Here is a 72,089-nt window from a genome sequence, read left to right on the forward strand (position 1 = left end):
ATTAGTTCATCTTATGTGCACGTGTAGCGCCGCCATGCTCGCATCAACCCGGAACAGCAGAGAGTCAATTGCATCATCAAACGGCACTGAGGGGACCAAAGCGGCACGCACGTGACACTCGAGCGACCATGGCCATATTGGAACAGGGCAGAAATGCCAAGAGTATCCTACTCATGAGCAGAAAATGTAAATGCCGTACTAGCTAAATCACGTACCTAAAAAATCCTATTAGTGCATCACATGTGCACGCGTAGCATCACCATGCTCACATCACCCCGGAACAGCAGAGAGGCAACTGCGTCATCAAACGGCGCCGGGGAGAGGGGACCGGAGCGACGCACCCGTGACACGAGCATACGTGGCCATTTTGAAAAAGGGCAAGATTGCCAGGAGTGCCGTACTCACAAACAGAGAGTGTAAGTATCACGCTATCTGATCTCGTCAGCTCAAAGCACTAGGGAGGCGGACATAAACAGGAGGTGAATGCCCGCATCACCATACTGCGATGGAAGGAGGAGACCAGGAAAGCATGTAAACAGTACAGGAGTATATAAGTGCATAAAATATATTGCACCCAAAATACATTTTATAAATCATCATATGAACATAATATCGGCCTTCAACAAGAATATCAATTACAGTGATAAATGCAAGCTTCATAGAATATATATATATATATATATATATATATATATATATATATATTTATTTTTTATTATTATTTTTTTATTTGTTTTCTACTTTCAATAGGAAGTGTTCTGTTTTCAGACGTTCTTTTTTCTGCAATGTGAGAAGTCTACACAAAAAGCGAGTGCCCTGACCTGTGTGGAGACTACAGCAGCTGCACTTTGTTAATAGTTTGTATGACTTTCATTTTTCCTTCCCTACAGGCTGTATGAAGTCGTATAAGTCACATTATATATATGTGTAGTATTTCCATCTGTGCCACAGAATATATTACCTGTGGTAAGCAGTGCACTCCATTTACAGAGCCTTTACAACCGAAAATTTTGTAAGCTCATAATGTAGAAAGACATTTCCTTAATATTTTATGTAGACTTACCTTTCGTGAATCTACAAGAATATATTAGGGGGGTTTCTTAAATAGAAATCAGCTAATATAATGTTATAATAATTATTCCCCTTAGCAGAGGGGCATACTAGGAATTCGGAATGAAATGGGGGTAATTCATGGTGATGTCATACACCCCTGACCATAGTTATTATATGGATGGCAGTGACCACATCTAATTCTTGTGCTCTTGAACTCTATGTTATTGATATGGAGGGAGGAGGTATGAGCCGCTGCCTGACACCTCTGTACACTTTAATGGATGTAGATGGCAATACAGGGGAATTAATTCTGCTAATTAGATTATATTCGAGCTGTCTGTTTATGAATATTATCTATTATGTGTACACTAAACATTATGTTCACATGGGTCAGTTTAGCTGCGGAAAACTCTCTCGCAAATCCGATCCAAATTCCATAGTGAATTACTCCTGAAAGTCTGCAAGACAGTCGGCTGCGCTACTGATTCCATCAAAACAACGGAGCCCTGTCACAACGGTGACAAACAGAAACCTTTAGCAACGTTTCTTTCACCATGGAGATCAATGTTACCTGACGGAAACTTTAGACGGAAGGGCAGCGGTGATGTGAACAGGCCCATACTAATGTTTCTTTCTTTGTGTTTGTGTTTTTTTTAAAGGTTCGGTCTATGGACTACGTTGGATTCCAGGACTACTTCGATGACGGCTTTTTTTATTATCAATAAAATGGTTAATGAGGGTTGTGTGGGGGAGTTTTTTATTTCAATAAACCTGTTTTTTCTGTCTTTGTATTTTTTTTAAACTTTATTACTACCGCCTTATTAATAGCTGCTCTCTGATTGACCGCGTCCATTACTAAGTCGAGGCTTAGTGTTAGCTGGTGCAGAGGCTAACACTAACCCCCATTATTACCCTAGTACCCACCACCACCAGGGGTGCCGGGAAGAGCCGGGTAAGATCCAGTACCGGATCGTCTGTAGTAATATTCGGGTACTGGGGCGGCCGCAGGCTGGTGTTATTAGGCTGGGAAAAGCTAAACACAGTGGCCCTTCCCACCCTGGTAATGCTGCCTGCTGCTGCTATGTTGTATCTGGCTGGTTATCAAAAATGGGGGGGGGGGGGGACCAACATCCAAACTTGTAGAAAAAAACACAAACACACATAAATAATTAGTAACATAAAAAAGCAAAACAATTATTCTTACCTTTCCTGCGTCCAGCACTGGAGCCGCGATATCAGCGAGCTGGGCTAATCCTATCCATAGCTATAGGGTCGTAGTTCTATAGATATGCTGTCGCCTATATACACATGTACATACACACTTTTTTTTGGGGGGGGGCATATGTATTGGGGCTACTTCCCCAGACATTTTAAGACCTTAGCGACGCACCTGGCTGCTAGTGCTGCATTGTTGGGTCACTTAGGAGACCCAGCGATGTAGCTGAATGCTGCGGGCCATCGGCCATTAGAAGTTAGGGGGGGGGGGGCCCCAAAGAAGAACCTATGCATCGGGGCCCATGAGCCTCTAGCTATGCCCCTGCCTTGCGGAATATATTAAGGGTGGTTGTTCCAGACAGGCTTTCTCATATTGTCAAACAATGCTTAAGATAGACCCTGCAGAGACAGACCCAATTGTGTACCCTCCGCTCCCAACCATGAAAGATTACCCAGAATTACCGGTGCCTCAAGAACGATCTACCATTGTCCCATTTCTGACACATCAATTGCCCTCTGAGTCGGCTGACATAAGAAGACCTTCTCCCATAACCGGGCTTGTAAATTATTTTTATTTCTTTCAGCAGGGACTATGCGGCCGATTAAAAATTGTGGTAAAGTTGCAGTCGCCATGCGCCTTTGAGGCCAGGGATACACTGTACGTATTTGTAGTGCTTATTGATTTTAACTATGGAGTGATAGGACAGCTGCAGCCCACGATTGATACAACTCAATGGATTCCTTTGGACTGCAGCTGTATCAGTTAGTTGCGCTACAAAAAGTCTCTGTGTAGCCCAGGCCTTATTCTTCCCTAAGGCCAGGATCACACACACGCAGTTTTTGGCTCAGTTCTTTGAGCCAAAGCCAGAAGTGAATCCAAATGGAAGGAAAGATATAAAGAAATGATACATCTCCTATCTTTTGTCTCCACTTCTTTGTTTGGCTCAAAAAAACGGAGCCAAAAACTGCATAAAAACGGCATCAAAATTTGGCTTTAGTTTAAATAATCACAAGTGACATTGCGACTATCACAAAGTTCTGACATAGCTCAAATTGTGATAGTTGCAAGTCTGATAGAAAGACAAAAATCTGTTCTGTAACCATCTCCACCGGGCCATATTACCTCATCACATGTTCACTTTAGGAACAATGAGTGGTTGTTTGCTGGAGTAAGTAAAAAGCAACAACATCACAGTCTGTGTGTGCGCAATATAATGAGCAAAAATAGCGTCGTGTGTCACCACAGAGCAGCAGCGCTCAGGCGACCGGTTCAGGGGCCGGAGGGGGCGGGGCACACGGGGAGGAGAGCGCTCGGCAGCTTCTCGGCTGCACTTAGTACATAGCTCAATCACTGCTCCGTCACAGCCCGGGAGAGGAGGCTCGTAACTCATTTCACTAGTACAAGAACCAAAGTGACGGACAGACTATCACAACTCCCATCATCCTGGAGGACTGGCTGGGGATGGAGCTGCTGCTGGCATAGTCCCTGGATGTTAACTTCTGCTGAGTGTGACAGAGAACTCCATCATGAGGTGTTTGGGGGTCATCCTGGTCTTTGTGAACGCGGGTAAATGTCTATTTTCTATGAACTATTTGTCACTAGGGACGGCGAGGTCCAACCTTATTCAGCTCCGGGGGCAGCGCTGTATTGTTCGGTGCTGTACAGGTGTTGTGTACTATGACAGCACAATGGGGCGACAATGAAGACTAGACTGTTATATAGGACTTTCATCTCTCTATAGACTTGTCAATTATCACCAGTATTCGTGTGATGGGCACATGCCTCCCTGCCAGTGTTGCCCAGTACTTGGGAACAGCTCCTTCCTCAGACCTTACAGTGTTTACTTCACCCATCTAGCACATACTGGTTGTACTGGGTATAAGTGACTGTCTCTTTATGTACTACTACCCATCATCAACATTGAGAGCAAGAGATGGAGTTTCATATAAAAGTAGGCTTTTACCGTAAAGAATCTCGCTCCAACCACTAAGTTACGGTCAGAGCAGCTGTTATCTTTACATCTGGGCTAGCTCTTGGAGTCGACATGCCTTGTCCCATACACTCAGTGGCTCTTTGTGGGTCTTATACTAAGGAAATAGGTGGATCTAGACCAGGTCTCTAATGTAATAGGGCATTTTATAGGGTTCACAGACGCCATTGGTTTCTTTGTTATCTCATCACATATGTTGCTTATCTTTCTTTTTTATTGTTATATTTTAGACTGTGTTTGAATAGACTATTTGTAGCATTTGTGGCTCCAGCTGTTGCGTGACTATAAGTCCTGTAATCCTTTAGCCGTAATCTACTGCCATGCTTGTTTAGTGAAAACTATAAACTGTCCATGTTGGAAACCGGCTCTTAGATGGTCGTCCATCAATACTTTTGTCCGATAGTATTACAAACATGCACAAAGATGTCAGATGGAAAAATGATAAACTGTGGGTACCGGCTGACTTCATGACTACGGCAAGCTTTAGGCTTGTCATACACATTAGACAAATGTTGACGGATCCTGCTGACTAGAGATGAACGAAATTCAGAAAATATGATTTTCAGGCGTTTTGCTGACATAAAAAAAATGTCCTTTTACATGTATGAAAGACAATGGAGACTAAAATGTGGACCCAACATTCAGTGTCCTTTGTCTTATCAGTGGCAAATACAGATGTAATAGGAAATTCACTCATTGCCGAAATGCAGGGGAAGTAAATTGACTGTCTACCAAATTGTGCCTTCGGGAGAAACAAGGAGCAGCTTCTTGTACTTGAACTTGTCTGAACCTTTGTTTTTGACTGATAAGCGGCGTCGAATCAGCTGCTTATCGCCCCTAAACGTGCATGATTGCTCTTTCTAAGCACGAATGTTTAGTCGGGGAAGATAGCATTTTGCCGACAGTTATCTTATGTGTATGGTCAGCTCATCATAGATCTATTGATAGTTAATGTCAATATAATAAAGACAATATAATAATCATTAACATCTTCAAGTAGGAATATATATATATATAAATAATACCAGTATGGTCTATTGATACATGTGTTTATTATTCTATAACATATTAAAATATAACATGTATTGGATATAACATGCCATTTTATTGTTTTCATTGACAATATACGTTAGAATGATCACAATTGTAAACTGTATTGTGCATGCAACGTATAAGGCAGCCCTCCCTCTGGTATGTATTTCCAGTATAATCTGAATTTATTTGCTCATGTTGGTGCCGTGACGGGAGTAGAGAGGGTGGTGCATTCACCAAACCCCAAGGGGTGCCCAGTTAAGTTACTGGCAGAGAAGTGAACCCATATGCAGTGTCAATCTGACTTTCTGTCTAGGAGCGTGTTTGGCTTTTTTTTCTGTCTCTTTAATAAAGAATATACACCACCACTTCTCTGCAGGGAGAGGGGTCTAGGCACCCTCATTCTTGGAATTGGTTGGGTCGCTGACATTTTCTTTAAAATCCTTTTAAAGAAATTTGCTGAAGGTGTTCAGATGCTTTGTAGTGTTCTGTATCCCTTGTAGACTTGTATCCCTTGTGAGGGTCTAAGCATTTCATTTAGGTAGAAAGAGGATCTGTCACTAGTTTAGAATTTCCCAATCTCCTAGCTAATCCAATAGGCGCTGTCACACTGATAATGCTAGTCAAAATTGTGTCCCAAAACCTTTATTATTTAAAAATGTATGAGCTTTTTTTTCTAAATATGCAAATGAGGCTATACTTGATAAATGGGCATCAACACCAGCGATTCTCCTGAGGTGGCGGCACCCCACAGCCTCTGACGCTGTCCTATCAGCATGAAGCTGCTTCACACAGTGTGAGAGACTGCGGCTGGAGGGAAGGGTGATCACTTCAAATAGCCATATCTCCGGCTGTGGATGACCTAGAACAGCGGTTCTGGTGACATATGATGAGCGTTTTACTTTTTTTTTTAAATCGCACTGTAGTTATCAGCAGCAAAGCGCCTATTACATTAGTTAGGAGATAGGGAATCAAAGGGTAACTAAACGTTTAACATCCTTCTGACATGTCATAGTGACATGTCAGAAGTTTTGATCGCTGGGGGCTTGAGCACTGAGACCCCCGCTAAAACGAAGCGGCAGAAGTGCTGGTGTGACCGCTGGGTCGCTTAATTTCTGTTTGGCTTTTCTACGTTTAGTTACCCTTTAATAAACTAGTGACAGATCCTCTTTAATGTACAATGTGCTATTGACCGTATTGTAGTTAGTTTGCATTACTTGTGTTGTGTAGGTTAGATTACATTTTTGGATTAGCTGTACAGTGAATGACATGAATGGTAAAGCAGTAGTGGAAAGATCAGTACTGCTTGGAAATACATGCCCCCCCCCCCCCCCGCTCCTTGACATTGTATTGCTACATTATGAAGGAAGAATTCATTTCACATAGTAAATGACATCACCAGCAATTAAATATGAAGGGCAAAGTGAATTCTACTTGGAAAAACCACTTTACTTGCTCATAATGCTGTATCATGTATTATTGATGGTTTTCTAGTGTATGAAGAAGCAGTGAACATACTAAGCAGGGGCAACATTCACGTGTACTCATAGCATGATATCAAGGGTGTAATACGGCTGTTATGAAATATAATTGCCTTTACCGGTTTTTAGGCCCCACTCCAATTTTACCTTGCTATTGTCCTTGTTATCGTATAGTTACTATATACTTTATTGGTATATACTTGTTATAGTAACACTACCCAGCTTACAGTATATATGCCCATTACTGAATAACTACTTTTAAGGCCTCGTTCACACCAGCTTTGGGTTCCGTTTGGGGTTTCCATTCATCCATTCCGTCAGAGGGACAGATGAACAGAAAACCAGACGGAAACCATAGCTTCTATTTGCATTACCATTGATTTCAATGGTAATGCTTCCGTTGCGAATGGTTTCCCTTTTTAGCCGTTCCATAAGGTTTAACGGAAAAAAAATAGCGTAGTCGACTTGATAAAATATAGGATCCCAGGCTTTTAGCTTCGTTGCTTCTATTGAAATTGGTGGGACTGAAATATTTAGAGTTGCATTTCTGAATTTGTCTTTCTTTAACATTTCTTTCCTTGGAAAGAGGGTGGCCACGTCTTGAATTGCCTGTGCCCTGGGTTGCCCAGAGCAGGTTACAACTCTGCACAAAGTCATTATGAAACTAGTTATAACATTAATATTTCACACATATCCTGGAATTTCTAGCCAATATATTACTAAGACATCCACTATAAAAAGGGAAGATAATTGAGGACTAGATTCCTCATAGCACGGGGTCATGTTGAACATGGCACTTGCAGAGATGGCTAATTAAAGAATACAGTAATATGACATATAGATGCCAGTTTTACATTTTACCCGCAGACACCCCTCCCCTTGTACTGGCGTAATAATAGACTGAATGATTATTCTTCCTTTATTTCTGAAATCAGCTGCTGTCTATGGGGGGACGACGACGACAAAATATAAATGCTTACAGTGCAGGTAAATTGACAGCAAACATTGAAATCAGTGGACCGTCATTGGGTTTAGTGGATTCCAGTCAGTACTAGCCTGCCGGTACCTGAAGACCCAGGCCCAGGATTTATTGGCGGACCCAGGCTCTAACACAATAATGGATCCCAAAGGTTTAGCAGAAAACCCCATTTGGAGCTGACCTTGTCGCCGAAAACTTGTCACCAGAGTCCATTCTTTATCAGTTGATTCACAAATAACCCGTATTACCTTATTGTTGCTATGCCTTTTGTATGCAATGATATCATCAAAGTTTGTGATGCAATTAACCCTTTAGTGACCAGCCTATTTTGAGCTTTAATGACCCAGCGATTTTTTTTTTCTCTTTCTTCTGTTTCTTTATCATCTTATTTTAAAAGCCATAACTTTTTTATTTTTTCGTAGACGTGTTAGGGCTTGTTTTTTTGGAGACCAGTTGTATATTTTTGATGGCACCATTTTGGGTGTACATATTATTCATTGATTTACTTTAAAACTTTTTTAAGGGGTTATGGAAAAAAAACCAGCAATTCCACCATTCTTTTTTGTGTCTCAAACCCTTCCCACTGCAGCCACTTTTGACCTTCCTGACAGAGCCTTATTTTTCATATCTGACATGTTTCACTTTATGTGGTAATAACTTTGGTATGCTTTTACCTATCCAAGCGATTCTGAGATTGTTTTCTCGTGACACCTTGGACTCTAAGTTAGTGGTGAAATTTGGTCGATACAGTCTAGTATTTAATTGTGAAAAACAGCAAAATGTAGCGAAAAATTGCAAAAATTAGAGTTTTTCTAAATTTAAATGTATCTGCTTGTAAGACAGATAGTTATACCACACAAAATAGTTGCTAAATAGTATTTCCCATATGTCTACTTTAGAGTGGCATCGTTTTTTTGAACATCCTTTTATTTTTTTAGGACGCTACAAGGCTTAGAACTTTAGCAGAAATTTCTCACATTTTCTAGAAATTTTCAAAAGGCTATTTTTACAGGGATCAGTTCAGTTGTGAAGTAGCTTTGAGGGGCATATACAATACAAACCCCCATAAGTTACCCCATTTTTAAAACTGCACCCCTCAAAGTATTGAAAACAACATTTAGAAAGTTTCCTAACCCTTTAGGCGTTTCGCAAGAATTAAGGCAAAGTGGAGGTGAAATTTACAAATTAATTTTTTTGTTGCAGAAATTCATATTTAATAATTTTTTTTCTGTAACACAGAAGGTTCCAGAGAAACACAACGCAATATTTATTGCCCAGATTCTGACGTTTTTAGAAATATCCCACATGTGTCCCTAGTGTTCTAATGGACTGAAGCAGCAGTCTCAGAAGCAAAGGAGCACTAGTGGAGGATTTTAGGGCCTTCTTTTTATTAGAATATATTTTAGGCACCATGTCAGGTTTGAAGAGGTCTTGTGGTGCCAAAACAAAGGAAACACCCCAAAAAAGACCACATTTGGAAACTACACCCACTAGGAATTCATCTAGGGGTGTAGTGAGCATTTTGACCTCACAGGTGCTTCATAGATTTTATTAGAATTTGTACGTGAAAATGAAAAATTTAATTTATTTCAATAAAATGTAGTTTTACCTAAAAAAAAATGTCCACAAGGAATAAAGAAGAAAAAGCCCTCTAACATTTGTAAAGCAACTTCCCTGGAGTATGTAAATACTCCATATATGGGCATAAACTGCTGTTTGGCGGGGCTCAGAAAAGAAGGATCACCATTTGGCTTTTGGAGTACAGATTTTGCTGGATTGGTTTCTTGGCACCATGTCGCTTTTGCAAAGCCCCTAAGGTACCAGTGGAGTGGAAACTGCTTAAAATTGACTCCATTTACGAAACTACACCCCTTTAGGAAATCATCTAGGGGTGCAGTAAGCATTTTGACCCCACAGGTGCTTTTATAGATTTTATTAGAATTAGGCAGTGAAAAAAAATTAAAAAAATTAAATCCTTTTTCTTTAATAAGACGTAGCTTTAGCTCAACATTTTTTCGTTTTCTCAACAAATAAAGGAAAAAAAGAACACTAACATTTGTAAAGCAACTTCTCTGGAGTAAGGAAATACCCCATATATGGTCATAAGCTGCTGTTTGGGCACACAGTAGGGCTCAGAAGGGAAGGAGCGCCATTTGGCTTTTGGAGTGCAGATTTTGCTGGATTGGTTTCTGGGCACCATGTCTCATTTGCAGAGCCCCTGGGACCAAAACAGTAGAAACCCCACAGAAGTGACAACATGTTGGAAAATACACCCCTCAAAGTATTCACCTAGGTGTGTTCTGCATGTTAATCCCGCAGGTGTTTTGCAGAAATTAGTGTGCACTCAATGTTACAGAGTGAAAATGGAAATTTTTCCATAGATATGCTAATATGTGGTGCCCAGCTTGTGCCACCATGACAAGCAGGCTCTCTAATTATTAAGCTGTGTTTTAGAAAACCCTACATGTGGCCCTAATCGTTTGCCTGGACATTCGACAGGGCTCAGGAGTGAAAGAGTACCATGCGAAATTGAGGCCTAATTTGTCGATTTACAAAGTAATAGTTCACAATTGCAGGGTTCTGATGTGAAATAATAAAAGAAACCCCTGAGAAGTGACCCCATTTTGGAAACTACACCCCTCAATGCATTTATTAAGAGGTGTACTGAGCTTTTTCACTCCACAAGTCTTTTCCATAAATGATTGCGCTCTGGATGATGCAAAGTTAAGATTTTTAATTTTCCCCTAGATATGCCATGTCATTGGCAAATATGCCGTGCTCAGCTTGTGCCACTGGAGACACACATCCCAAAAATTGTTAAAAGGGTTCTTCCGGATATGGCGATGCCATATATGTGTAAGAAAACAGCTGTTTGGGCACACTGTAGGGCTCAGAAGGGAGGGAGCACCATTTGGCTTTTGGAGCGTGGATTTTGCTTTGTAGTAGTTTTGTTTGGAATATTACTGATATTTCAGTTTATGATGCGGGGGTATATGTAAGCCGGGCAGAGTACATCAGGGGCATAGTCAGGGGGTATAATAATGGGGTAAGAAAAAAACAATAAAATAATCCATAGATGTGTGTTACGCTGTGAAGCAATGCTTTATGCAGAGGCCAGTGTAAAACTAATAAATGGTGTCCTTATCCTCCTTTTCGTCCACACTCTGCACCGTTGCAGTTTGTGGAATTTTGTTGGGAAGTGTTGTCCTGGTGTAGTACGGGCACCCTCGCTTCCATCAGATATGTTTGGGCTCTCCTGGTACCCTAATTTTAGGGCCTTGATAATTCGCCTCCTGAAACAGAAGAAATGTTCCCCTCGGGCCTGCACAACTGCATATTTTTTATTTCCTGACTTATTGGAGCCTTAACTACTTTATTTTTTCATAGACGTAGTGGTATGAGGGCTGTTTTTTTGCGGGATGAGCTGTAGTTATTATTGGTACCATTTTAGGGTACATGCGACTTTTTGATCACTTCTTATCCTATTTTTTGGGAGGCAAGTTGAACAAAGAACAGCAATTTTGGCATAGTTTTTTTATTTTTTTATATACAGCCTTTACTATGCGTTTTATAAATGACATGTTCAGTTTATTCTGCGGGTCAGTACGATTCAGACGATACCATATTTATAGCACTTTTTTAAGTTTTACAACTTTTTTCACAATAAAATTACTTTTGTAATTTTCGTGTTGTAAGAACCATAAAGTTTAATTTTTTTAGTCGACGGAGCTGTATTTGTTTTTTGTGAGACTAGTTATAGTTTTTATAGGTACCATTTTTGGATACATGCGACTTTTTGATCACTCTTTATTACAATTTTTGTAGGGAAAAGTGACCAAAAAACAGAAATTCTGGCATTGTTTTTTAAGTTTTTTTTTACGCCGTTCATCGCATGGAATAAATAAAATAATATTTTTATAGTTCAGGCTGTTACGGCGATACCAAATATGCATGGTTTATTTTTTCAATAATAAAGGACTTGATAAGGGAAAAAGGACGATTGTGGTTTTTTTTTATTACTGGAAACTTTTATTATATTTTTCCCAACTTTTTTTTTCACTTTTTTAGGTCCCTACTAGGGGACTTGAAGATCCAACTGTCAGATTTTTTTTTCTAATACATTGCACTACCTATATAGTGCATCGTATTAGATCTGTCAGTCATTCACTAACAGCATGCCGATTCGGCTTCCGTAATGGCAGAGCAGGAGGCCATTGTTAGGCCTCCTGTTGCCATAGCAGCAGTCGGCAGCTCTGTGATCGCATGGCAGGGCTGCCGATCTGCTGCCAGCCACTAAGATGCTTTCGATCGCTGCATCTAAGGGGTTAATGGCAGGAATCGGAGCTAGCTCCGGTTCCTGCCGTTACAGATGAATTTCAGCTGTAACATGCACTGACATCCACCGCTGAGGACGCCGGCTGAGCTCCTGAGCCGGCGCCATATTGCCGGCGGCTACGGAAGCCTTTCAGTCGACTGTCACCATTCCGTCAGGTTTCCGTGTTTTTGACGGAATCAATAGCGCAAACTGAAACCATTAGCAATGTTTCCGTCACCATTGATATCAATGAAGAAAAGAAACACAAAATAGGCAGCACATCCAGTAGTTGGTGTTCAGAAAAGAAAGAGCTTTATTAGCCCAAATGCAACTTTTCGGCTCAATATCCTAGAGCCTTTCTCAAGCTCTAGGATATTGAGCCAAAACGTTGCATTTGGGCTAATAAAGCTCATTCTTTTCTGAACACCAACTACTTGATGTGCTGCCTATTTTGTGTTGCTTCAAGAGTTTGGGGATGATAGTCAAATCCCTGGGATCTGGACCCAATTTCTGTGACCAGTGCTGCTAGAACCCTGGATTGTGTATTGATATCTATGGTGATGCAAATGGAAGCTAAGGTTTCCGTTGCCATTCCGTTGAGGGGTTCTCCCGACGGAAACCTCTGACAGAACCCCTCAATGGAAAGCCAACGCTGATGTGAACAGACCCTTACTGTGCAGTTTAAATAACAGAACAGTTTGGGTGGTTATGGACGTGGCAATAGCAATTATGTGTTAAATTTTTTTCATAATAAAGCATTTTGCAAGAGAAAAAAAAGTATATTTTTTTAATGTTTTTTTATCACAATATTTATTGATATATTTTTTTACTTTTTTTTTATTTTTTAGTCCCACTATGGGACTTCGCCGTTCAATGTTTGATTGTTTTTATAAACACTGCAATGCTTCTGTGTAAAACGGACAGGTAGGGCCTAATAGGCATACACTGGTGGCTGACCTAGGGCCCTCTGTTAGACCTCCTGCTGCCATGGAAACCATCGGCACCCCACAAACGCACCGCGGAGGTGCCGATGGGGTGACGGAGCCCTCTTTCTCTGAAACCACTTAGATGCCACAGTTGCTATTGACCACATATTATCGATCCCGGCCATTAGAGTAGGAGCCCGGCTGTTTTTAGACAGCTTGACACCCACTTTAACTACCACAAGACACTTGTGCTGGGCTTATGATGCAGCGCCACAAAAAGGCAGCACTGTGGCATAACTACCCTTAATGAATGCCCTAATAAGACATATGGTTGGTCATTAAGAGGTTAAAAGTGGATGTGCACATGTTGTGTATAGATGGAGGATGGCCTCTCAGAGTGATTTCCTCTGGTGGGCCCAGTCCAACACAAATTCCAATGGTCCTCAAGAGCCAAAAGCCAAGAGGGCTTTTTTCTCTAGCTGACGGGGAGATTCATATCCAGGAACCTCTCCTCTATTAGCTCAGCATAACTAAATAGGGCCTTTAAAAGGGAGTTGTGTAGTCAATATGAGCCAATTAATGTGATTTTAAATAAGAAATATCCCAAAGTTTGAAATATTGTAACAATTTTACTCCACACAGAAATCTGACATGTCATCCTAAGCCCTAAGCAGGTACAAATCGTTGATGAAAATGCAGCAGCTGCTGCTGCTTTAAGACACCCCAAAAACATAGCCACATGTCTGTCACTAGCATGAACGTTTATCCTATACAAACCGCAGTAAACTCAGTTTACAGGTTTAGTTAGGCTCATTGCACAGACAGTGAATGGTTTGTACAAGCTGTCAGCATGAATACACTCAACTCGTCTCGATCAAAAGATCTTAATAACATTTGAAAAATTGTTACCACTTAATTTAGGTATAAAAATGGTGTGGGCAGATTAAATTATCATAACTAAATCATAATTCCAGACATTTCAACAAAAAACTTTCAGGGTGTGTGTCTCAGGGTGAACAATAAAACTGCTGCATTTTTTTTGTTAAAAAATCTCCAAGTCTTACCTTTTTGTTTTCATGCAGGCTTACCTTGAGCTGACAGCTATATTCATTTGATTGAAACGCACTGATGTAACTATTGAATTACGCTTCTTAGCATTTGTTTTTATTTTTTTGGGATTGTAAAACCGACCCAAAACCATGTACATTTATAGTCAGCCAATTAGGGTAAAGGCACTGACACGTCTGACACATCCCCTATGGACAAATAAACATTGGTCGCAGATACTTGATCATGTTTCATGCTCTGTAGGGCTAGATTCAATTAAGTTTGTTTTGCACAGCAAGAGAGATAGAAGGGAGTCTCTTACTGTAAAGGTCCTATCACACTGGCCGATAATGGTCCGGTGCAGCGAGCGGCGATCAACGAGACACTGTCACACGGAGCTACAGATGGGGGCGAGTGGTCGGTACTCCGATCGCTCGTCCCCATACGTTATTATCGTGTCGGCAGCGCGTCTCCCTGTTTACACAGGGAGATGTGCTGCCGACAACGATAATATTTTACTTTTTAAAACTATACAACCAGCAGATGATCGAGCATTTGCTCGTTCTTCTGCTGATCGCTGCCCTGTTTACACAGGGCAATTGTCGGCTCGTCTGCCCGATAATCGCCCAGTGTAAAACCCCCTTTACTGACTGCCATGGAGATGTGAGAGTAGATGGGTGTCTCTATGTGACACAGAAATTAGTCATGTGAGAGCTAATACGGCTGACTGCGGTAGCTTTTAGACAGGTACATTTTAGAAAGTAAAGGCAAAAATGTCTAGAGCATTAATGGTTGAGCTTACAAGAAGAAGACCAAACACAATTTGCCTATAAGGCAACTAACTCTATTTTCCACACTACTAACAAAAGGTATTGAATTGTCCTATTCACACAACCTTTATTAAAGGCACGTAGCCTATATTCTAAAAACAGCCCCTGAGCCCAGAAATGTTATCACTCATATAGATGTAATGGTCTGTCTCTGCTATCAGCAGTACAATTAATATACTGTCTGTCTATACTAGAGGGAAGCGTCTGCAGACCGCTATCCCAGAATTGATTCTGAGCTGATGGTATGTTAAAAACATTCACCAAAGTCCCCCCAAGAAGAAGACTGCACAGTTATGTTGGCCATACACATGAGATAGCTATCGACTGACAGCTATTCCCCCTGAATCCACCATAAACATGCACCCTTGTTTATTCCAGTAAGGAGAGGGGAATAAGCCACTGCAGTCTTATCTTCTGTAGGAACAGAGGATCGGTCATGTTGAAATTCATATAATTCTTTCCCCCAGTATATGCTGTTGGGGAAAGAGTTGGGAGGCCCCTCATCCACACAAGATCATTGGCCGAAATATGTGTTTAGCCACCTTTACTTTACAATGGGGGCTCAATCATGCTTCCACATTTATTGTCCATGGGGTAGGACATTGAGAATTGCTGCATGGCATATATGGTGCTTATTCCAATTTAATTGAGAATTGTAATAAAGAAAATAGAATTTTTATGTTTGTTTATTATTTTTTCAATCTTCGTCTTTGTTGCTCTGCGTTATTTTTTTTATAAATATGCAAATCTTGCAGATGAAAGAGTATGCAGGGTGAAACGTCTCCATACAAAGGGAATGGTACTATTCAGAGTTCACAGTCTTCAGAGCACTCCCTAGTCTAGTTCTGAAACATCTATATCTAAGAATGTATTATTCTCACATAATGAACAGACTTCAGTCATCTTCAAAGAAGCTGAACTTGGGCAGCTGCCAGACCAACTGACATGGGCTATACACCAGTATCAATGCAAAATCAATCTAGGGGGAGGCAAACATTCTTACTTCATAAAAGAGTCTAGTCTTTTGTACTAGTTGTGAAACAATTATTTCCCAGTACTAAGTTTTTTGGGGTGAACAGTCACAGCAAAGATAATCTAATATGTTCATATTTTTAAGTAGTGATGCGGCAAAGAGCTCTTACACTACCACTTTAAAGGGGTATTCTCTGACATTTCTAGAAGTGAACGGGAGTTACAGAAACAGTATAGCACAGCGACCCTGGCTGTTCTTAGAAGTCTGGAGCTATGGAAACAACGTACCTCACTGTGCTACGCTGTTTACAGAGCTGCCATCCCCTTCTATAGGAGTTATGGAAACAGTGTAGCTTGGAAAGCTCGGCCAGCATCAGCGGGAGAAGGTAGGATAAGAGTCGGGGCCCTGTTTTAAAGATAGGTGCGTGTCCCAGATGTAGGATCCGCATCTATCAGACATTTATGGCATATCGTGTGGATATTACATAAATGTTGAGATGGGAATACCCTTTCAAGTCTGACAGGGAAACACTCCAAGTCATGGAACAGATTTGAGTGGTTTAGAAATCTGTTACCATAGCCATACATATTATAGATTAACACTTATATTGGCCAATATATCAGTGTGTTAGAAAAGTACACAAGGCTCTCGTAGAAGCCTAATGTTTATACGTAGGTAGACACTACTGTAGTCTGCTCATGTAATTGAGGTTTGGGGGGTGGCTCCCCTTAACATTGCATAGCTTGTTGTCACTTTATGTAGTGGACTCATCTCATGGACTAAATTATGGTACATTGCCAATTGTGTACGAAGAAAATAAAAAAAGACTTCTGTTTCGTCACATCAGGATAGTCTAATATTTTACTATGATCCTAAATGTCACGATCTATGGGTATAGGGACCCACTTGGCCGCACCGCCATAGCAGAGTAGCAGCTGGCCAAGCAACAGTGTACCAAGTCTATACAAAGTCCAAGCACGAGGGTATCCGCAATAGTCCAGACAGTAGCAGCGGCTTATGCACAGATGGTTCTTTGACGACAGGTGATGCAAAACGTGGCAGTAGGTACCAGGCGTGGCAGATGACACCAGACGTGGTATAAGACAGCAGGCGTAGGAGACGGCACAACACGACTCCAACACTAGAAAGGGCACATGAACAAATACAGCACGGTATACAGGTAGCAGGGTACGGGAACACTGGGAACAGGATACAACTAAGGGGCCATTTTCAAGACTAACATAGGAATACAAACAACGCTCAGGCAAGGAGTGAAAGGGCAGTACCCTTTTTATAGTCCAAGGTGATCTGTGGATAATTAGTTCATTTTTTACGTGTGCGCGTTCTGGCCCTTTAAGGCCGGGAACGAGCTCGCGCGCGCACCCTAGGGGTTACTGCAGGGCAGGATGGCAGCATGTGCTGGCGTCTCCGGGGAGGGAGACGTCTGCAGGATGAAAGTGGTCTGCGGTCGCGGCCATCAGCAGGTAAGGGGAGGCGGCGGTCCGCTAACGCGGCCGTTACACTAAACTATACAAGTAATGTTTGGACCCATCATGAAACTTGTAAACTTCCCAGTGAGTTAAAATTGGTGAAAGGGTTATAAAGCATGTGAGAACAAAGAGTACCCTTCTATACACCATTACATGCTATTACATTCAGACAAAACTCAACATTTTGCAATGAATAGTTCTTGGTTGTCTCAATAGTGTCCATTGGCCAAGAGTCAGTCATCAAGCTACTAACCTTGAAGCTCAGGAATCCAACATCCTCACAAATGGGGTTGGTGGGGGGGGGGGGTGGAGGAAACCGCAAGGACCAAAAACAACTACTAATCTGAGTCTAGATTAGGGTATGTGCACACGATAAGTGTATTTTACGTCTGAAAAGACAGACTGTTTTCAGGAGAAAACAGCTGCCTCGTTTCAGACGTAAAAGCTCCTCCTCGCATTATGCGAGGCGTCTGTGACGCTCATAAATCTTGAGCTGCTCTTCATTGACTTCAATGAAGAACGGCTCAAATTAAGTTGCAAAGAAGTGTCCTGCACTTCTTTGCCGAGGCAGTCATTTTACGCGTCGTTGTTTGACAGCTGTCAAACGACGACGCGTAAATGACAGGTCATCTGCACAGTACGTCGGCAAACGCATTCAAATGAATGGGCAGATGTTTGCCGATGTATTGTAGCCGTATTTTAAGACGTAAAACGAGGCATAATACGCCTCGTTTACGTCTGAAAATAGGTCGTGTGAACCCAGTCTTACTGTAAGAGAAGCAGTCTAAATTAACCATAGGCCCAACAATGCGTGGATGTGGATTTAGAGGTGGAGAGTCTCAGTCATAACTATATATCCAGATGAACATGTCTTGATCTAGGCCTCCTAGAAGAATGTCCTAATGGGAAGAATGGACGATCATAATTCAGCATGTTGTAAAGTGACCTGGGGTCTGAGATCAAACCTTGTGTCAGCATCTCTTCACCCTTCTATAAGTAAAACAATGAGAAACTGCAGCTCTTAAAAAAGTAATGCAATCTCAGAGAGAGTCCATAATATCTGATGTGTTTTGCACATAACAGATGGTGCTATGATTCTAGGGACTTATGGCTCCTTGGGACTAAACAGTGATCTTGTAGACCTTGTGATTCATATCTCCTGGTAACTGGGTTTTACCCATACAATTTTTATGAACAACTGTAGTCAAATATATGCAAACTGGAGAAATACTGTAGAATATCAAATGTGTTTAGCCATGTCAAGTACATAAAAAACCATTGTAAGTTAAACAATCTCTGCACCTTGCTGAAATAAAACTTTGACAACAGAAGTCATTTAGATCAGAAAGTACAGACTCACCTGGTGCTCAAATGTCATATCAGTAAAGGTCACTTTTCCCAGAGCGCAGGACAAATATGCACAACACACTGATCACAGGTTATAAATTAACCCTATTGTTTTCCTGATAAGAGGAGTTTAACCAATATATTCTAACATAACAGCTGATTCGTGGTTAAGTAAACAAAAGCGTTTCCATCTGGAGGGATGTGGTGAACGATCCTTCCATCTGGTCCAGTGTGCAAGAGGGGGGTGGGAGATGGAAAAAGTACAGTATAGATTACTGTAAAACAGAGGATAAGACAGGTGTAGTCATGAACCAATTATTAATTCTATCTCCATGGAAATAGATGTGTACGTGGAAGTAATAAGCATCCATATAGACACAAAGCATTTCAGTGGGTTGGAACTAGAATAAAATGTGACAAAATGCTGAGTTTAACCCCTTAATGACCAGCCTATTTTAGACCTTAATGACCAAGCCATTTTTTACGTTTTTCCATCATCTCATTCAAAGAGCTCTAACTTTTATATTTTTGCGTCGACATAGCTGTATAAGGTCTTGTTTTTTGCGGGACAAGTTGTAAATTTTAATAGCACCATTTTGGGTACATATAATTTATTAATTAACTTTTATTAACTTTTTTCGGGGGGAATAGAAAAAAAACTTCAATTTCGCCACCCTTTTTTGCGTCCTAAATTTATGCAGTTTACCGTGGGGTATAAATAACACAATAACTTTATTCAGCGGGTTGTTGCGATTGCAACGATACCAAATTTATATAGATTTTGTATGTTTAGCTACTTTTTTTTTCAATATTATTTGTTTTTATATTTATTGGTTTTCTATATTTGAAGAGCCATAACTTTTTTATTTTTTCGCCAATGCAGTTGTATGAGGGCTTTTTTTTTTGCGGAACAACTTTTTATCGGTACCATTTGGGATTAGATGCGACTTTTTGATCACTTTGTAGCAAATTTTTTTTAAGGCAGGATTCAAAGAAAACACCAATTTTTGCATTGTTTTTTATTTTATTTTTTACGATGTTCATCGTGCGGGTTAAATGATGTAATAACTTTATAGTTGGGGTCGTTACGGACGCGGCGATACCAAATATGTGTAACTTTTTATACTTTATTTTGTCTTTATTAATAAAGCAGTTTGTAAGGGGGAAAAGTGAGTTTTTCACTATTTTTTTTCCACTTTTTTTTCTCCACATTTTATGAAACTTTTTTACTGGTCCCACTAGGGGACTTCACTATGCGATTATCCGATCGCATTTATAATACACTGCAATACTTTTGTATTGCAGTGTATTATGCCTGTCCGTGTAAAACGGACAGGCATCTGCTAGGTCATACCAGAGGCATGACCTAGCAGGCATACACTACAGGCAGACCTTGGGCCTTTATTAGGCCACCCCTGGCTGCCATAGAAGACACCGACACTCGGCGATCTTATCGCCGGGTGCCGGTGGGATGGGAGGGAGCTCCCTCCCTCTCTCCAAAACCACTCCGATGCGGCGCTCACTAACGGGTTAAACATGACCTGGCTGAGGCAGTGTCTTCCACGTAGACTAGGAAAGCTTCATCCCCCTAACTTTTTGCATAGAGATTAGCGATCCTTCAAAAACCTTGCCTGCAAAAAAAGGGGCTAATCCAATCACCCCAACTTTTATTTCTCTTTGTTATCTAATAAAGTCATTGCTGATGGAAAATGTTTAAAATATATTATCATTTTACTCACAGTGATTTGGGATTTGGTCCTTCTAATACATTGCAGAAGAATAATATTTTTATTGTAAATCTCTTACAACAGAGAGGCATGAGTACATTATTGTAGTAGAACAGAAATGCAGCTCCTCTTTCTCCCCCTAGAGATTAATCTAAACAGAGAATGGGGGACATTTAGTATTTTAACAGGAAAGAATAACCTTTCCACTGGGCCCTGCTATGTACAGTAGCTCTTAGTGGGTTGCAACCATGCTACCCTATAATTCCCTGATTCGTAACCTTATTACCATGGGGGAATCCCTGAACAATTTTTCCACTATTGGAGAACCCCTACTCCACTCTCAAAAAGCTTGGGGTAGGGGCAGGTAAACGGCCGCGGTCGCGGACCCCCGCAGGAATAAAGGATCAGGCATGTAGAAATTCAACTTTTGCTGTTGGGGCTAGAGTCCCGTTTGGCCAACTTTCATCTAATGTGTATGGGCACCATTACTGGGCTTATAGCTCAGAGTGTGTGGTCACACAGCTAGCCTGGGGCTATCCCATTAAAGCTGAACAGATTTTTATCTGTTGTGTTTAAAGGTAGGGACAAGATGACTGGCACTGCCGTGTGACAGTTATTTTACATTAAACCTTATGTAGATCTGGCTTCTCTGCTTCTATGACCATCCTTCTACTTACATGTATCACACATTGGACAATGAGTGATGGGTTATATCGTATTCTTGTGCTACCCTAATTTACAAATAATTTACTATGGAGGATGACTGGAGAAAAATGTTATGGACTGACAAATCTAAATGTGAGGTGTTTGGATCATAAATGAAACATAATAGTCTTGCAGATAATTGAATAAAGTTGAGTTGCCAAATAGTCTGCTTGTAATTTACATATACCATTTTTATTTTTAATATTCAAGGCTTTTAAAAGATTTCAGGAAGTTCAAATAAATTTTAATAGAAGGGTAGGTCAAAGGTTTACTGGCACATCTATTCCTCTGTACAAATACCATGTCAGCAGTGATGTTCTTGTATATTGCTTCAGGGAGAAGAACACGGTGATGACATTAATCCAACACTGTACGTCAGAAAATAGTCCGTACACGTACCACTTTCCAACTTTTGGGTACACTGCAAGTATTTAAACATTATAATAATAAAATGTTGTATTTCTAAATAGAAGAGTAGGTGGTTTTTTTTTCAGAGATATGGCACTTCCATCATCAACACGTGTTTCCATTATTCATTTGCCTATATTAACTGGGTATACACTAGAATCTTGGCAGGTATTCAAAATGGTGGCATATAGCATATTTACAGTAGGCACTAAAAAGAATTCTGCATTAAGTAGGCCAATATCAGTAAGTTATTTAGATAAAAATGAAGGTTACTGTCATGTCCATGGCCGCGGGCTGTCAGGCTCACTCACCTCCTGACGGCCGCAGCCATGGGTCTGCGAGTGCTGGCCCCAGTCTCCTCCTCAGGAGACGCAAGCGCTCACTTCCGCTTACCTTGACCGGGTCCTGTAGGGTGCGCGTGCGCGCTCGTGCCCGCTCTTAAAGGGCCAGCGCACACACCTGAAGTTAATGTTAAAATTAGCCCGTGAGTACCCTGGACTATAAGAAGGGCTCAGCCCCTTCCTCCCTTGCCTGAGCGTTGTTGTCGTACCCTAAGTTTGTCTAGCAAATGGTCTCCTAGTGTTTTCCAGTTCCCAGTATTCCCCGTTCCTGTACCTGTATCCTGTATCCCGTGCTACCTGGTCAAGTGCCATGCTGAGCTGTAGTCGTGCTGTGTTGTATTCCACGCCTGTCCTGCTACACCACGCCTGACGTCTGCCTGCTGTCTAAGTCCCGGCCAAGCCTGTCATTGCTACTGTCCGAGCTGGCACAGGTACACTATATGAACTATAGACTGTGACCTGCGTCCTTTTGCCCAGCTGCCATACTGTCAAGTCGGTACGGCCCAGTGAGTCCACGTACCCAACGTGACAGTTACATATCAATAGCTATGTTCTCCATCTCCTCATAAAGGTCTTGGATCAGCTGTGCATGTTTCTCTCAATAGGAGAATGGAGATTGGTGGCTACCATACATCTTTGCTGCTGCTGTTCTTCACAGAGAAGAAAGAATGGGGTAGGTTTCCAGCCTGCCTGGTCCTTCTTTCCTCCCACAAGTGACATAGGCAGACATGGAAGATCCTGTTGAGCTTGGCAGGGTCCTTTGAGAAAAATCTAGTCTCAGCTTATAGAGAACAGAGAGGAGAAATAATTAAATTATGTTGATGTTATCTATGAAGTTCATCCAGTTAAACATTTCGTGACCTTCATTGCATTTCACTTCTCCACACTTCCCCCTCATAAACTAACTGACTACATTTGTCAGCTTCACTTCAAAAACTCCAGTGATACTCAATGAGTGAACACAGGTAGATTGTTGTATCTATAGCTGATGTGAGGGTGCAGATATAATGTGGAGTGAGTGGTTGGGAGTCACCATTAAGAGGTACCAGAGGTGTAACTTGTAGTCTGTAACAGCCCCCCCCCCCATCTACTATGTACCACTCAGAATACTGATGTATTTTTATGTTGTAGAGAGATATCAAGCACCTACAATAATTTTGAACTTAATACATCAGCCAAATGGTCTTTGGATGTACACTACCTGTGCTTGTAATGACGGGGTAGGGAGACAGACAGGTGAGCCCTAATCTACCCACCACTCAGTCCCTGCCTACTTGCAACGGCCCGTCCTAGGCAACGGCGTACAACTGGGCGACGGTCCCTACGGTCAATAAGTGCACGACAGACAAACAGACAAAGGTACACAGAAGCTAAGGGAAATGGGGCAGTTGCCCACGGCAACACAGTGAGCAACAAGAGTAGTGAACGAGCAGAGTCAAACCAGGAGTGCACGAGGTACAAATCGCAGAGCAGGAGCGTAGTCAGTAAAGCCAGGGTCAAAAATGAAGCAATAATCATAGCAGGAGCAACAGAGCCAGGAAACAGAAAAGAATCACAGGCAAAGGAGGAGCAGGAAATGCAGGTATAAATAGACAGAGGGCGGGAGCTAGCTCCGTCTGGCCAGGCTGTGATAGGCTCTCCCACTTCTCAGCCTCCCAGCCTGACTGGTAGAAGATCGTGTCACTCTCTCAGACTTAGGAGCAGGTGCAGACTGATTACCCACGGGCGTCGACACAGAAGCTGTGTCTGGCAGATCCTTTAGGCCCTGTTCACACAGAGTTTTTTGCAGGAGGAAAATTCCTCCTGTAAAAACTGACCCTGGAGGTTTTCATGTTTGATGTGGTTTTTGACGTGGTTTTTGAGGCGGTTTTCCAGGCGGTTTTTCAGGCTGTTTTTGCCGAGGTTTTCACACGCATGAGGCTGGGTTCACAAAACCATGTTACGTCCATAATGTACGGAACGTATTTCGGCCGGAAGACCCGGACCGAAGACAGTGCAGGGAGCCTGGCTCCTAGCATCATAGTGATGTACGACGCTAGGAGTCCCTGCCTCTGCGTGGAACTACTGTCCCGTACTGTAATCATGATTTCATTTTGACTTCAATGCTGATGGATCCGTTGCTAATGGGATTCCCTACACTGCGGTATTGGTTCCGTCGAAACGACAGAACCCTTTGCACAACGGGGACAAACAGAAACCATTAGCAACGGATCTGTCACCACTTCACACTTGCCTTTCCGTTGAGGGGTTCCCCTGACTGAAAGCACCGACGGAACCCCTCAGCGGAAAACACGCTGATGTGAACAGGCCCACATTAAAAAAAAAAAAGTATACTTACTTCTTGAATCAATTTCCCAACATCAATGTCCATTCGGTGGTACACCTCTGCTGTCGTCATTTCTGTTCCTGAAATGTTAAAAAAAAATAAAAAAGAGATGACATACATGAACAACTGCATAACAAAATTAAAAAATTAAAAATAAAAAATAAAAGTGAAAAAAAAAATTGAAAAAAAAAATTGAAAAAAAAATGTAAAAAAAAAAATATAAAAAAAAAAATGCACAGCTCCATACATGTATAGCATGTATGGAACATAGGAGCAATTGCACTTACTTGTATTCGATTTGGATGCAGGACTTCGGTTTTCTGTATCCCTGAGTTCTGTCCACGATGTTTTTCAGGCTCCACGAGCAGACAGGAAATGACAGCCCCTTGCTGGGCTGGACTAGCAGCAGGAGACGACTCCTGCAAGAAACTCCTCCAAAACACTCGGCAATATACTCGTCAGAAAACACCTCACTAGTTCAAGGTGTTTTTTGACGTGTCCCCATTGCTTTCAATGCAGTTTTGGACGCGGAAACCGCATCAAGAAGTGTCATGTCCCTTCTTTTTGCCGCGAGGCATTTTTTTTACTCGCGGTAAAAAAACTCCTCCGTCTCCCATTGAAATGAATGGGAGTCATTTTGGGTCGTTTTTGGCGCGTTTTCTGACGCGTTTTCCGCGTCAAAAAACGTGTCAAAAAACTCCGTGTGAACAGGGCCTTACAGTGCTGGTAATACATGAACACAATCCTCCCCTCTGCTTGTATGTTCTTGTACCACAGGTCTGGGAAGGCATATGATTTTGTTTTGTACTACTTTATTGCAGAGAATTCTTTAAATACATAAAGAACTTATGACTTTAACTAGAACTGGCGTATATTTAAGGACTATGTGCCAACAAACTTTTTTTTTTTTTTAATTGTTCCAATTCTTTTAGAGTGAAAAATGAGGCAACTTTGCAAGTAGTCTTAATTAAAAATGTCCAATTGTTTTGTGTCTACAGCTCCTGTATAGACCTATCTGTTACCATGGTAACACATTGCAAACAATCCATGTGTAGTCTGATCCTGCAATCATACTCCCTTCCATCTGTCCCCTACTTCTTACTAACATACTATAGGTCAGTTAATTAAAAATTAGGGGACAGATATAAGGCAATATGACTGCAGTATCAGACAACACAGGGTTTGTTTGTTGTCTGTTACCATAGAAACAGATAGGTCTGTTTAGAAGCTGTATGCAAACGACAAACTATAGGACATTTTTTATTAATAAATATTTTAACAATAAAAAAAAAGATTGCTTGCAAAGGTGTACACAGGGGGGGTTGAACTGATGTTGCGTTTTATCATTAATAGTTTGTTAGCACATCATATGTTTTTATATCTTTTTTTTTCTTCAGCTTTGAACTTGTCCATTAACTCCCTGGAGCCGACTGACTGCATATCGGCGGAGCTGCTGTGCAAGAATGATGCCATGTGCAATAACACTTACCTTGTGTTAAAGAACTGCTCTAGATCAGATGCAGTGTACCTTATAAATGCACCAGAATGTCAAGAGGCAGCTGAGCAAATTTCTCAGACTTCCATCATCCACTGCAAATGTCATCATCGTATGAAGAAGGAAGATCATTGTTTGAACATTTATTGGACTGTGCATCCTGTCTATACACTCGGTGAGCCCTTTACACAACTTTCCATCTCTTGAGAAAACATGAACTGGGAGAACAGTGTCCTTATTTTTGCTTCCATACTAGGAGCTTTCCACAAATTATATTGTGTATAATAACCAGTAAATCAATTCTAGAAGTGTAGGTATATAAAAAAGAGTTCCCACCGAAAAATATAAAGCAATACAGTTGCTTTATATTTTAAAACACAACTTTTACTAAATCAATTAATATACACTTAAAGGGTAAGTTCACACAGAGTTTTTCTACACGTTTTTTTGACACTGAAACCGCACAAAAAAACGGCCCAAAATGCCTCCCATTGATTTCAATGGGAGGCGGAGGCGTTTTTTTCTCGCGAGTGGAAAAACCGTCTTGCGGAAAAATGAAGCGACATGCCCTATCTTTGGCCGTTTACGTCTATGACCTCCCATTGACATCAATGGGAGGCAATAGAAAGCGTATTTTGAGGCGTTTTTTGTCCACGGCGCTCAATGGCCGCAGGCGAAATACGCAGCGAAAATCGGCATTCAGGCAGAGCAAAATCTGCCTCAAAATTATAAACGGAATTTCTGCGTGCAAAAAAACTCTGTGTGAACCCAGCCTAAAGGGCCAAAAAAGATACATACAAACATTTAGTATTTAGAATATTCTCCACTAGTACTTTTTTGACAATATCTGAAATGCTGTCACGTTTGCTGATTACCGATTCCGTCTGTCTGACATTCATATAGTTTGGGCAAAACAGCATATGCACACAAAGTTTGCCAGTGCTCTATAAAAAAAAAAGAATGCTTTTACCCAGTCAAATCACTACAGGGCTGTTTCGGTATTTGTGGATGATGAATCCATAAAAAAGATAGATCTAAAAACATGTGCAGGGACAGTTACTATCCCTAATGCTCCCTACTGTTGGAGTAGAGGTTCATAAAAATAAATAAACCGAGATCTGCCAGTGGGCAGCATATAGAAACATGCCATGTCGGGACGGTATGTTTACTTAGGGGCAGCAAAGGGCTCTCGTTAATTAGGGCAAGGTTCTGGTCGGGGCCACTCTCCATCTGGATTGTGGCTCCAAGGTTAGGCCATTAGGGAGGTCTAAAACAACACTAGGGTGTATTAGGGAAAGTAACCATCCCTGCACATGTTTTTTGGTGTACAGGAACAGCCCTGAAGCCATGTGACCGGGTAACACCGTTTTTCTTTCTATAGAGCACTGGTCTATAGTCCCACTCCACAAACTTTGTGTACATATTCTGTTTTGCCCAAACTTTATGCATATCAGACAGACCGCATCGGTAATCAGCAACTGTGACATTATTTCAGATATTGTCACAACAGTAGTATTGGAGAATTTTCTAAATACTGTGTTTGTATATATCCACACTTTTTTGCCGCTTTAAGTGTATAATAAATTATTTACTAAAAGTTATACTTTAATTGTCTCGCCCCTCAACTGTAAGGGTATGTTCACACGGCCTATTTACGGACGTAAATCGGGCGTTTTTGCCCCGAATTACGCCCGAAAATAGCGCCTCAATAGCGCTGACAAACATCTGCCCATTGAAAGCAATGGGCAGACGTTTGTCTGTTCACACGAGGCGTATATTTACGCGCCGCTGTCAAATGACGGCGCGTAACTAGACGCCCGCGTCAAAGAAGTGACCTGTCACTTCTTTGGCCGTAATTGGAGCCGCTATTCATTGACTCCAATGAATAGCAGCGCTAATTACGGCCGTAATTGACGCGGCGTTCAAGCGCCTGCACATGCCGGTACGGCTGAAATTACGGGGATGTTTTCAGGCTGAAACATCCCCGTAATTTCAGCCGTTACGGACCCCCGCCGTGTGAACATACCCTAAGGGGGGATTCACACGAGCGTGTATTCGGTCCGTGCGGGCCGCGTGGTTTTCACGCGGCACGCATGGACCAATACAAGTCTATGGGGCAGTACAGACAGTCCGTGCTTTTTGCGCAGCGTTTGTCTGCTGCGCAAAAAGCGCGACAGGTTCAATAACTCTGCGTATTTCGCGCATCACGCACCCATTGAAGTCAATGGGTGCGTGAAAATCACGCGCACCACACGGAAGCACTTCCGTGGGACGAGCGTGATTCGCGCAACAGCAGTGAAAAGGATGAATGAAAACAGAAAAGCACCACGTGCTTTTCTGTTTCCAAGCATCCAAACGGAGTGTCTTTGCGAGGAGCGAACCCCGACAACCGAGGCAAACTTCACCGGGTTCGGCCAAACTCGTTTTGGCCGAACCCGGCAAAAAAATTTCCGGTCCGCGACGTCGGGAGAGATTCACTGTGCATGGTGCTGAAAGAGTTAAACTGTTTCAGCACCATGGACAGTGACTTGCGATCCCAAAATACATGAACCTGTAAAAAAAACCGAAGTTCTAACTTACCGATTACTCCTGTCTCCTTCCTGCAGTCCGACCTCCCGGGATGACACTTCAGTTCAAGTGACAGCTCCAGCCAATCACAGGCCAAGCACAGGCTGCAGCCAATCACAGGCTGCAGCGGTCACTTGGACTGCCGCGTCATCCAGGGAGGTGGGGCCCGATGTCAAGAGAGGCGCGTCACCAAGGACGCGTCACCAAGGACGCGTCACCAAGGCAACGGCCGGGAAGTTCTCGGTAAGTAGGAACTTTATCTTTTTTTTTTACAGGTTTTTCGCTGTTGTGTTCGGCATTCACTGTCGAGGGTGCTGAAAGAGTTAGCTCTTTCAGCACCTTGGACAGTGACGGGCGTCGACAAGCCTCATCTCTATGATGCCGGCTGCGCGAAAATCACGCAGCCGCGCATCAGACACGCATGACACACGCAGCTGTCAAATGGTTTTTGCGCTCGCAAAACGCCGCGTTGTTTGCGCGCGCAAAAACGCAACGCTCGTGTGAATCTACCCTAATGCTGTATATAATAACCAGTAAAATAACTTCTGTCTGAAGAAATACATTTACTTCTATACTTGTAATGTTCTCCTATCATATATTGTCAGCAAATTATGTTACCTCAAGCAATATTGAAATTATTTGTTGCAACCGTTTTAAATCTGTAGAAACTCTTCAAGAAAAATATTTTTTGTTAAAACTGTCCCCCCCCCCCACAATAAAGTAATTAAAGGGTACACCTCTGCTGAGACCCCAAGCTATAATCTGTGGGAATTTGTCTGCAAGAATTGAATTGCCCTGCAGCACCACCACAGGGGAAATGAAGCATCACACCGTATCCATTAAAATCAGCGGGCTGTCCATGTGATGTGTGGATAAGAGAGAGATGCTGTTTGTAGCCACTTCCTAATTTGGCTAATAGGTGGAGGCCCTGAATTGCAGGATCCCCCTCTATTAACTCAGAATGCCCTGGTATTTGAAAATGGGGTTTCCAAACCAAAACATCCCTTTAAGTGCCACAGAGGCTGTTCATATATCCGAAGAAGTAAAACTCAGAAAGTTCAAACATGATATTTTCCATGTAGTAGGTCTCCCATGTCTGTAAATTATACTAGACTGTGATCCATGATCTAGAAGATTAGGCAGCAGCAAAAGTGTGAGCTGCGTTAGGAAAAGTACCTTGCATTCACCTCACTCACTTTTTAAAGCTCTCAAACTGCAGGTATCATGAACCACTGGTCAGTATTATTATTATGCAGGGTGATTTAGAGGGGTTCAATGGTGCACAGCTGCAATACCAGACAAAGCCCATGGATAGGAGTGGTGCTATTTCTGAGGGAAAAAAAACACACCTTTTTTTCTAATCTCATTCAACCCTTTTAGGCAGGTAATTCCGCAAGTAAAATCCGCACCTAATAGTGAATTTTTTGATGCATGATGTGCGTTTTTTAAAAGAATTTGTCAGATAGAGTTCGCAAGTGGAAACGCAAGATAAATTGACATGCTGGTCAATTTACGTGCAAAATCTGCAAGGTGTAGTTGAGATTTCTTTAGATCTCATTTACTTTGCTAGTACTGTATTACGCTGCGGATTTGCTACATGAAAACACGCCCGGCAAATCTGCACGTAATACGCATCGTGTGCATTTGGCCTTAAGGTTCCATTAAGCCATTTTTGAAGAACCAGACTGCAATTCCCACTATATCATTTTAATTTACAATTCATTGTTCTGTTTACTGTATACAGGTTACCTGGCTTCATATAATTCTCCATATGCAGATGAGTTAGAAACCAAAGAGGAAACAAAATACACGCACCTCTTCACTTTAGTTTCTGGTAACTATTTCTTGTGTTTTTCTTCATTTGCCTCTTTCTCTTACTATCTTTAAATATGAACATGCTAAATTATGCATCCAAATAAAAATGTTATGGTGCTCGTAGAGATTGTCTTTATTCCTTCCCAGGGCTGATCTGCATCCAGCAATGTATTTGTTTATACAGAATCTAGAAGCATGATACATCTTCACCATAAGAACGTTCAGTTTAGGTATATTAATATTGAATTATCGATATCGTTAGAATAAGCCGCAACTGCCTGATTGGTAAAGATTAATTCAAAAGTCTATTATCAAGCGTGCCGCACATACACAGGGACTCTTCTTCCTTTATCTCCCCCTGGCCTAATTATAGATTACAGGGTACACAGGACCCCCATTCTCATGATTGGTGGGTATTCCAGCACTTAGACATCGTTCTTACATTTATCTAGGAGACTAGGGCCAGTTCAACTGTGGGAAAGAGAGTTTTACACAACCAGTATATCAACCTTTTTATAGTTATTTACTTTAATGTACTACCTACCAGGAGTGTTGGTAGGCTCTGATTATACCTGCCAAGAGATCCGGGGTACGAGGCAAAAGGCATATTAATTTATCAATACATTTTAGCCATTATTTTTAACTTTGGTTTTTTACATTTTCTCATCAGTAATTCAAATCGGTCATAAACACAGACATAAAACTTTGACCATTAAAAATCCTATTAAACAAACAACCTCCAGAAGAACAAGCATATATTAACCTCATACCTGATAGCAGGTTGTAAAACCTGGATCTCCCTGTTTGAATTTCACAAATACATTGGATAACCAAATCCTGTTATTAGACTTTTACACATTTAATATAAGATATTTATCATGCACACTCAGTCCTGGACCTCATGAATTATCTGCATTCACTGATTGCTATTTATATACATATTGATAGATGGTTTTGACTAGTAACATCTGTATCCGTTACCATTACTTGACGATATGTTGTCCTTATCTTGGCTTTCACACATGGTACTATTCCACCAGGATCATTCATCCCTAACAACTTGGTCATTCTACTTATATTCCACATAGAGATTCCAATAAGGCAACCCCCTGTCCTATATGGGGGAAAATATGCATATGAATAAACTAACTATAAAAACCCCTGACCGGAGTAATAGTAACAGCCGTGTTTGACAATACAATATATAACCTATAAGAACTTTATTGTATATAAAAATCACAAATCTTTTAAAATTGCTTGATTAAAAAGGAAGCCGCAATGGGGAGCAAAGACGCCAAGTCAAATCAGGCAATAATACAGAATCCATAAAAGGGTGACACTATTACATAGTGTTACATAAATAGTTAAAAGCAGTACATTAAAATATAAATGTATATGTCCCTACCAAAATTTGCAAGCGCTGAGCAGAGTAAGTTAATGGCAGACACTAAGGAGTTAAATGCACAGGAATGGCAGTAAATAAAGTACATACATGCAAGTGCACCCAGCAACTAATGCTGAGCAGAGTAGGCAAGTGAGGCCTCGTTCACATCAGCATCGGGTTCTGTTCATGGGTTCCGTTAGACCATTCCGTCGCAGGAACCCATGAACGAAAAGACAACGGAAACCATTGTTTCCTTTTGCATTAGCATCATTAGTTTCAATGGTAATGCTTCCATTGCTAATGGTTTCCCTTTGTTTCCATTCTGTAAGGTTTCTGTTTTTTTTGCGGAAACAGTCAACTACGCTATTGATTCCGTCAAACTTTGGAACAGAAGCATTACCATTGAAATCAATGGTAATGCAAAAGGAAACTATGGTTTCCGTTGTCTTTTCGTTCATGGGTTCCTCCGACAGAAAGGTCTAATGGAACCCATGAACAGAACCTGATACTGATGTGAACGAGGCCTCACCGACGATAATCACAAATCATAGCATAACATACAGATGTAGCCAGATGTGTGACTTTTAACGCGTTAAATAAACAGTGACTAGATCCCTTATCTTGACTTTTTCAACGTCCCCATGGAATGTACTGATGCTGAAACCGGTGTCCACCCCGATGCATGTTTCGGCTTTTGAGCCTTCATCTGTGGGTGGTTATATTTATGTTATATTCCACATAGAAGATATTGCACGTTGGAATGAAGGTCACATGCAAACCATATGTCTGCATCACAACTCCCCAGCAGGACTTGAAGGACCCTGAAATAATACTCCATTTCTAATTCGCTGACACTAATCTTATTTACATGATGGTTTATAAGCACACTTTATCATTCCAATTATTGGTTTTATTTCAAAGTAACTTTGTGTAACCATTTCCATACATTATGCAGTATACCAGGATTTAATTTAAATGTTCCTGTATAAGGCATATCACAAGTTCTATTTATGTTACATTTAGTAGATTACAACCTATGTTAACAGCAGATTCTGATACAGTAATTCGCACCATCCAGAGTCATAACTTAAAGGGGTTTTCCCACAAAACACATGTATCCCCTACCCACAGGATAGGGGATACATATGTGTGATCGCTGGGGGTCTGACCACATGCCCAGCCAGCACTCCATTAATTTCTATGGGACTTCCAGGACCACTGTCTCCGGCAGCTCCATAGAAATAAATGGAGTGCTGCTCGAGCATGCGCACCAGCTCTCCATTCTGGAGCACTTTGGGGGACTTTCGGTCCTCCGTTTTCCTCATCACTGGGGGTCACAGCGGTCAGACCCCCAGCGATCAAACGTATCCCCTATTCTGTGTATAGGGGTTACATGTGTTTGTGGGAAAACCCCTTTAGAGCTCCTGGACTCTAATGCAAAATCCAAAGCAGGGCCCCCAACTACAATGTGTAATTTACAGGACTGGTCTTTTATAGGGCACAGTGCCCTATTGGGCCCCCTTAAGCTCCAGAGTCCAGGTGAGACAACAACTTCTGTACCCCCTATAGCTACGCTCCTGAGCCAATTCACAACAAGTCCCATGAGGTCCAGCAACAAATAACCCCATCTGAACCTTCCAATGGAGCAGATCACTTGCTCAGTTTTCGGGTTATTTTATTATACAATTCAAGTAAAGCTGATACAATGGGGTATGCCTAATGTAGGGCATGAGGGGCCGTGCATGACTAAAAGTACACTAAATAGAGAAGTTATACACCGCCCCTCGGGTCCTGCACTAGGCATAACACAGTTTATCAGTTTTACCCGGACTGTTTAACCGGATATGTAATAGTAATGATTAGCAGGAGTGTGGACCTTCACTTATTTCCTCTGGTGAGCTCAAGTTACCAGTCTGACAATGGTTATCTTTAGACTCAATGGTGCTTGACTGGCTGACAGCTCAGAGGTGAAAGACAGCCACTAATACATTTGATGATGTGTTACTCTAACAAAATGTCAGGTGTTCTGCTACTATAAAATGTAGTGGCTTCAAGTGAGGCCAGCATATTATGGGCACAAATCTTGTCGCTTGATGACCTGAACTAGCAGCACCATAGGGACCTACAATGTTACTAATATGGGTCATCAGACCCACGGCCAGATCAGTATTTGTGGTCGTAATACAGGCGCAGAAATGTACCTGCATTACGCTCATGTGAAACTGGTCTTACTGTAGTTTCTTGGCAAATGCTTTAGCGAAATGAGAATTATCATTAATATTGTGATTGATTCAGGAAAATTATCCCATTGCCATGTGGGGTCAGAAAGGAATATTTTCCCTTGTGAATAATTGGCAATAGTTGGATGGGTTTTGTTTTGGCTTTCTCTGGATGAAACAGCCAGGTCTAAGTAATGTTGAACTTGAACATTCACCTTCCACTACCAGTCCAATCTGAGTGACACATATGGCTGTTGACTGTCAAAAACAACTTAGGAGGAAAAAGCGTATAGTACCATTACCACTAGCCATTTTATTACTCAAATGTAGGTTTCGGTTATTAAGGAAACACAAACTCATACACGTGTGAATACATCTTATAAGATGATTATAAATTCTTCACCACTTCAGTATTCAATAGTGTGTACTGTATTACCCAACTGGTATTTAAGATGTTAGGAAATACAGCGCACCCGACACTGCTCTTTGAAACGCGTATACAGCTCCATGATATGCCACTTATGATAAATGTACTAAATGTGCCATATATATATATATATAAACTTTTGCAGACATTGGAGCAGCTGCCACTAGAAAACTGAGTCCAACTTTTCATTTTTCTACTGCATTTTAGACGCTAAAATAAATGACATGATTGGCTGCTAGGCGCAACTGCTCCATTTTTTTTTCTGTACAAATTTTTATACACAAAGCTGAAAATGTTTACTGCTAATGGTTTCTATTATTTTCCTGACTAATAAAGAATTGTTCTAACATTTCTTTTCAGAGTCTGATTTCTTCAGTGATGGATCTAACGCTTGTATAAATGAAGCTAATATTTGCAGTTCAAATGAAAAGTGTAGTCAATTGAAGAATGACTATGTCATGACCTGCAGTGTTTCAAAAGCTGAAAACTCCTGCGATCGGCGGAAGTGTCACAATCACCTCAGGAACTTTATTAAAAAAATCCCTTTGGAATTCACAAAGCGGCTCCTGTTTTGCCCATGCAATCACGATAGATATTGTGGAGAACGCCGACGCCAGAATATAGTGCCCAAGTGCTCTTTTGAGGAAAGGGACAAGAAAAACTGCCTGCAGCTATATGACTTCTGTATGAGTGACAACTTGTGCAAGTGAGTACTTTGGGAATACTTAAAGAGGCTCTGTCACCACATAATATGTAGCCTATATTGTACATAATGTGATCGGCGCTGTAATGTAGATTACAGCAGTGGTTTTTATTTAGAAAAACGATAATTTTTGACGGAGTTATGACCCATTTTAGCTGTATGCTAATGACTTTCTTAATGCCCAACTGGGCGTGTTTTACTTTTTGACATAGTGAACAACGCAGGGTCACTATGTGCAGAGTAAATTAATGGGGAGAAGTGTATGACGCTGATTGGTCACTGATTGGTCAGAGTCATACACTTCTCTCCACAATGCCCACTTGGTCTTAAGTAAAACACGCCCAGTCGGGTATTAAGAAACTCATTAGCATAAAGCTAAAATAGGTCATAACACCGTAAAAAATTATCGTTTTTCTAAATAAAAAAACACTGCTGTAATCTACATTACAGCGCCGATCACATTATGTACAAGATAGGGCACTTATAATGTGGTGACAGAGCCTCTTTAAAACCAGTGTGTCATTAAAGGTGACTCTCCAAGAATATCTAATATGAATAAAATAATAGCTCTACACAAGATTATGCTTTGTTAAAATCCAGTCCCTACCCTAATCTGTGGGACATTAGAGACTTATAGAAATCAGGACTGCCATCAGTAGTTTCTGGGCCCCACATTTTTTACTTTTGGTGGACACTTGGGGATTACATAATCCTTTTCACATTGTGGCCCATGGATCTGTGGCATCCATACCACCTATTTAGTGGGTCCCTGAAGAATGGTAAAACAGAATAATTGGGCTATTTTACATAACAAGGGTGCAGTCACATGTGGCGTATTTGCCTTGTATTTCCGCAGCATAAAGTGACGCTGCGTAAAACTTTACAATATAAGACTAAGGGAAAAAATATTTCGCAGCCCAAGAAATTGAGAAATCTGACTCAGTTGCAGAATATTTTTTCCATTGGACATTGTACAGTTTTCCACTGCATATTTTTACGCTGGAGAAATAAAAGGGAAATATGCCATGTGTGACTACCCTAATCATTTTGCAATATTACTAATATGGCTATTTTGCAGGTCCCATGGTATGACTACTAGATGGCAAGAAAGCTGACAGGCGAGGTTGGGTCCCGTTTTGCCTCATTTGTCTGGACCCCTAAAAGCAGTATCACCTATATTGTCCTGTGGGCTACCCTGACAAGGAGAGAAGTGGATATTAAAAGAGCTGTTCACATGGTGGCTCAAAAGTGTAGCATGTTTCACTATTTACACTGGTACACTCAAAATCGGGTGTAAGGAATACAGAAGAATAACATTTTATTGCATGTTGAATGCCTCTGCTCTGCAAAAAACATATATTTGCAAAGTTTTTATGTAAAATGTAGGGTCAAATCATATTGACAATTTGCCATGTTAAGATTGAAACTGTTAGGGCATGGCCCCATGTGGCGGAATTCTTCCACAACTGTCCGCATCAATGCCTCACAGAATCTGCGTTGCAGATTCTGTGGCGGATCTGCCCAAAATTGGCATTAAATTGATGCGGACTAGCCGCTTCGTATTGAGGTGAAGTATTTCCCTTCTCTCTATCAGTGCAGGATAGAGAGAAGGGACAGTACTTTCCCTAGTAAAAGTAAAAGAATTTCATACTTACCGGCCGTTGTCTTGGTGACGCGTCCCTCTTTCGCATCCAGCCCGACCTCCCTGGATGACGCGGCAGTCCATGTGACCGCTGCAGCCTGTGATTGGCTGCAGCCGTCACTTAGACTGAAACGTCATCCCGGGAGGCCGGACTGGAGGAAGAAGCAGGGAGTAAGTATGAACTTCTATTTTTTTTTACAGGTTGCTGTATATTGTGATCGGAAGGCACTGTCCAGGGTGCTGAAACAGTTACTGCCGATCGTTTAACTCTTTCAGCACCCTGGACAGTGACTATTTACTGACGTCGCCTAGCAACGCTCCCGTAATTACGGGTGCACACACATAGTCACCCGTAATTATGGGTGCACACACGTAGTCACCTGTAATTACGGGTGCACACACGTAGTCACCCGTAATTATGGGAGCCCCATTGACTTCCTCAGTCTGTCTGTAGACCTAGAAATACACATAGGTCCAGCCAGAATGAAGAAATGTCAAGTTAAAAAACCAATACGCTCCGCAGCACACATAACATCTACATTACATCTGCGGACTTCATTGCGGAACTTAGAATCTCCATTGAAGTCAATGGAGAAATTCCGCAATGAGTCCGCCACACCTCCGCAACAACCATTGTATGCTGCGAACACCAAATTCCGTACCGCAGCCTATGCTCCGCAGCGGAATTTTCTGCATCGTCTAAACGAACACTACTAAAAAGCAGTGGAAGGCAATGGAGAAACGGGTCCGCTGCGGATTAACGCTGCGGAGTGTCCGCAGCGGAATTCCAGAGCAATTCCGCTACGTGGGGCCTTGCCCTTAGGGCACAGATTTACTGCAAACACACGCCAAAATCTACAGCGGATCTGCTTCCAAATCTGCATCTGAAATATGCAGATTTTGTTGCAAATTTCCCACAGGTTTCAGACTATGCATTGCAAAGGCTGTTTCTCCGCAACAGATTGATCACTTCTTATACTGCAGATATTTATCGCTTCATGTCGATGGGGTTTTGGAAACGCCATCCACTTGAACTGTAAATTGCTGCGGATTTACGATGCGAATCTGCCACATCTGAATGTGCCCCTGGGGTGCAGTCAAACGCGGCAGATTTGTTTTCAGAAATTTCTGCAACTGAAAATCAGTACCATTCGTCTGCAGTAGGGGAATGGATTTCTGCAAAATCTGTTCAGGCCCCCTGCACACGATCGTGCCCGTAATTTACGGGCCATGCTCCCATATAAAGTATGACCGTAAAAAGCAAATAATAGGACATGTCCTATCTTTTGCGGAGCCTTTCTACGGCCCGGACACCTTACTGTAAATATACGGGAAGGTATTTGTGGGCAATAGAAATGAATGGGTCCGTAATTACTCTTTGACTTGACCTGTACCCTGTCCTAACACTTTCTCTTTTTATAGGTCACTATTTTTTTTCTACGTTCCCTCATGTTTTTGTATTGAATTTAGTAAACTTGTATTTAAAAAAATAAAATTGTTGCAGATATGAGCCAGAAATAAACTGACATAGCAACAGGGACAAGATGGAATCAGCTTTCACATAGGTTGCTACTATAATTTTATGTCTTTCAGATCTCGTCTTTTGGACTATCAGAAACAGTGCCACTTGCTTGAGAAAAACAAAGAAGGCTGTTCTCCGGAACAATATGATCTATGCATAAAGTCCTACATTAGGATGATTGGTGAGAACTAAATATAAGGACACTTATGAACCTCTATTCCCTATAAGCTGTGTGCCCTGGAAATAATAGCGTTGAAAATTCCAAACCTTGCAGACAGGTAATACTGGGTTCACAGTCAAGGTGATTTGAGTTTTTTGGTAGCTCTGCGCCATTTTGGAAACATTGCGTCAAAAAACGTAAATTTACCCCGACATGTGAACTGAGCCTACAGCTGCTTTTGGGCTCGTTAACTTTAGGATGTTGTTTTAACTCTTTCCTTTCCATATTGCACAGCTTAGAAGAAACACTGTTATGAACCTATTTTTTTTTCCCCGCTTATTACATTTTATGGCATATAAATTAGATGTGCTATAAAACTATGATTGTGGGACTCTGACCTCTGAGACCACCACCAGTCTTGAGAACAAGCAGGACCCGGATGAGAAAAGATGAGACATCATGTAGTTGAATATTGATATATTATAAACTAACATTGAGAGCAACACAAAAAAATGTCAGATGATCTTTAAGTGAGTTTACACAGCTGTAGATGCAGTTGTTTTCTTTGAATATTGTTCTAATACTATAGAGGGCCTATGAAGCAACTTCTTTTATTTTCTGATTACTCAATAGTAGTACGTCTGTCTAGTTAACTATATGAAATTCCTATACATAGTTTATTATTCTTTACACAGGTACTACAGTCACCCCAAACTTTATTAACAACTCAAGCATGGATACATCACTGTGGTGCACTTGTGAAGGTAGTGCCAACAAGCTGGAAGAGTGCAAAGCTTTCCTTGGGATGTTCACTTCCAACAGGTGTCTCCGTAAGTGTAAATCGCAATATTTACTTGCAAACACTGTCACTGCCTGCAATGCTGTTGTCTTATGACACCCCGCTCCTAACAAATTTATGTAAGATCATGACTTCTTTGCAGGTAAAGGTCCTTTTACACTGGCCAATTATAGGGCAAACGAGCATTCACAAAACGCTTGTTCCCGATCATTGCCCTGTGTAAACAGGGCAACGATCCACCGATGAATGAGCAAACGCTCGTTCATCGGCTGATTGTATCATTTATGCAGCAGAAAATATTATCGCTGTTGGCAGCGCATCTCCCTCGGTAAACAGGGAGACGTGCTGCCGACATGGTAGAAATGTATGGGGATAAGTGATCGTAGTAACGAGTACTCGTCCCCATAAATAGCTTCTTGTGAAAGGAACAAACGAGTGCCGATCAACGAGCTATCTCGTTCATCGGCGCTTGTTTATATGACTCACGTTGGGCTGTATAAGAGGACCCTAATTTTCCAGGCCTCAATGACATTGAGGGTTATAGCAAATCAAGAAAATGGTAATTTATTGGGAAAGGTTGAACCGGATGGACATATGTCTTTTTTCAACCTATGTAACTATGTAACACTGACTTGGGTCTTGTGTTAAAACGAATGTGTCATGAGAAAATTACCTATTGTTTAAATCAAGTTTTTATGTTAAACATATTTTTAAGCACTTTTGGTGATGCTTTATTTTTTAATTTTCAATGTCCACTATATATTTCGAAAATCATGACATTTTTCAGTTTTCACAATGGCCACTGAGCGTCACAATACTGACACTTCCTGTTCTGTAGAGATCACTTCTCAGCAGTCATCTCATTATTATCACAGACAGGATTACAGTGAAAGGATTGGGCGTGTTGACTTTGAACATGCCTATTTCTGTGTTCACCCTGGAGATAAGCGCTGCCATAGGTGTCTGGCAGCTGCTTATTCCCCCTTCTCCCTATGACAATAAACAAGCATGCTTGGACAATCCATTCAAATGTGCGTGTTTGTGGAGGGGAGAGCTATTTGGCCAACAGCTATTTTATGTGTATTGTCGGCTTTTATCTCATTAAACTACAGAAAACCCATGGGTGCACCGTGATAAGAAAAAAAACAGTAGCAGCATCTGATCAGATTAATCGCATTGATGCATCTGATCCGATTGATTGCATGGATCAATCTGATCGATACATTTAAAGGGTAATGAGTTACTACATAGAGACACATTTAAGACACTGAAAGTGATCAGTTTTATGATCATCCTGTAGAATGGATTGTGGCTGCCTCTTTTTGCTACAGGCCACACAGAAAGGAGTAGAGTACATATCAACATTAGTTTTAGTTTCATTACATTTACTAGTAAGCATGCTCTGTAGAGATTGGATACCTTTTAAAAACCATATCAATAATGACTTTTTTCTCTTCAGAGAAAGCAATTAGCCCAGAACTTAACCAGAGCATCCCAATTAATGTAGATGATGACCTGAGAAGTGCTACAGATGATAAAAGTGGTACAAATTTAGCCATCCTCCCTGAAAATAATCAGGTAAGGGGTTCTGTCTTTGTGCTTGAGGGCAGAGAGACACCATGATTGTGTATTTCCATGGCAATTCACTGATATTTTGACTTTTGTTAATCCCGTTCTGTCTGTTCATTTGGGAGATCGCAAACACAGAGATTGTAGTTGTGGGGGTGGAATGGCATGCTATCAAAATATAACATACCCATATGTGAATTAATCAAGTTACAAGTAGCAATTCATTTTTATTGACCAAAACAGATAATTGCCATTGACTTTCAGAAGCAGTACTCTCGGGTGAGAGGTGGGGATGAGGATGTTTTGAGCATGCATAGTTTTCACTTATAGCAGGTAGCATGAATTAATAACATGTTTGTGCTTCCCTCCAAGAAAATAAAGTCTTCTACTTCAACGTCAGGTGTTTCATCTCCATATTTCACACTACTAAGTCCAGCAGTGTTTATGTGCCTGTTAAATGTGGTGTCATTTATGTGACGGAAGACCAGGAAGGTCTACAAAGTAACACAACAGCACAATAATCATGGACATGCCTGGCCTAGGAAAAGAGCTGGTTTTTTTTCAATCTTGGATATAAAATCTGAAGATGATTCACAAGGCAATAAGACTAGGTGGTGTCAACTCCAGCCACAGCAAAGACTTATGGACAGATGTATGTAATGTACCTCGGGTGACATGTTGATGTTCATTGAAGCTGTAGATTTTGGAGAGTTGCTCCTCAGAGAGCATCTACAACCAAAGGTAACACAATTGTTTTACCAGATGCCAAGAAAGCAAACAGGACACAGTCATGTTGACCTATCATACAAGATTCATACTGTGTCCCTGCTAATGTGACTGCAAGCTGTGCTACTGACGATACCAATGTGTTTATATATATATATATATATATATATATATATATATATATATATATATATTTGTATATTATAAAAATAAAACAACTAAATTTGTTGGGCTATGCTTGTAGATTTTTCCTTAGCACCCAAAACAAGAAGTGCTTGAAGTTCTGCTGAGCTTTTCTTATAGATACAACTATATGAAGAAGGTAAGTTAATCTACATATAGAGATGATTCTCTGGTACAGGTCTGGAAGACTCCTTGGAGTGTCAGTTGAGCCATGTAATTGTATGGGAATCCTTTGAGCTAGTACACTTCCCTTTTGCATTGCTTCATATAAGTATGTACAGACTTATTAATGTATACACAACTGCTAACAGATGCAAAATTCAAGTATTGAAGGAGGAAACATTTGGCTGTTATTAAGTGTGAAAAGTAGAAACATGAAAACATGCTACATTCCATGAATTTGCAGATCTACCTTCAGTAGTTATTTGTGACATCTAGACAGATTAGTTCCACATAACAGCTCAAGGGTGTTGGCACATGACAGTTTTAGCCATATACTACTAGAAGTTCAGTTACACTGGCCCATTATTGTGATAATTCACTTGTTCCCAAGCGATTGAAACTGTAATTTGCCAGTGCAAATCTTGAGTAATTGTGCCACCTTAAAAATCATTGTAAACAGCGGCACAATCGGTAAATGTACATGCCACTCGTAGCAAACATTTGCAAAAGGCATTGCTACTCAGTGCACAGCTCTCATAAGAGCAATCTCTAGGCAACATTGTCGGCCCTTGCCCGGTGGGGAGGAGTTTCCTCCCTGCCGAATGCAAGGATTGTCCTGCTGGAAATGTTCATCAAACCCTCGGGTGCAACTTTTTGAATCACTGATCATTCGTAGTTGGTTTAAAAAGTCATTCAGAGTAAAGGGGCCTTAAAGGGGTTGTCTCATAAAAACAATCCCTGTCCATATGCCCCTCCATGAGCCAAAGCAGAAAGCCGCTTACAAAAGAGGCAGACCAGGGCCTGCTGTGCATTGCATGCACAGCCATTCATCTAAATGGTCACTATGTAATACTACATTTACCATGCAGAATATCCATCCAGACCGGGTTAATGAAGCTGGACCCATGTCAATCAGCTGATCCCCGGGCCGGCTTCTGTTTATAAAGGGTTTGTCTTCTCAGACATAAGCAGAATTTGGCACTTTAAATATACGTATGTCCCAATTTCTTATTACGGGATATCGATCGGGATTTATTAGGATCCTTTTTTTGATCAGAGATTATTTTGAACGAACATCACTTTGCATAAATACAGTCTTCAGGATCATAGTATGTAAAGGATTATTTCCTGCTTACAGCAAAACAACAAAATGTAATATTCACTTATACAGTAACATTTCATGGTTGTCCTTTACAGTTCATAACCTAGTTGATAATCAACATATATTAATACAAAACTGTAGGTTCTCGCATCATTATGCAATATGGTAATATCTGCTCTTCACTATCTGAAGTAAGCTGTACAATGACCTAATATATATGTAAATTATTATATATGTGTAAAATAAAAAAAATAGCAATTTAAATATCCTGCTGGAAAGTGTCTATTGTGCAATTTGTTTACAAAGGTAAGACCAATAAATCTGTATTTACTTTAAAGTTGTGTGTCAATGCACTTTTTCATGTTATCATTTTGTCTCAGTGTACGTTGCTTATAGAAGTCCTGAATTGCACCAAATTTTAGAGAGAAGATTTATGACATAAATTAAAGGAGTTGTATGACACTAGAAAAAAAAGTTCTTCATTTTTTCAAGAAACAGTGCCACTCACGCAGCTCAGACCATTTACTTGGCTACCCAGGGAATACTACATATGACGACAGACACTGCATACAATTTTCAGCACGGCCGACTTTTGATTTTTTACCATAGATTCAATTTGATATTATCTTAGGCCCCCTTCACATCACGTTATTGTACTACGTTTGATATATATAGTGGGTAAACTCCTGACGTATATGTTAAACGTAGGCTGTGATGTATGAACAGTGGTATCTGACACCATAGACTATTATGGTATCCATTAAACAGATACGTCATGAACTGGGGTCATGTGAGTTCAATACGTATCCTTTAAATGGATACCATTATAGCCTATGGGTGATAAATGACACTATTAGGCATCTATTTCATGTATCCGTGATGAAAAGCTATTAAAAAGCCCATGACTTATACATTAAACGTATGCCTGTGACGTATGCCATAGAATTTGATGTTAAAAAATTTATACTTTTTTACAGGATTTCGTTGTATCGAATAGCGTAGTCTATTCCATACATCAATAAAAGGTATGCTGACGTATACCAGCCTGTTGGAAGCTAAAAGGACAATCTTTTGGCCTCTGTTAGACTAATGAAGCCCTATGTACACGTTTACCATGTATGCTAGGAGCTTTTCCCATGTACACACTACACATAGGGAAAAAACGTGATGTGAAGGTGACCTTAGACTTGGGCGCCCCCCAGTTGTTAGGGAGGCAGTTTTGATAGGAGTAATCATATACTAATCTCTACTACTGCACAGGTCTTTCCCTGGCTGCAATAAAGTTTGACAACATAATTGTCTTGTGTTGTGATTATTTTATACGGGGTTCAGGAGACAAATTCAATTTAGCAATATTTGTAGTTTTGGCATGGACTTGTACCACTGGTAAAACCCAGGCATCACCATGCTCTTAATGGTGATGCCCTAGCAGAGAAAGCTTAAGAAGCCTTGTCCAGGGGCACTTAGATTATGACTGGAATAATAGGAAATCATAATATATCAGAGTGCATGTTATTTATGAGTGGAGCAATCTGTGCAAATCAACATTCATAACAATATGAATTATAATTTATCAAGAGCCAAGGTGCCTTTTCATTTATGTGCTATGTGAATAATGAAACCTAGAAATAGAACAGTAGATTTAATGAATATATTTCCGTGCAGCGTCAGTCCCTTATATGCGACGCAGCACTCAACGTCCTCATATATACTGTACAATACTCGTTCAAAAGTTTTGTGCAGTTGTGGAAAAATGCTGCAAAGTAAGAATGCTTTCAAGTATAGAATTGTTAATAGTTATTTTTTTTTAACAATGAGCAAAATAATTGTGAATGTTTAGAAGAGAAATCTAAATCAAATCAATATTTGGTGTGACCACCCTTTGCTTTCAAACAGCATTAATTCTTCTAGGTACACTTGCGTATAGTCATGGATTTTGTAGGATTATAGTCAGATGCATGATTAACCATTTATACCAAACAGGTGATAATGAACATCATTTTTATATTTTGGTTGAAACAGTCAGTAACTGTAATAGAAACAGCTGTCTAAGAGGCTTAAAACTGGGTGAGGAACAGCCAAACGCTGCTACAAAGTTAAAGTTGTGGAAGACAGTTTCATGTCATAGGTCCGCCATAGCAAGATTGAGCACGTTAACAAGACACAAGGTAGTTATACTAAATCAGCAAGGTCTTTCCCAGGCAAAAATTTAAAATCAAACTGGCGTTTCAAGATGTGCTGTTCAAGCTCTTTTGAAGAAGCACAATGAAACGGGCAACGTTGAGAAACATAGAAGCAGTGGTTGGCCAAGGAAACTTAGTGCAGCAGATCAAAGACACGTCATGCTTACATCCCTTCAAAATTGGAAGATGTCCAGAAGTGCCATCAGCTCAGAACTGGCAAACACCAGTGGGACCCAGGTACAACCATCTACTGTTCGGGGAAGTCTGACCAGAAGTGGTCTTCACTGAAGAATTGCAGCCAAAAAGCCATACCTTTATACCTTTGCCGTGGAAACAAGGCCAAGCGACTCAACTATGCACGAAAATATAGGAACTGGGGTGCAGAAAAATGGCTGCAGGTGCTCTGGAGTGATGAGTCAAAATTTTAAATATATGGCTGTAACAGAAGGCAGTAGAGCGGCTGGAGAGCGGTACAATAATGAGTGTCTGCAGGCAACAGTGAAGCATGGTGGAGGTTCCATGCAAATTTTGGGATGTATTTCAGCAAATGGAGTTAATAGATTAATGGTGTCCTCAGTGCTCAGAAGTACAGGCAGATACTTCTCCAACATGCAATACAATCAGGGAGTCGTCTGGCTCCAAATTTAATCTGCAGCAGGACAACGACCCCAAACATACAGTCAATGTCATTAAGAACTATCTTCAGCGTAAAGAAGAACAAGGAGCCATGGAAGTGATGATATGGCCCCCACAGAGCCCTGATCTCAACATCATCAAGTCTGTTTGGGATTACATGAAGTGACAGAAGGATTTGAGGAGGCCTACATCCACAGAAGATCTGTGGTTAGTTCTCCGGAACAACCTCCCTGCCGAGTTTCTTCAAAAACTGTGTGCAAGTGTCACACCAAATATTGATTTCATTTACATTTATCTTCTGTTCATTCAGTTTGCATTTTGTTGATTGAGAAAAAAAACTATTAACACTTCTATTTTTGAAAGCATTCTTCCTTTGCAGCATTGTTCTACAACTGCCTAAAACTTTTGCCTGGTACTGTATAATATATTTTTATTGTTTGATGGGGAAAGGGAGGGGTAGTCTGATTGGGGGGGGGGGGCAAGGTATGGAGCCTTTCCTCTACCCTGCTATGCCTCACAGAGGGAAATCTACGCCAACTAGAAGGTGGTGTAGATTTCTGTTATAATTTAAGACGGTTTTCTGGTGTAAATCATAATAAATTTGTTGGGCTGTGGGGGGCCCCGTCCCTTTTGTTAAGCCACAACTTTTTTTTTACAAAAGTGGTGAGGGCGGTGTAAAATGCCCAACATTCGCAATTTTCAAAACAAATGACAACTTTTGAGCCTTTCGCCACTTTCCTACACCAGAAGACTAGCGTAGAAAAGTTGATAAATTCTCCCCAATTTGTCTAAGTTTGTGACTGTTTTTGACCATTGACTTCAAAGGCATGCACAATCCTGCCCAATGTTAGGTTATGTCTTGATGAAGCAGATTTTTTCCTCCTCAAATTTCACCACAAATCTGCAGCGAATTCACAGCGAAATCGATAAAGTGCATAACACTGATTTTCTGAACGTTTTTTGTCCCGCAAAGGCTCAGCTTATCTTCCTGTATCATATGCTGCTCTGAGATATGGCAGCATAAATCACTTGACAGGTTCCATTTAAGGCTCATTTACACAAGCAGATATTCGTATTAGTGATTGGCAATATGATTTCTATATGCGACCAACAGAGATTACAGACAAGCATATGAATACATAGGTCTTTTATAACACTCTTTCCCAACCCCCAGGTCTTTTGTATCTATGCGGGCTCCATTTTGTCTACTCAGTTTGTGTTCTTTGTTCGAGACACAATATGCTTAAAATTGTGGATATGAGTGTCATCTTTCTCGAATCTTCAGTCAAAAATAGCAATTCCTTAAAGGGTAACTAAATGTTCAAAAAACTTCTGACATGTCATAGTGACATGTCATAAGTTTTGATCGGTGGGGGTCCGAGCACTGAGTTCAACAAACTGAACAGAAGCGTGTGAGCGCTGAGCCACTTAGTTTATGTTCGGCTTTTCTCGGAAAGCCAATGTAGCGGTGTACAGACTCAATAGAAAGTCTATGGGCCCGTACACTGCTGCATCGGCTTTCCGAAAAAAAGCCGAACAGAAACGAAGCGGCTCACGAGCTTTCCTGCTGCTTTGTTTTAACGATTGGTGGGGTTCTCAGTGCTCAGATCAAAACTTCTGACATGTCACTATGACATATCAGAAGTTTGTTGAACGTTTAGTTACCCTTTAATCACTTGCTCACTCAACTGCCTACTTGCCATGCTCAAACAGTTAAAAAGAAATTGCAGAACATCTGGTACACATACAGTATATCTGGGGACATGCACTTCCACAATGTCATTAAGTTCAATGATTATTTTATTGTATGCATAAATGATTATTCACACAATCATCAAGCGTTTTATTTCTAGTCGTTCAGGGGATTCACCTATCTACCTTAAGCGATTATCGTGCTCACTCGCTCGTTTGGGTCTGATTAATTATAAATGTGTCTTTACTCCGTGATATCAGTCATTACATGCTGAACTAAGATCAATGGAATTCTTATAAAATTGGGTGTGTATAAGATAGTAACATTTGAATGTACCCCCCAGTGGAGTCAGGAACTGATGTGAGTGAGTACAATTTGTGTACAGAGCTGTGGAATATATTACATTGCAGGAGAATAGATGGATTTAAGCATTTTTTCAACCTTACGTATTATTTGACTATTTTAGTGCTATATAAGATAATAAGAAATAATAAAATCAATAATAGAATCAAAAGAAATTCATTATTTTGGGTTTAAAAATGATGGTGGCAAATGTTGGGAAATTACCACCTGTTCCTCAGTAGTTGAAAATGGAAAATGAAGATTTTATTTATAAAGGTTAGGAGGATTGTCACTTTTCACCCGTGATGTGTGGAGCAGACATGAACCACTGTCAGTGGGCACAGTATCCTCAATAGTTGAACACTATCTGCAGAGAATGTATAGCTAGTTGGAAAGACTGACTGCAGATGGGTTCCAGCTGGTCTTGTGGTTGAGGCAGGCAAATCACTGCTGGGAAAGTTGAGGAGTTACAATTGAGCAGGCTTTGCAAAGTTGTGTTTTGTTGACAATGAATTTAGAAATAAGTTTATAGTTATTTTTAATGCTGTTTTTATTTGAATGCTAGGCTAATAGTTACAGAAAACAAAATTGCATGAGTTAAATATATAAATATATACTCACAGGTCGGAGTCACTGGTTAGGTGCCACTAACACAAAGTCAAAACACCTCCAAAATATATGTATAACGTAGCTAAACTCCAATACGTCATAGGCAATAACTTGAGGACAGGGAGTCACAACGCCACAGAAAATGAAAATCAATACAAAATTGTATTGGGTACACAATATTAAATAACACAATTAAAACATGATGCAAGGATCTAAAAATACCATACGTTGGCCATACAGAACAGTTATATCACAGGTATATAATATAGAGCACACCAAAGAGCATGTGTACATTCTAGAATTGGTAAATAGCAAGTAATGCTTCATCCAAAAAGCGTCATACATATAGCATCGAAAAAGTACAATGCATGTGAAGATTGTAATGAGGCACGGAAAAGAGCCTAGTGACAGCAGTAAGAATTATGAAAGAGACGCTAAGAGGAAGCAGCATCTAAACAGAGAAATGTTTTACCATGATAGAAGTAAGTAAAGGAGACATCTCCTGGCATGTACTAAGGTGTTCGGTCGAACGAGATCTGCCTATCCATTGCAGATATCGTAATGAAACACGGGCTTACCCATGGAGGTAGGAAAGGATCAAAGGGCCCACGAAATGTAGCCTGGTATGGTTGCGCAGATACATAGGCAGATCTCGTTCGACCGAACACCTTAGTACATGCCAGGAGATGTCTCCTTTACTTACTTCTATTCATGGTAATACATTTCTCTGTTTAGATGCTGCTTCCTCTTAGCGTCTCTTTCATAATTCTTACTGCTGTCACTAGGCTCTTTTCCGTGCCTCATTACAATCTTCACATGCATTGTACTTTTTCGATGCTATATGTATGACGCTTTTTGGATGAAGCATTACTTGCTATTTACCAATTCTAGAATGTACACATGCTCTTTGGTGTGCTCTATATTATATACCTGTGATATAACTGTTCTGTATGGCCCACCTATGGTATTTTTAGATCCTTGCATCATGTTTTAATTGTGTTATTTAATATTGTGTACCCAATCAAATTTTGTATTGATTTTCATTTTCTGTGGCGTTGTGACTCCGTGTCCTCAAGTTATTGCCTATGAGTTAAATATAGATGACGCATGGGTCTAATGTATTTTCTTTTAAATTCTAAGTGCAGTTGCACACGAGGGAGTGCCACTTGGGCCGTTTTTCATGGCATCCGAGTGGCACGCGATAGTTTTCACAGACCCATTCACTTTAGCGGTGTCATGATCTAGGGGTATGTGGACCCACTCGGCAGCTATGCCGTAGCTGAGAGGCAGGTGACCAACTCACAGTCTATGCAAAAGTCTATGGAAGGAGTGTAGCACAAGGGTACCTGGGATAGTCCAGATAGCGGCAAGGGCTCTGGCACTGATGGGGCTAGATGTTGCGGGTTGCGCCAGATGTGGCGGATGGTATCCAAGAGGGCAGCTGACACTAGAAGTGGTGTATTCCAGCAGGCGAGGCAAGGCACGACTCAGACACTAAACAGGCTTGGGAACAAGCACAGCACGGGATACAGATCAGAGGCAGGGCACGGGAACACTGGGAGCAGGAAAACACTAAGGGAGCATTTGCAATACAAACATGGAAAACTACAACAACGCTCAGGCAGGGAGTGGAAGGGCGGAGCCCTTCTTATAGTCCAGGATAAACAGGGGTTAATTAGGGAACTTTAACATGTGCGTGTGCTGGCTCCTTAAGGCTGGTGCCGAGCCCGTGCGTGATCCTTAACATACAGAGCAGGGCCAGACAGCCGCGAGTGCTGGTGTCTCCTGGGAGGGAGACACTGGCGGGATGCCAACTGTCTGTGGTCGCGGCCATCGCAAGGTAAGGAACGGAGGCAATCCGCGACCGTGGCTGTGACAAGCGGGTGAATGGGGTTTGTGAAACTGACCCAATGCTCTGATCCGTGGAATGATAGCACATGTCCTATCTTTCTCTGGATTACTGATGGGACCCGGCCGGCACACACTGTTGTGTGCATGAGGCATAATGGACCTATTAAAACATTCATAAAGTGTTACTGGAGTAACTGGTGAAATGCAGTATCAATATAAGAAGAGCAATGGTCGGTAATGAATAATATGGAAAAAATATTTAATAAAGTTCATTATTTTCAATATCTCTGCCACTGAGAGGCAATGCAGAAATGAAGCTGTGATTTCAGTTTCAGGCTCATTCTTCCCATGTTGGATGCATTTTCCATTCTTGTGGTTTGTAGCTGTCTGAATTCCGGCAAGTTTCTTATTGGAATCACTTCTATTTGTCACTATTAGCTTTTTTTCCAGGAAATTATTTCTACGTTGCTTTCTCTTTGCTGGTGAAACACTGAGATCCAAACAGGGTGGTCTCCCCATCATTCCTTCCAATCATTGTCTCTTTAATGTGACCCCACTTCCTTCACTCCTCACAGCTGGTCCCCATACATTATCTTACACTAGGAGGAGGGGAAGCTCGAATAGTTAAGTGCATTAATCAGACTAACAGCTCAGAGCTAATTCCCTTTGTAATGTACTCCTATATTCCCGGTAAACAACTGCTTGCTTTCCCCTCACATGGATCCAAGCCAAAAGCTGTCCATTAGTGATGCAGAGATAAGGCTCTTAGAGAAATTGTGTCCTTTGGAAGATTTTAATGTCATTAAAGAGTGCGCTAAATAATGAGAGGATGAGAGCTCCTTTTAAATTAATGACATATTTGATAATTAAAGGATAAAAGACAAGAATGGACAATTGTATTTAGAAGATTGTGCCTCTGCCAGCTACTTCACAATCAGTTTACTTCACGTTCTTCTGTTCCCTTTGGTAAATATAGAACAATGAATCTTACCATCCCCTATGATCATAGTAATTGTATATATTTTGTATTTCAGCTGGTAGTGTCTAGAAAAAGAAGGTGGCCTAGACTCTGAATACACAAGGGGCACTGGTTTACCGGGAGACGTGTGGTATGTAGTGGGGAACCTTTCCCCATGAACATGCTTTAGAATAGTCCTTTATTGTCAAGTATGAAAATAACAGACAAAACTGCAGTTATCCTATTGAAAAGTGTAAAACATTGGGATATGCACATAAAAGAACTTATACATACTATCACATATACACATTTAAAAGACACACTACAGTTGGATAAAAACTTTCTTTAAACCTACATGTATGTGCCCTAATTATACAATATCTCCGGCCGATGGTAACAATTCTGTTCGCTCTAGCTACACACCTATTATCAAAAAAACCTAACAACTTACGAATGTCACAGCCAATTATAGATCCGACAGTTTTTGCCCCTTTTACACAAAAAAACGCTGTTTCCAGAAACTAACAGCAATCCTTGGATTTACCACCAGCCCAGTATGTCACGGAAGTTTGTAACCTACGTGTCGCGTCATCCTTGTTCGGCGCCATCACTGCATCAAGTGCTTCAGCCCCAACATCAAATAATCTGCTCTAATGGGAATTGGAGAATTATGACGGCATCCTTTTTATTCCAGACTTCATGGACACTGGAAAAGAGTCCACTATTTGTACTGACTGTGGATGGAGTTATTTATATGAATAATGAGTAAAACAGCAATTCATTTTTTATCTTAACTCACATATTGGACCTGAGAGAATGAAAAATATGTGTGCTCTCACCCTAGAGCTTTCCATATCTCCCATTGATTTCAGTGACTGTGCAGCATAGAGGCCCTATGGCTATAGAGACATATACGAATTACTTTGCCAATTTTGTCAAATTGCTCACATTTTTCTGAATGTAACTTCCTGTAAAAAAGCACTTCAACATTGTAATGAAAACTGGTACAAAAATAGGTGTTTTTTTTTAATTTTTTGTAACCCACAGCTATCATAAATATATTTAAAGGGTATGTCCACCTTTCCAATGCATTTTTTGATGGCCAAAAGTATTGGGACACCTACACATTACACCTACAGGAGATTTTATGACATCCCATTCTAAATCCATAGGCATTAATATGGAGTTAGTTTCCCCATGCAGATAAAACTGCTTCCACTCTTCCTGGAAGGCTTTCTACAAAATGTTGGAGCAAATCTGTGGGAATTTTTGTCCATTCATCCAGAAGAGCATTTGTGAGGTCAGGCACTGATGTTGGACAAGAGGGCTCATGTTCTTCATTTTAATTCATCCCAAAGATGTCCGATGGGGTTGAGGTTAGTCAGGGGCATAACTAGGAAAGACTGGGCCCCATAGCAAACTTTTGGCTGGCCCCCTCCCCTAGGTGCCACACACAGCCCCCCCCCTTGTAGATAGTGCCCCCCTGTAGATTGTGCCATACAGCCCCCCTGTAAATTGTGCCATACAGGCCCCCTGTAGCGAGTGCTATACAGCATCTCATGTAGACAGTGCTATACAGACCCCCTATAGACAGTGTCACACCCCACTTGTAGATAGGGCCCTCCACCTGCCCCTTGTAGATATCGCCATATTGCCCTCCTGTAGATATCGCCATACAGCCCCCCCATAGATAGCGCCATACACCCCCTGTAGATAGTGCCATACAGCTCCCCCTGTAGATAGTACCATACAGCCCCCTGTAGATAGCATCATACAGCCCCCCTGTAGATATTGCCATACAGCCCCTCCTGTTGATAGCACCATATGGCCCCCTTGTAGATAACGCCATACGGCCCCCTTGTAGATAGTACCATATGGCACCCCCTATAAATAGCGCAATACAGCCCCCATCCTGTAGATAGTTCCATATAGTGACCCCCTATGTAGATAGCTCCATGTAGCGACCCCGCTCCTGTAGATAGCGCCATATAGCGACCCCCAAACTAATAAAACAAAAAAACGTCATACTCATCTAGGCCCCGTTCCGAACGAATGGAGCGAATAAATGCCGATGGGATCCTTTCATAGGATGGCGTGATACAGTGACGTCATCACGCCAGCCTGCGCAGGGATCCCTGCGCCTGATAGGCGGCAGGCCGAACGTGGTACCTCCCTGCTCTGCCATAGTGTTCAATAGTATCTGCGTCTTGAAGGACGCAGATACTATTACATTTGACATTACTATGGCTTCTACAGAGGTAGCGACGCCACAGGGCATGGGGGCCCCGTAGCAGCCGCCATGGCTGCTACAGTGGGTGTTAAGCCACTGAGGTCAGAGTTCCACGCGGCCGAAATACGTTCCGTCCTTTACGGATCGAATATGCTCGTGTGAATCCAGCCTTAAAACGACCCATTCTTTCACAAATGTTTGTAAGGCAGACTACATGTCTAGGTGCTTGATTTTTATACTCCTGTGGCAATGGGACTCAATGAAACAACTGAATTCAATGATTAAGAGGTGTGTCCCAATACTTTTGTCCATATAGTATGTGTGTCTTCATGATTACAGATTACAAACCCTTTATCTGTCCCCTAAGGGTATGTTCACACCCTTAACAAAAAACGTCTGAAAATGCGGAGCTGTTTTCAAGGGAAAACAGCCCCTGATTTTCAGAAGTTTTTTGAGCAACTTGCGTTTTTCACTGTGTTTTCGCTGCGTTTTTTACGGTCGTTTTTGGAGCTGTTTTCATTGGAATCTATGAGAAAACGGCTCCAAAAACGTCCCAAGAAGTGTCCTTAACTTCTTTTGACGAGGCTGTAATTTTACGCGCCGTCTTTTGACAGTGACGTGTAAAATGACAGGTCGTCGGCACAATACATTGTAAGACCCATTGAAAGTAATGGGCAGATGTTTGCCAACGTATTGGAGCCGTTTTTTCAGACGTAATTCGAGCCGTAAAACGCCTCCATTACGTCTGAAAATAGCTTGTGTGAACCCAGCCTAAGGGTATGTTCACACGGCAGCGTCCGTAACGGCTGAAATTACGGTGCTGTTTTCAGGAGAAAACAGCACCGGAATTTCAGCTGTAATGGCATGTTGAGACGCTATTTCGCTGCGTCCATTACGGACGTAAATGGAGCTGTTTTTCCATGGAGTCAATGGAAAACGGCTCCATTTACGTCTGAAGTAGTGACAGGCACTTCTTTTTTACGCCCCGCCTTTTGACAGAGGGGCGTAAAAAAAATGACCTTCTGCACAGCACATCGTAAGACCCATTCTAATGAATGGGCAGATGTTTGCCGACGCTTTGGAGCCGCTATTTCGGACGTAATTCGGGGCAAAAACGCACTAATTAAGTCCATAAATAGTGTGTGTGAACATACCCTAACGCTTACTAACACACAATGAATTTAGCAAAATGTAGGGGAAAAATGGGAGTATGACTGCAGAACCAGACTACCCAGGGTTTGTTTGTAGTCTGTAATCATGGAGATGCAAAAGTATGCATAGAAACTGTAGTCACAAAATAGTAGGAGATGTTTATCAAGTCAAAATGCAAGTTGCTTTATTATGTAATTTAGATGCAACACAGCAATGAACAAAGACAAATTATGGAAAGTTCCTGCATTATTGACCGTTTGTGCCAATTGTTAACTAAACAGAACATTTCTAAAAACGTTTGATTGTTTTCTGGTAGGATCTTTTATACGGCCCAAAAAATGGTCATTTGTCGACAGTACATCTCCTGTGCTGCCAACAAGATGCAAATGTATAGGGAAGAACGATTGTATTAACAATCTTTTGTTACCATACTCACGATCTTTGCTCCTTTTAAATGGATCAAATGCGCGTCGATCGTCATACTGTATTGCCGATCGGCGCATGTAAAAGGGCCTTTACTTAATAATTACTATAAAAAAGCGGATGATTGCACATTCCAGATGAGATTGGTTAAACCTATATGTATAAATATCATGTGAAGACATTTATTATTATTCCTTTGTTGCCTGTATCTTCCTTTGCTGCACACTGTTAACCCATTAGTGACCGCCCCATAGTGTTTTTACGGCGGCCACTAACGGGCTTTATTCCGATGCAGCGCCATAAAAAGTCTATTGTATCGGAATAAATAAACAGGGCAGGGAGCCGTTAAACCTCCCTGCTCTCAGCTACCGAAGGTAGCTGAGGGCTGGGGGCATCCCTGCTCAAACGAGTGAGATCGATATTCGTATCGATCTCACCCGTTTAACCCCTCAGATGCGGCGCTCAATAGCGAGCACCGCAACTGAGTTGTTTTGGAGAGAGGAAGGGAGCTCCCTCTCATCCCACTGACACCCGGCGATAAGATCGCTGAGTGTCTGTGTTTCCGATGGCAGCTGGGGGCACCCAGGTCTGTCTGTAGTGAATGCCTGCTAGGTCATCTCTGGCATGATCTAGCAGAAGCCTATCCATTTTACACGGACAGGCATAATACACTGCAATACAGAAGTATTGCAGTGTATTATAAATGTGATTGGATAATCGCATAGTGGGACTAGTAAAAGAAAGAGTTTAATAAAAAGTGAAAAAAGAAAAGTGAAAAAATTATGAAAAACCCACTTTTTCCCCTTACAAACTGCTTTATTATTAAAAAAACAAAATAAAGAAAAAGGTTACACATATTTGGTATCGCCGCATCCGTAACAACCCCAACTATAAAGTTATTACATCATTTAACCCACACGGTGAACGTCGTAAAAAATAAAATGAAAAAACCTGCAAAAATTGCTGTTTTCTTTGAATCCAGCCTTAAAAAAAAATTGATAAAAAGTGATCAAAAAGTCGCATCTACTTCAAAATGGTACCGATAAAAACTACATGTCGTCCCGCAAAAAAAAGCCCTCATACAACTGCATCGGCGAAAAAATAAAAATGTTATGACTCTTCAAATAAGGAGACGCAAAAACAAATAATTTTGAAAAAAAGTGTTTTCACTGTGTAAAAGTAGTAAAACATACAAAATGTATATAAATTTGGTATCGCTGCAATCGCAGCAACCCGCTGAATAAAGTTATTGTGTTATTTATACCACACGGTACACGGCGTAAATTTAGGACGCAAGAAAGTGTGGCAAAATTGCAGTTTTTTTTCTATTCCCCACCAGAAAAAAGTTAATAAAAGTTAATCAATAAATTCTATGTACCCCAAAATGGTGCTAATAAAAATTACAACTTGTCTCGCAAAAAAACAAGAACTTATACACCTATGTCGATGCAAAAATAGAAAAGTTATAGCTCTTTGAATCAGACGATGGAAAAACTTAAAAAATGGCTTGGTCATTAAGGTCTAAAATAGGCTGGTCACTAAGGGGTTAATACAAGTAGAATGAGAAGTGATGGAGATTTGCTTACCATCAAACATGCCTTCCCATAAATGACTTCAACACATTTAGCAACTGCATATTAGAAAACCACAACAGCCTTTTCAATCCATTAAATAGCTGAATGCAAAGTAAAAAACAAACCAATTATCCCAATATGATTCCAGGGCTCAAACTGGGAAAAAAAGAATCGGGCTAGTTATTTAAATGGTAGATAAACCCGTTAATACATTTTTAATTAGCATCGTAGTGATTTTTTTTCCATTTGTTTCCCTTCTCTTATAGTCCTGGAGTACTTCAGTTAGAATGCAGTAAGTGTTAATCCTGCCTCATATATCTCAGTTTGGATGCTTGTCAAAGTGTTGCCCATGCTGAACCGGATTAGCTGCTCATCAGAGATTGGGTTGACCAATCAGAAACAACGAGTCAATAGAAAAGTAAGAGCAGCTGTCAGTCACTAGAGAAAGTAGGATGTTCTATACAAGTAGGGCCGTATTACACAGAGGGCAAAAGGGGCAATTGCCCAGGGACCTTTATTACCCAGTTCCTTCCAGCCCTTTGCAGAGACACCTAGTTGCATAACGTGGAGGGTTAAAAAATTTGTACATGCACCACCAACAATAATAAAGTTTTGATATGTGGCAGATTATGTGAATTTACAAATTTTTTAATACTTAGATCTCTCCTTGCACAGAGATCCAATGCATTATCTGCCTGCACTGATAACTAGCATAGCTAGAAGAAATCTGGTGGTTGAACATGCATGTTTACTGCCCTAGGGTACAGGGGCAGAAACAGCTTGTTAAAGGATAAGTCATTTAAATATCCAGAACGACATCCCCCAAACAGGCGACTGTGAGGGCTAACTCCCTGGACACTGCTACTGAGGCGGATGTCCCCACCAAATTTTTGCATGGGGGCCTCCACCAACCCTGATCCGGTCCTTTACACAAGTGCTTGTTTTTTTACAAGAGTCAGCTTTCTAAACGATATGATGCAATAATAGATTTAGGAATTTATGCATTGATTTACTGTGTATATACAATATACACTTGCTAATATAAATGTCTGCCCTTTTGTTAGTCTCTAAGCCAAATATAACATGAATGTCACAGCTTTGCTATCTATAAAACAGATACCATATTTTTAGGACTATAAGACGCACCTGACCATAAGACGCACCCAGGTTTTAGACAACAGAAAATAGGAAAAAAAGAATTAGTTAAAAAATAATTTATTCTGTTTCACCACATTCTTTTTTTTTTTACACATTTTATTAGTTCCCCTAGGGGACTTGAACCAGCGGCCACTCGCTGAGCTACGCTGTTTCCCTAACTCTTATAGTAGTAAATGGCAGTTACGGAAAAAGCGTAGCATGCGAGCTACGCTGTTCCCGTAACTACTACGGGAGAGTACAGAAAGCTAGAACGGGGTTTAGGGCCCCCATTCTAGAGATAGGTGCGGGTCCCAGAGGTGGGACCCGCATCTACGTGACATTTATGACATATCCTGTGGATATCAAGAAAAAAAGAATTTTTGAAGCAGCACGGGTCCCGAACCTGGTGCGGTGCACGCTGTCAAGCCAGGCAAACCCACTCCGGCATGATGTAAATTCCAAAAGAAATAGTGGGACAACAGCACACGTCTCCAAATCTTCAAAGTGGTTTTATTGTCAAGAGATCCACAATAGACAGGCAACGTTTCGACCCATAGTGAGTGAGGCGTCTTTGTCAAAACGTTGCCTGTCTATTATGGATGTCTTGACAATAAAACCACTTTGAAGATTTGGAGACGTGTGCTGTTGTCCCACTATTTCTTTTGGAATATCCTGTGGATATGTCATAAATGTCCTTCATAGAAAAACCCCTATAAATGCCGCAGTCACTATTGACCGCGGCATTTAACTAGTTAAATAGGTTTGCCATAAAACACATGTATCCCCTATCCACAGGATAGAGGCTACATGTGGGACGGCTGGGGGTCCGACCACTGGGACCCCCAGCGATAAGGAGAACAGGGGACTGAAAGTCACCCAGAGCGCTACATGAGAAGCCTGGACTTCCAGGTTCTGTGTCCGGCTTTTCTGTTCCGCAGCTCCATAGAGATCAATGGAGAGCTGCTCGCGCATGCGCAGAAGAATCCCATTCATCTCTACGAAGCTGTCGGACACAGAACGCGGAAGTCAAAGCTTCTCATGTAGCGCTCTTGGTGAGTTTCGGTCCCCGTTCTCCTTATCGCTGGGGGTCGGACCCCCAGCGATCACACATGTATCCCCTATCCTGTGGATAGGGGATACATGTGTTTTATGGCACAACCCCATTAAATCTCCAGGAACAGCAAAATTGCTGTTCCTGGCCGTTAGAGCAGCATGTCAGCTGCTGACACCTGCAGTGTATGGAGCGGGCTCAGCACGTGAGCCTGCTCCATACATCACCCCCCTCCAGCTCCATGATGTGCTGGCAAGTCATGGGTCGGGAAGGGGTGAAATAATGAGGCGGTCAGGGGGCCTGGTGATGCTGGGTCCTTTGACTGCGGACTATAAGACGCAGGGACTTTTTAGCAAGATTTATTCTTGCTAAAAACTGCGTCTTATAGTCCGAAAAATACGTTAACTTCGTCATTTTTGTTAAATAATTAATGTAACTGTGAATGTCCTCTTCTTTCTGTGCATATAAGGAAAACAAGTAAAATCATCTCTCTGACACTTGTCTACCTTATGTACTTTCTCTATATATGTACTCCAGGATTAGCAGAGGGATTCCTGAAGATTAGTAATAGTTTACATTATGATGATTGTCATATTATTTCCTCTGTATGCTGTTATTGGGTTGAGTGACCTGTGGATTGTAGGTGGGGGCTGTGATTCAGGGGAGACAGTTGTGTCCTGGCTAGCTGCCCCTCCTGCAAACACCTTTGAAAAAGTTATAATTTCACATCCGCTTGCCGATTTTAATAGTCCAGTATACTTTATGGGAAATTTAGGGATCACGCAAACCGAAAGTACCCCATATAAGTAGCTGAATAGTGGGATGCCAGACTTAATATTTCATGTGACACTTACATTATAAAATATCATGTTTGTTGGAATGTAAGCAGCTCAAGTATCAGCATCCAGTTTTTACCTTCAATGTTCACCTCCAGAAAAAGCTCATGAATTTGTTGCTCTCCTTGTGGATGCGAGGCTGCGTCATCTTTTACCAACAAAAAGAAATTTTTTATTTTTGTTGGTTAGTCTAAGTTCACACCACATTTGGGTATTATGTCTGGTGGTACTGTTTGAAACTGTCTCACCAAACTGTGTGCCAATACAATAGTACCACGTCTGCCATTGATTCCTATAAAAAAAAAAAAAATTCTCTTTGCATACAGTTGTATTGAAATGCATGTGTACACGTGCCGTTTTTTGTAGGGGGTTTTGGAAATATTTTTTTGTTTTTTCTACAGGAAATCGACAAAAAAAACATTAGAAAAATGCCACGTGTGCACATAATCTACAAGAAGTTTAATAAATGTGGTTAGTTCAAAACTTAATTTATTAAAACGCATTTACTTCAGAAACTGGTATAATTGCATGGATAAATCTCCCTCGTCCCTTTATATGTTGTTCTACACATACGTAGCCTGTGATAGTTGATTAGTATTGCAGGCAAATAGCTACAGAGTGTAAGCAATGTCAAATGTTATTTCTGAAACAAATCTCCCTGTGACCTCCGACTGCCATCAGAGGTTACTGCTGTCTAGGGCGAAGTTTATTGCTGTTTTCCTATTACTTTACTCCCATTGCACAGCAGTGCACTAGAAAACTGGAAGACTTGAGAACAGATTTATGTTGTAAGCGTTGACCCCTCTGAAGCTACAATTCATGTATATGATCATCTTGTCCTTTTAAAAGGTGAACCTTTACTTCCAGGAAAATCAAGAGTCACCATCAACTGCATTCACTGGAAATACATCTGCTAACATGTCTAGCCATAACGGTGGTAGAATGTAATATATATATCACGGCGCTCCAAGGTATCAAATAAAAAATCTGGTTTATTCATCCATGCAACGTTTTAGTTCTGTTCCATTTTCTATTTGATACCTTGGAGTGCCATGATTTATATGGATTTTACCTATTGAAGCAACAATGATCATGGTCAGGGTCGCTGACACCCACCGACAATGTCTATTTCAGGTGCTGCTTTCTTCTTGGATATGTATATACACACGGTATGTTTGTAGTATGTAACCATGGGGACACACACACCATATGGACAAGTATTGGGACACACCTCTTAATCATTGAAGGTAGGTGTTCTTATTCAGTCCCATTGCCGCAGGTGTATAAAATCTAACACCTAGCCATGCAGTCTGCCTGTACAAACATTTGTGAAAGAACATCCCACTGGATTCCAGCGTGGTACTGTAATAGGATGCCACCGTTGCAACAAGTCAGTTTGTGAAGTTTCTTCCAGAGAGTTCCTAACCTCCTCTGCCATTAACATCCCCACCAAAACTTTGTGCCGGAGGATTCATGCCAAGGGTTTCCATTGCCAAGAAGCTGCATGCAAGCTTTGCATCACCAATCACAATGACAAGTGTTGAATAAAGTGATTCAAAGCCCCATGCCACTGGACTCTGGACAGTGGAAAAGCGTTCTGTGGAGTGACGAATAACGCTTCTCTATTTGGCAGTCTGATGGACGAGTCTGAGTCTCTGAAATGATGCTGTTTTAAAGGCAAAGGGTGGTCACATCAAACATTGATTTGATTTAGATTTCTCTTCTGTTTATTCACTTTGTATTTTGTTACTTGATTAAAAAGAAGTTATATTTTTGAAAGCATACTTACTTTGCAGCATTTTCCACAACTATCTAAAACTACTGTGTGTATATGTATGTCTATATATATATATATATATATATATATATATACGTATGATTATATATACACATACCAGTGACCTGTATAAATATAACCAGTCCGGTCTTAACATTCACTGGTAAATTCTACTATGTTCCACTACTGGCACTGATAATGGAGATATTCTGCAACACTTTACAATGAGTGAAGCAAAAAGTAAAATGACAAATAATCAAAACAACTAAATAAGCAATGACAAAAAACGAAGAAAGGACCCTGCCCTTGAGAGCTTACAATCTAAGGCCTCATGCACACTAACGTATTTTTGTCCTCCCGTAAATACTGGCGTAAATATGGGTCCTTGGTCACACGTATTCGACCCGTATTGCACCAGTATTTACGGACCCGTGCCTGTAAATACGGGTCCGGTGTCACCCGTATTCCACCCGTATTTACGGGCACGTTTTCGCTTGCAAAATTACACTGCAGTAATCGGCAGCCCTTCTCTCTATCAGTGCAGGATAGAGAGAAGGGACAGCCCTTTCCGCAGAAAAAGTAAAAGAAATTCATACTTACCCGGCCATTGTCTTGGTGACGCGTCCCTCTCTTGACATCCAGTAAGACCTCCCTGGATGACGCTGCAGTCCATGTGACCGCTGCAGCCTGTGATTGGCCTGTGATTGGCTGCAGCGGTCACATGGGCTGAAACGTCATCCCAGGAGGCCGGGCTGGAGGAAGAAGCAGGGAGTTCTGGGTAAGTATGGACGTCTTTTTTTTTTTTTACAGGTTGATCTATATTGTGATCGGAAGGCACTGTCCAGGGTGCTGAAACAGTTACTGCCGATCGTTTAACTGTTTCAGCACCCTGGACAGTGACTATTTACTGACGTCGCCTAGCAACGCTCCCGTAGTCACCCGTAATTACGGGAGCCCCATAGACTTCTATGGGCCTGCCCGTGCCGTAATTACGGCCTGAAATAGAACATGTTCTATATTTTTCAACGGCAGGGGCACCTTCCCGTAAGCATACGGGGAGGTACCCGTGGCCAATAGAAGTCCATGGGCCGTAAAAACGTGCCGTAATTACGGGCGTTTTTACGTTCGTGTGCATGGGGCCTAAATGCAGTAAAGTAACTGGCAAGGAATGATGTGATCCCAACCAATATTGAACTATTCTGTGTAAGCTGAGTTTTCTAGGTGACATGAGTGATGTGTGTGGTCCTGCTGTCAGCATTATTTATGTAACTGAGAGTGAATTGTTTTACTGGGGAGCTAATGAGTGATGTGTCACCATCACATGCTGGGTGTCAGAATGAATGTACTGAAAATAAAGATGTACAAATACTTCTAAAAATATACAGTAAGATAATATAAACACCATTAGGTTATTTTCCTTTCAAGGTAGTTGAACACCCAAGATAATAAAATAGGCATTGGTGCTCTGCAGGTTTTGTATGAGCATATGATAATATAACTAAGCAGCTTAAATTTCTAAAATGTAATTCTATGTTTTGAAATGCATGTGGGTATTGAAATGTTATTATTGAAATGTTATTGCATCTACAATTAATAATATGAAGCTGTTCTGAAAATAGTCCTGATTAAAAATATCATGGCGTTTTATGTATACAGCTCATGTGCAGACCTATGCGTTTTCATGGAAACAAACCCTGATCATACAGTTATTTGTCACTCCACTCCCTCTGTCCTCGGTTCTTGTTAATCTACAGACAATTTTTGAAGATAAAGCTGGTACAGCCATTTGTAGATTTTGTGGCAGGAGTTTTTTTTAAATAGGTGGTATGAATATTGGATAGTGTTGGTCCTAAATAAATGCAATAATATTAAAAAAAATATGTGGTTACACAAGTTAGTACGGTTTAAAAAAAGACAAATGTCCATGAATTTCAACCAAGGGAGGGGAGAAAGGGAAGGAGAGGCAGAAATTATAGAACTTTGTTTTACCCCTATTGATCTAAGGGAAGTTTTACAAAATAAACAAGTAAATAAATGAAAAAATTACCCATAAGGCATTAACCAAGCATCCCTAAAAGGATAAAGATTCCCTCCTGATGCCAAGTGGTGTTAAGACGATCAAAAATCAAACAATAATTCAACACATTGACATAGGAGCTGATATTTTTTTGTACTAAAAATTGATCTAAGCGAGGGGCCTCAAGCACGCGGGCCGCATGCGGCCCCTGGGGCTGTTATTTGCGGCCCGTGGGACACAGAGCCGCTAGTATCGGCTCTGCTCCAAGACTCTGGAATTCCCTGACATCGCTGTCCACATATGAACAGTGATGTCTGGGGCTTCCCCAGAGCCGGAGTCCTGGGCAGAGCGCTAGTACAGGCTCTGCTCCGGGACTCTGTGGAATTCCCTGACATCGCTGTCAACATATGGACAGTGTGTCAGGGTCTTCCCCAGAGTGGAGTCCCGTGCAGAGCGCTAGTATCGGCTCTGCTCCGGGACTCTGTGGAATTCCCTGACATCGCTGCCCATATAAGGACAGTGTGTCAGGCTCTTCCCCAGAGCGGAGTCCCGGGCAGAGCGCTAGTATCGGCTCTGCTCCGGGACTCTGTGGAGTTCCCTGACATCGCTGCCCATATATGGACAGTGCGTCACGGTCTTCCCCAGAGCGGAGTACCGGGCAGAGCACTAGTATCGACTTTCCTCCGGGACTCTGTGGAATTCCCTGACATTGCTGTCCATATATGGACAGTGTGTCAGGGTCTTCCCAAGAGCGGAGTACCGGGCAGAGCACTAGTATCGACTTTCCTCCGGGACTCTGTGGAATTCCCTGACATTGCTGTCCATATATGGACAGTGTGTCAGGGTCTTCCCAAGAGCGGAGTCCCGGGCAGAGCGCTAGTATCGGCTCTGCTCCGGGACTCTGTGGAATTCCCTGACATCGCTGCCCATATATGGATAGTGTATCAGGGTCTTCCCCAGAGCGGAGTCCCGGGCAGAGCGCTAGTATCGGCTCTGCTCTGGGACTCTGTGGAATTCCCTGACATCGCTGTCCATATATGGACAGTGTGTCAGGGTCTTCCCAAGAGCGGAGTCCCAGGCAGAGCGCTAGTATCGGCTCTGCTCCGGGACTCTGTGGAATTCCCTGACATCGCTGCCCATATATGGATAGTGTATCAGGGTCTTCCCCAGAGCGGAGTCCCGGGCAGAGCGCTAGTATCGGCTCTGCTCTGGGACTCTGTGGAATTCCCTGACATCGCTGTCCATGTTTGGACAGAGGATGTCTGGGACTTCCCCAGAGCCGGAGTCCCGTGCAGAGCGCTAGTATAGGCTCTGCTCCGGGACTCTGTGGAATTCCCTGACATCGCTGTCCTTATATGGACAGTGTGTCAGGGTCTTGCCCAGAGCGGAGTCCTGGGCAGAACGCTAGTATATTCTCTGCTCTGGGACTATGGGGAAGCCTCTGACATCGCTGTCCATACATTGACAATGATGTCAGGGGCTTCCCCAGATCAGGAGTCCCAGTGATGTCAGGAGCACAGCTGGAGTCTCAGGATGAGCCTACTAGCGCTCTGTCCGGGACTCCAGCTCTGGGGTTGCCCCTGACATCTCTGTCCATATATGTGCTAGAAGCGGTTCTGCTCCAGGACTCCAGCTCTGGGCAAGCCCCTGACATCACTGTGGTAGCATCTACGGAGGGCACTGTGGCAGCATCTGCGAAGGGCACTGTGGCAGCATCTGCAGAGGGCACTGTGGCAGCATCTGCGGAGGGCACTGTGGCAGCATCTGCGGAGGGCACTGTGGCAGCATATACAGAGGGCACTGTGGCAGCATCTACAGAGGGCACTGTGGCAGCATCAACAGAGGGCACTGTGGCAGCATCTACAGAGGGCACTGTGGCAGCATCTACAGAGGACAATGTGGCAGCATCTACAGAGGGCACTGTGGCAGTATGTACAGACGACACGGTGGCATTATCTAGAGGTGTGTTGCATTATCTACAGAGGGCACTGTGGCAGCATCTACAGAGGGCACTGTGGCATTATCTACAAGTGGGTGTGTGGCAGTATCTGCAGAGGACACTGGCATTATCTAGGGGTGTGTTGCATTATCTACAGAGGGCACTGTGGCATTATCTAGGGGTGTGTTGCATTATCTACAGAGGGCACTGTGGCATTATCTACAGAGGGCACTGTGGCCTTATCTACAGAGGGCACTGTGGCCTTATCTAGGGGTTTGTTGCATTATCTACAGAGGGCAATGTGGCAGCATCTACAGAGGACACTGTGGCAGCATCTACAGAGCACTCTGTGGCAGCATCTACAGAGGGCACTGTGGCAGCATCTACAGAGGGCACTGCGGCAGCATCTACAGAGGGCACAGTGGCAGCATCCACAGAGGGCACAGCGGCAGCATCCACAGAGGGCACAGCGGCAGCATCCACAGAGGGCACTGTGGCAGCATCCACCGAGGGCACTGTGGCACTATCTAAAAAGGGGCTGCCCAATCTTGACATGTGTGCTAACTGAGCCGCTGGACTGCATTTAGCGACACTTAATTAAACTGGAAAGCTGGATTGTTGAAATAAGCACGTGAAGAAATATCTCAAATTTTAAACCTAGCGGTATTATTATAGTAATGTAGTATTATTATTATAGTAATATAGTGTTATAGTAGTTCAAATAACGAATTGATTAACAATAATTTTGTATTGTATCAAATTTGAAAGTAATGCGGCCCGTGAACTTCCCATTTTTTCTATATGCGGCCCACTTACCTGGCCGAGTTTGAGACCCCTGATCTAAGCCTATTTTAAAGCCATCTATTGTAGCTACTGTGACCAGCTCCTGCGGTAGACTATTCCATAGATTCACAGTTCTCACAGTAAAGAAGGCTGGTCACTTCTGCAGGTTGCCCCCTTGTTTTTTGAGTGGGTTTTACATGGAACAGGATTTCACCATAGTTTTTGTATGTGCCATTCATATATTTATATAAGTTAATCATGTCCCCCCCTTAGTCGTCTTTTTTTTAAGGCTAAATATTATTTTAATTTTTCCACATAACTAAGATGCTCATTAGTTTAGTTGATCTTCTTTGTATATATTTTTCCAACACCAGGGCATCCTTTCTATGAACTGGAGCCCTGAACTGAACTGCATATTCTAGATGAGGCCTCACTAATGCTTTGTAAAGCGGTATTATTATGTCCACGACCCGCAAGTCCATGCCTCTTTTAATACATGACAATATCTTGCTGCCTTAGAAGCAGCTGATTGACATTGCATGCTGTTATTTAGTCTATGATCAACAAGTACAACCAGATCCTTCTCAACAAGTGACTCCCCCAGTTTATCTTCCCCTAGAACGTATGATGCATGCATTGTTTGTACCCAGATGCATAACTACACATTAAGCCTCTTTTGCCAAGTGGATGACCAATTCAGTATATTAATTGATGTATTAACAGCACTGGCACTGCCTACAGCTGCTGGTCTTTCTTCTGTTGTTTATACAGAGCTAAAGAACCCATTTAGTAACTCTGTCTTCTCTTGATTCCCGTGATCAACACCCCATTACCTCTATTTAGGGGTCCTACATGTTCTGACCTTGGTTTTTTACATTTACATACTTTTTGAGAATTAGGTTTGCTATCTTTGGCCATCTAACTTTTTGTTTTGTATTTTTTCTGATTTTGTTACTTTTTTTTTACAGATTTTCTTAAGCTCTATAATTTTCAAAGGCTAAAGCTGAACCCTCAGATTTATATTTTTCAAATGCCATTTATTTGTCATATATTGCCCTTTTTACAGAAGGTGTAAACCATGTGGGGTTTAATGTTAGTCATTTATACTTGTTACCTATAGGAATGAATTTTGCAGTATAATTACCTAAATTAGATGTTAAGATCTCCCATTTAGAATTTGTACCATTATCTGACATTAGTTGTTCCCAGACTATGTCCTTAAGTGCAGCCCTCATCCTGGGGAAATTGGCCTTCTTAAAATTAAGTGCTTTTGCCCTTGGAGGCCATGTGTATTTTTAACAGTATAGGTAAAATGCAACTATATTGTGGTCAGTGTTACCGAGGTTTTCACCAACACTGACATTTCCAACAAGCTCTGCATTTTTAGAAATGACAAGGTCCAAAAAAGCTTCACCTCTAGTCAGGTCTTCCGCAAACTGGCCCATAAAATTTTCCTGCAACAGGATGAGGAAATTTCTGCCCTTCGCAGTTGTAGCCGAAGCATGACGCCAATTAATATCCCTGTAATTAATGTCTCCCATTATCACTACAGTACCGGCCTGTGCAGCCCCCTCCATCTGTTTATGTAGCTGACCTTCCATCTCCCCAGTTATATTGGGGGGTCTATAGATTACAGTAAAAAAAAAAAATCAGTGTTTACCTCCCGTTGTAATTCCACCCACAACGTTTACCCACAACATTTCAACCTCCTCACAATCTTCACCCACTATTGCCTCCTTCAGACTCGCCTTCATATGACTTCTCACATACAGACATACCCCACCGACTTTCCTATTTGCCGTCTTTCCGAAACAGTGTAACACCCTGGAGATTTACAGCAACTCCAACTAGATCGATATGTTCCTCCAGCACCAAGGTCCCAAGGTCTCCCATTTTGCTTGCTAGTCTTCTGCCATTTGTGAACTTACACTTTAAGTTTCCTTCCACTAATATAGTCTGACCCCTCTCTAACCTAACTACCCCTTTATTTTCTTCATTGACCTCCCTCCTCAGCCCTAGTTTAAATACGCCACCACCCCAGCTAGAATTCTCTCCCCCAGCACAGCAGACCCCCTTCCATTTAGGTGCAGAATTATCTGCAGAATACAGTATTAATCTCCAATGAAAAGTCAGCCCAGTTCTCTAGGAACCCAAAGCCTTCTCCTTCACACCAGGACTTAAGCCATGCATTTAACTCCCTGAGCTCCCACTGTCTTTCCTGTGATGCACATGGCACAGACAGTAATCCTGAGAATACTTCCTTGGAGGTCCTTCCCTTCAGCTTGTAGCCTAGTTCTTTAAAATTATTCTTATGTCTCCTCCACAAACCATTTATTCTGTCATTGGTTCCCACATGGACCACAACAGCTGGATCATCACCAGCCCCTCACAGTAATTTATCCACCTGTTCCACCATATGCCGAACCCTGGCACCAGGGAGACAGCAAACCATTCGGTTGAGGTGATCTTGGCAACAAATTTTTCTATTCTGATTATAGAATCCCCTAAAACAACTAATGGTCTTTCCCTACCTGCATTACTATCCCCCGATTACTAGCTGGGCTGTTTTCCCAGCTTTAGGGAGATTAGTATCCACTAGGACTGCCATTTCTGAGACTGACAAACTCGCATCATCATCTAACTTGGCAGTTCTACTTGGAATAGCAGAAACAGGACTGGCCTTACTTTTCTTGGACCCTTTTCTACTGCCCCTAACTACATTAACCCATCTACTTGCCTGGTGCTCCTGACCCATGTCTTCACCCTCCAAATCTACCCCACTAACTGCTTGCTCAGTGAGGAGCATGCTCCGCTCAAGATTGTCTATCGCCCTCAGTGTTGCATTTTGCTCCTCCAGATCTCTAATGCGAGCTTCCAGGTAAACATGCTCATAACTGCCACAGAGGTATTCACCCTGGAACTCCTATTCAAGTCGTGCATACATATGGGAATGGTGCAACGGTGAAAACCTCCAATCTTGCTATTCATTATCCCAGTTACAAAGAACAGTAAACAATTAAATAAGTAAAAGAAAGAGAGTACTTACAGGAGACTTTTACTCCACCTTTAAACTCAGTTTTTTTTAACTCCACTTATGCACAAGTCACTTGTCCAGCAGGCCCAGTTAGAGCCCTGATTACTTAGGCTTCTTTTGTCTAATACACTCCTCAACTTTGAAATTGCAACACCAAGAAGGAAAAGTTTTGGAATTGTGGAAATCACAGAATTGATACACATATTAATGATATGCAAATTATAAAAATAAATAGAAACAAAATATTCCAAACATCTAGATTTATTCAGTATCGAGAATGTATTTCTGCGAGTGGCGCTCATTCACTTACACGCCTTGGCATGCTATCAATGAGGTTATTAATGGTTTTCTGAGGAATGTTATGACACGCTGAATGCACTTGGGCACGCAAATCATCAAGATTGGCTAATGGCAGCTCCCTTTGCAATTGTCGACCAATGACGTCCCAGATGTGCTCGATGGGAGACAAGTGTGGAGACTCTGCCGGCCATGGTAGCATGTTTAGGCCATGCAGGCTGCTCACAGTAGCAAGAGCAACATGCGGCCTGGCGTTGTCCTGTTAAAAAACGGCTTCTGGGACACTTTGGATAAATGGCCGTACAACTGGTAATGCCGAGCTGTTAGTGTACCTGCAATGAAGACTAAGTGGGACTCATCGCTGAAAAGGATAAACCTCCATTCCTGCCTTCGTTGCCGTCTTGCTGTGCACCATGACAGCCTTTAAGAACAATAGTCAAGACAAAAACACACACACACACACACACACACACACACACACACACACACACACACACACACAGGGGTATATGGCAAAAGTAGTATAGAGACACTGAGTGTATCACAAAAAAAATATATTCATTTATTAATGACTAATACACCACATGGACATGGTTAAAATCACTTAAAATACCAAATACATGCTAGAGCTGGTCTCCTGGGGAATGCCACCCTGATAAGTGGCTAAACACAAGAAAACAAACCCCAGCAATAGACCTACCTAAAGACTCCTCGAATAACAAATGTAATAATATAAACATAGATGGGAAGAATATTGCATCAAACCATTAACTATACATATCCTGGGAGATCAAGGAGTATCCAATAAGAGGAGAAAAAAGGTCTGGATGCCCCACATGTATCACCACAACGTGGCTTCCTCAGGGGTAACTCCTTGATCTCACAGGATATGTATACTTAATGGTTTGATGCAATATTCTTCCCATCTATGTTTATATTATTACATTTGTTATCCGAGGAGTCTTTAGGTAGGTCTATTGCTGGGGTTTGTTTTCTTGTGTTTAGCCACAGCTCTAGCATGTATTTGCTATATTAAGTGATTTTAACCATGTCCATGTGGTGTATTAGTCATTAATAAATGTATATATTTTTTGTGATACACTCAGTGTCTCTATACTTCTTATGCCATATGCATACCCCTGTGTGTGTTTTTGTCTTGACTATTGAAGTTTTTCAGGGTATGTGGCAATACATGTGCGGTGTCCGCTGGTGTGTTTGGTAGCCTTTGAGAACAATGGCGTGTGGTCAATGGTACACCTGTAGCTGGACGTCTGGCTCGTAGCCCAAAGTCGTAGCAAAAAGCCTTCTGATGGTTTGTGTCGATAATGGTTGCCGCTCTAGGCTTGGGATGTGACGTCCAATTTCACTTGCAGTACAGAATAGATCACTACGCGCCATTCTTCCAATCAGACGATCTGTCCGTGCAGAGGTGAGTGATAAACCAAGGTCTCTCAGTTCAAGGATTCTGTCCCTCTTAAGTGGCGATAACTGGCACGTCGATGAACAGGAGGCATCGCACAATCAGGATGATTGTGCGATGCCTCCTGTTCGTCACCACTTTATCTGATTTTTGAGGTTTCACGTTGCTAAAGAAAACCTTGCTTTCAATCTGGCTCTTATGCCTGTCCCGCATGACACAGCTTGTAGCCAGGTGGTTGAAAATTTTATAATTTGCAGTTCTTACCGACACCTGCTACTTCCTCGAGTTACATAAGCTTACGACTTGCCCTTCTTGGTGTTGCAATTTCAATTTTGAGGAGTGTATTATACTTTGTTTAAAATTAGAAACCTGGAAATACTTGTTTACAGCAGTATACAAGGGTCAACAGTAAAATAAAATCCATATATACCCAATTACAGTACCAGCATAGTGAGAAATAAAACAGCTAAAGCTATAGCACATAGTTCAAATAATAAGTCTTCATGACACAGCATTAATAACTAAACATATTAATGTTCACAAAAGGCATAAACAGTTTCTCCGGTTAAGTAGAATTGATGAATTGCACCAATTTTACCAAATATTTGCTGGAAATAAATTTGCAGTGGGGTAAAATCATAAAAGCAATATAACCATTTTAACTTAACTAATAAAAACAAATATCAAAGTCATGCCTTGTGAAGATGCAACCATATGGATTGACAATTGATAGAAGGGGAGATCAAGTCGAAATTATGTTCTGATATGTCATAGATGCTTGTGAAAAGATCACAGATTATCACTGAATTCCAGAATGAAAGGGTTCTAGAGAGCACATTAGCCCTTTTGGCACTGCCTAGAGCTTTTTGTTACTTAAAATCCGACACAAAAAGGTTATCAACATTTTTACGCCAATTTTCTGGCGTGGAAAAGTCGCAAAAGGGCCAAAAAGTCTACTCCGCCACCCACGCCTCTTTTGTGGGGCGTGGTCTCGGGAAAATAGGATGTGGTCACCGAGGCCCTACAAATTTATAATAATTTACGCCAGAAAATTGGCTTAAATGACAGTGGAAATCTATGCCAGCTCATAGCAAGGTACTCGTCACACTCTACTACACCCCCTGCCCCTATTGGACACTAAAAAGCATTATTATCACCTCTCCGCCCCTATTTTAACCCTATGGCTGCCTCATCACTCCAGTGCTGCTCATACAACATAATGACACAGTGCATGTGTCGCATGTAGGGCCCTGATGCTGCTCGGCGTCAGGACCTTGTACCAGCGGCGCTAAAAGGATAAAGGATCTGGAGGAGAGAAGAAGAGAGTATGTTGTTTTTTTTTGTTATGGCCGACGTGGGGGGAGTGTATAACTCACGGTCGCGTTCATTGCACCACAATTATGGCACATGGCCAGGCTGAAAGATGCAACACATATATTAAGAGGATTTTGAACTTTATGTAACACACTTTACTCCCATTTTTCT

The 72,089-nt window shown here is 41.5% G+C and overlaps 1 protein-coding gene across 1 annotated transcript; it reads left to right on the top strand.

Annotated features, from left to right (window-relative positions):
• The first annotated feature begins 3,592 nt into the window (after positions 1-3,592).
• GFRA3 (GDNF family receptor alpha 3) lies at positions 3,593-41,442 on the top strand. Its single transcript, XM_075860077.1, has 8 exons — positions 3,593-3,835; positions 25,584-25,856; positions 29,994-30,083; positions 34,455-34,800; positions 38,033-38,142; positions 38,817-38,951; positions 40,380-40,498; positions 40,862-41,442. Exons 1-8 carry the CDS (start codon positions 3,796-3,798, stop codon positions 40,964-40,966), a joined length of 1,218 nt encoding a protein of 405 aa, XP_075716192.1. The 5' UTR covers positions 3,593-3,795; the 3' UTR covers positions 40,967-41,442.
• The last annotated feature ends 30,647 nt before the right edge of the window (positions 41,443-72,089 follow it).

The sequence above is a fragment of the Rhinoderma darwinii genome, chromosome 3, assembly GCF_050947455.1.
Source record: "Rhinoderma darwinii isolate aRhiDar2 chromosome 3, aRhiDar2.hap1, whole genome shotgun sequence".
Classification (NCBI taxonomy): Eukaryota; Metazoa; Chordata; class Amphibia; order Anura; family Rhinodermatidae; genus Rhinoderma; species Rhinoderma darwinii.

Excerpts from the sequence above, each read along its gene's own strand:
- GFRA3 (XM_075860077.1), top strand. The coding sequence starts at position 3,796 with ATGAGGTGTTTGGGGGTCATCCTGGTCTTTGTGAACGCGG. Across the intron at positions 38,143-38,816 it reads GTCCTACATTAGGATGATTG|GTACTACAGTCACCCCAAAC; the intron begins GTGAGAACTAAA and ends TTCTTTACACAG. Across the intron at positions 40,499-40,861 it reads TCCTCCCTGAAAATAATCAG|AAAATAAAGTCTTCTACTTC; the intron begins GTAAGGGGTTCT and ends CTTCCCTCCAAG.